Genomic DNA, 72,089 nt, shown 5'->3' on the forward strand with positions numbered 1-72,089 from the left:
CCATGATATAAATCCTAACCATTATCATAACCTTTGCCTTAAAACCTAGCCTTAATCATAGCCCTAACTCTAACCTTAACAATAATGTAAACCTTAGCCTTGACCATAATAGTAACCTTAACCTTAACCTTAACCTTAACCCTAACCATAAACTTAACCCTAACCCTAAACGGAACCCTAACTGTAATCCTAATAGTAATCCTAAATCCTAACCCTAACCATAATTCTAAACCCAAACTGAACCCTAAACTTGATGCAAACCCTAACTGTAGGCATAATAATGATGTAAACCTTAACTCTAACCATAATACTAACCCTAACCCTAACCCTATCCGTAACCATAATATTGACCATTGAATAAAGTTTTATGTTATCGTTAAATAAAGTCTAATATGTCTTACTTTTTTGTATATGCTTTAATCTTGCAACACATATATTTATTAAAAATACTCTAAATAGGTATATAATATTTCATATATCTTGGCATACTAATATAATAATATCATATAATACTATAATATAATTCAATTCAAGAAAAAGATTCTATATAATTATATATTGCATTTATTTTATGTTTTTCATCTCACGCCGACTCCCACTAGCATATATATCTTAAATTTTAATTTAATCCATATAAAATATGCCAAAGATATCCTTCTAGAGGCGCCTATTTTTAATCAATTTTATATCCTAATCTGAAATAGGCGCCAAGAGAAGGATATATTCGGCGTATTTTATATGGATTAAATTAAAATTTAAGATATATATGCTAGTTATTTTTCTTATAAAAAAGACTTATCATATTATTGTCTCAAAAATCTTTAATCAAATTGTAAATAATTTCTTATAAAAAATCAATTAGCTTAAGCATGAAAAATGATTTGACTGCGTATTATACTCATATATATGAATGCTAAAACATCTGTCAATAAAAACTAGAAGCATTTAGTTTGAGGTGTTTGTGACATTTAAATGCATGAAAAAAAAAAAATATTTAAATGTTATTTTAAATTTTTTATATCCATAACTACCACTCACTTTGAAATTTAATGATCAATCAATTAACTTCATAAATTATCTCAATTTAATGTTATTAATTACATGGATTAAAAGTGTTCTATATAAAATTCATAATGAATATAAAATAAAAATATAACGATATGATACTATAATAATAATATAATGTAATCTTAATAGATTTTTTCGGTTTTGGTGAAGAATAAGCTTTTCTACAATTGTAAAGAGTTTAATGAAAATATAACAATATAAAAAAAAGAATATATCAAAACATAATAATATAATCATATCAAAATAATGAAAATTTAATATTCATTACAATAAATAATATAATAATTTATTTATTTATTTTTCCTGTTAATGGGTCTATTTGACCTAATCTAGAACCACGGGAAATATCAAAGGTTGAGTGGAGGAAGTCAGACAATGATTCTTTGATAATTATAAACGCAATTATTAGGGGGAAATGCTGGATTGGAATTTGAATAAATTCATTAAAATCATTGAAAATATTTTGATGAATTTAAAATCACCCGGAGAATGTGTTGGCCGACGCACTTTCCAAGGTGGCAGTGTCATTAAATCCGGATCATGATGAATTGTGGGAAGATTTTTGTAATCTTTAGTTTGAAGGGATCTGGGAGGTTCGGTGGGAACCGTAGAATGATTTAAATGCGGAGGTTCGTTTCATTTTCACCTGCACAGACATCATAAACGGGAAGTTGCTGAGCGAATGCTGGCAGTGCGAGGGTTTTCTAGGTGACACAGGGTGAAGGATGGAGGCGGGGTTTACACTATTAACCCATAAGAAACATTTGTCTCAGAAAAGAGGTTGAAAAGTGTGTTTAAAATTGAAGAATCTGCGTTTTTACAGATCATTTATCTTCTGTTGGGTGAAGAATTTATGCGGATGAAGTATCGATATCGTTTCAACATCTACATTGTGTCATTGTTCCTTGCTTAGGGATTGGAATTGGGCAGTAAGGAGGAGGTGGAATGGGTGATGCATGAGTGTGTGCACAAGATTGGACCCATGGTATGAAATCTCTCATAAAAATTCAAAATAAGATTTCATACCATGCGGCATTTCATTTAAAATGAGGGATTTCATATTGTGGAGCGCCTCAAGCGACAGAGAGGAGAGCACAAAATGGATGCACAAATGGGTTGGGAGGCCTTCAAAGAGTTTCTCGGTAAACGGGAGAAGCTGTGGAGGGCGGCAGTGTTGGCAAAGATGAATAATAGTGGAAAGGGACTGCATTGCGACCGAGAAGATTACTGGCACAATGGCCCTCTCAAGTCTGCAAAGGAGGAGCCCAAGTAATTGGTGACGTTGGTGTCTATGTGAGTTTTTTGTGCTAATTCTTGAAATTTTTGTATAATTTCCTTTCTCTATGGTTGTTCTTGGTTGTTTGGTGGTTTAGGTTGTTCAGGTAGATAATGTTGTCAATGAAAAATAAATTGAATGAATAATTCAATAATCGGATGATTACATTAAATGATATACACACACGTATATATAGAGGTTACAAGACAATGTTTTATAATTAAAACATAACGTTAAAGTAAAAGATTAAGGAGCTAAAAACTAAATTAAGCTTAAAAGCTAATTAGCTAAAAAGAAAAGGCTAAACGCTAAATAAAGTTTAAAAGCTAATTAACTAAAAAGTTAAATGACCATTAAACAAGGAACTAAATATAGGTGACTAAAATATAATTAAATATTCTAATACCCTCCCTTAATGGTCATGTTATCTACCACACCAAGCTACCCTCTAAATTTGAGAAACTTTGTCGGGCTCAAGGACTTCGTGAGGATATTTGCAGTCTGATCTTTTGTAGGAATGTACTGCAGTATCATTGATCCATCTTCAACATGCTGGTGGATGAAATGACAATGAAGCTCCACATGCTTTGTCTGCTCATGGAAGATTGGATTTTTGGCTAATTTTAGAACCCCTTGATTATCACAAAACAAGGGAGTAGGTCTTGGTTGAGACATTTGCATGTCTGCGAGCATCCTACGTAGCCAAATTGCCTCACATGTTGCCTTAACAGTTCCCCGATACTTTGCTTCGGTCGAGGAAAGAGCTATTGCCTGTTGCTTCTTGCTGGTCCATGTGATTGCACCTGTACCCAAGCTGAAAAGATACCCAGAAGTTGACTTTCTGTCATCAACACAACCGGCCCAATCTGAGTTTGTAAAACCAACCAGCTTAGGATCTTTGCTTCTGCTGAACAGAATGCCAAAATCAGGAGTGCCCTTCACATATCTAAGCACACGCTTCGCTGCAACCCAATGTTCAACTTTTGGGGCTGACATGAAGCGAGAAATATAGCTCACAGCATAACTGATGTCAGGTCTAGTGGTGGTGAGATAGATGAGGTAGCCCACTAGTTGTTTGAATGAAGACTCATCCACTGCAGGTGAATCTGATTTGACTGATAATTTGAGCCCTATCTTCATAGGTGTAGATGCAAGTTTACAATCTTGCATTCGAAACTTATCTAGTAGGCTCTTGGCATACTTTGACTGAGAAATGAATATGTGGCTATCAGTCTGTCAAACCTCTACACTGAGACAATAATGGAGAAGTCTCAAATCTGTCATATCAAAATGCTGACACACATTCTGTTTGACCTGCATGATCAGATGTGCTGCATTGCCAGTAATGATGAGATCATCAACGTAGACTACTAGAAATATAATATAATCATTAGTATGTTTGACATACAAATTGGGATCTGAAGGACTCCTCTGAAAGCCTTGATCAATCAAGTACTTATCAATTTTGATGTACCATGCACGAGGAGCTTGTTTGAGGCCATAGAGTGCTTTGACTAGTCTACATACCTGGTGTTCCTTACCGGCAACCTTGAAACCTGGAGGCTACGTCATGTAGACTTCTTCTTGCAAATCACCATTGAGAAAGGCACTCTTGACGTCCATTTGATGGACTTTCCATCCAAATTGAGCTGAGAGAGCAAGGACAAGCCTAATGGTACTCATCTTGGCTGTGGGAGCAAATGTATCTTCATAGTCGATGCCCTCCTTCTGTGAAAACCCTTTTGCCACCAACCGAGCCTTGTACTTATCAAGACTTCCATCAGCTTTATACTTGACTTTAAACACCCATTTGCAGCCAATGGGCTTCTTTCCTGGAGGAAGATTAGACAATACCCAAGTGTTGTTTTTCAGAAGACTATGTTGCTCCGCTGCCATAGCCTTTTCCCATTCAGGTACACCTTTAGCCTCTGTATATATTTGAGGCTCATAAATACTGTGAATATTGGTCATAAGAGCAAAATTAACTGTGTGTTGTTGGCTCTTACCTCTAACGGATCTACCCTCAATGAGCTCATCATCATGAAGATCACCAATGGTCTTGGCCCACCACTTAGGCCGGAGAGTAGAAGTACCAACATCTGTTGCAGGATGAAGAGTGCCTGGAATATCTGGAGCAAGCTCCTCTGGATGTGGATCGAGAAGATCTTGAGGAAAGTCAGGGGGTGCAATGTCATGCCTAGGAGACCCCACGACTTCAGAGTCAACTAAATCCCTCCCATCAAGTGGAGCTAAGGGAAGACGAACACCCATACTTACAACCTTTGGAGGGTGATCCTTAGTGCTCAAATCAGGAGAGGAAGGCTGAAAAGGCCCTCTTTCTTCATCAAATACTACATCTCGACTAAATATGAGGTGATTAGTGTCTATATCAACTAGTCGATATGCCTTGTGGTTGTCACTGTAGCTGATGAACATCAATTTTTTACTCTTTGGATCCAGTTTGGTGCACGTGGCATTTGGAATCCAAACATAAACTGTAGAGCCAAAAACTTTCAAATGACTGATTTTGGGCTTCCTGCCAGACCAAGCTTCCTCTGGAGTCATCTTCTTAACGGCCTTTGTGGGAGACCGGTTCAGAAGGTAGACTGCAGTGAAGACCGCTTCCACCCAAAAGTGTTTCGGAACATTTCTATGCTCCAACATAGACCGAGCCATCTCAGTGACTGTACGGTTCCTGTACTCAACAACACCGTTCTGCTGTGGGGTGTAAGGTGTGGTAAGTTGATGCTTAATGCCATGTGATACACAAAAGTTGGTGAACTCTAAAGAACAAAATTCCCCTCCATTGTCGGACCGAAGAGTGACTATCTGATAGCTAGACTCTTTTTCCACTAAGGCCTTAAACGTTTGAAACATGGTGAACACCTCTAATTTATGCTTAAGAAAATAAACCCATATGCGTCTACTGAAATCATCAACAAATAATAGAAAATACCTGCATCCAGTGACTAATGGAGTGTTCATGGGACCACAGATGTCTGCATGAACGAGTTGCAAGACCTTGGATGCTCTCCAAGCATCTCCATCTGAAAACGGAGTCCTATGCTGCTTTCCAGCTTGACACGCTCCGCAAACTCCATGATTCTGAGTTTGAATCTTAGGTAATCCTACGACTAGATCCTCTCAAACCAACTGAGAGAGATAGTGGACATTGAGATGCCCATATCACTGATGTCAAAGAGTGTTGATGGAAGTACTCCTAGCTACCATGGCGAGCTCCTGAGAACCAGTAGAATCAACAAGTCTATAAAGACCATGATCCTCAATACCAACTACAACTGTAGTGCGAGTCTCCCTGTCAACAATGTTGCACTTGTGCAACCCGAAGACGACATCCAGCTGTGTTGAATGCTGCATAATATGACTGACTAACAGTAGATTGAGCTTCATACCAGGTACAAAGTATACATTGAGGAATATTAAATCCCTCCCACTAGATGAAATTTGAACGTTGCCCTTGCCGACAACAGTATACTCTTCACCTCCACCAAAGATCACTGAATCAGTGAAAGGCATTTACTCTGTAAACCAATCTCGACGATGTGTGAAATGTCGAGAGGCTCCAGAGTCAATGTACTAGGTTGATGATTGAACATCATCAGAGGAGGTTTGGGCCATGAATGCATAGAAGGCAGATTCCTTCTGATCAGGATGCGTGGTAGAATTGGCTTTCTACTTGGACCCTCCCTGTTTGGATTGTTGGGATGCTATCAATTTCCGGCAATCTTTCACCAAATGGTCATATATATGACAGTAGGAACACTCTAAGCTCTTCTTTTTGGAAGACTGTTGAGGTTGACCTTGACCTTGTCCTTTCTGCTGGAAGGACGGAGCTTTACCCTTGTACTTATGCGACGTTGAGGCTGTGAAAGCCTGTTCAGTGGATGAACTAGCACTGCTTCCAAACTGTTGCTTCCATCGATCCTATTGGAGCAGCTTGTTGCAAAGATCAAGAAACTTCAAATCAACACTAGTAGAGGAGATATTGAGCGTATCAATGAAATGCTCGTAGGATTTGGGAAGGCTTTTCAGCGTGATCACTACCATATCCTCTTCCACCATGGTTCGGCCTATAGCTTCCAACTGAGCACGGATGTCCTTGATCTTCGTAAGATGTGCTTGGATAGATGACTTCTCATCCATCATGATAGAAAACAACATGTTCTTCAGAAAGAAAGCTCGGCTCTTGTCGGACGTTTCATGAAGATCCTTCAAAAGATCCCAGATCTCTTTTGTTGTTTTACCTGAAGGCACCTGTGGGAGTTGATCATCTGTGACGGAGAGTTTGATAAGCATGACAGCCTCTCGATTCTTCACATCATGTTTGTCTTGATCATCACTTGTTGTTGTAGGACGAGATTCCTTGCCCAAAACAAGCTGATCAAGGCAACGATATTGAAAGATGGTAAGCATACGTTGCTTCCAGGTGTTGTAGTTGTGACCGTTGAACTTCTGACTGTGTTCCAACATGATGTTGGTTAAAAATGTCATCACGAAAATCGAGGTTGATCGAGGTCAACTAAGTGAAAGCAAGAGACAGAAGAATCTGATTTTAAAAAAAACCAAAATAGAAACAACTGTTGAAAAAACTGAAACCCTATAAGAGAATTCTGGCACAAATTCCAAGGCACGAATTTTGAGGTTTGGAAGAAACTCAAAAATTAAAATTTTCTGCACTTAAAACAACATAAATGGTGCCAAAAAAACAGCAAAAATCCCAACGTCCACAGAAATAGCAGAAATTGTGAACTGTTTTTAAATTCCAAGGCAAATTTGCTAACACAAAATTGAGGCACGGAAAACGAGGCACCTAAAAAAATCTGAGACCAACCCAAAAAAGATCTTGAAAAACCCACCAAAAATCTAAAAACAGAATACAAATTTGCTGACACAAAAATCAAGGCACGATAAAATGATGCACCCATAAGAATTTGACGACGACCCAGTTGAGTTCTCGAAAAACCCATCATGAATCTACAACCAAAATAAAATTCTGACTTGAACAGAAGGGTCAAAACCCTAGTCGAAAATTGCAGAAATCTTAAGAAAATTTTCAACTTGCAAAAAAAAACTACCCAAGAAGAGAAAAAAATCTGCTTTTAAAAAAAAAACAGTTTTAAAAAAAATCTCTTTAATAAAAACTCCGAAATTTTTTAATAACAAAAATTTTCAACATTTTTAATTTTCATGATCTAATACCATGAAAAATAAATTGAATGAATGATTCAATAATCAGATGATTACATTGAACGATATACACACGTATATATAGAGGTTACAAGACTATGTTCTATAATTAGAACATAATATTAAAGTAAAAGATTAAAGAGCTAAAAGCTAAATTAAGCTTAAAAGCTAATTAACTAAAAAGAAAAAGCTAAATGCTAAATAAAGCTTAAAAGTTAATTAATTAAAAAGCTAAATGACCATTAAACAAGGAACTAAATATAGGTGACTAAAATATAATTAAATATTCTAATAGTCAAAACATATGACAATTTTGTAATATGATTATTTGGGGTCCCCTATGATCTCATGGCTGGTAGTTGGGATTATATGTACTTTTATATTATTAATAAAAAAAATTAATAAATTTTTAACTAGAATAATGAACAAATATGATATCTTTGAACATACTTAACCTATGTTCTTCTAAAAATAAATATACTAGTTTTATTTTAGATTTCAATATATTGCATTAATACATTAATCCAATTAATTCAATCAAACTTTAATGCTCACTATTGTATAATTAACATTGCAAATGTTACTTTACAATGCACAATAATTATGTACTTATCCATAGCAACTTACTTCAATAATACACTATACTACAATAATTGACATGCATAGTCACAAATAATCAATGTTAATAGAGTAGTTTTTGGAAAGCACAAAGTGACAAAAAACAATAAGCTTATGGAAAAGGGAACATTTGTAAGGTCGTCTTAAAGAATGATTACTAACAAGTAATATTCTCCGTGAGGACTTACTATATTAAAATAATTTGTGATGTCTATAGTTGTATTTATTTATTTGGGAGCTTTGATTGGAAGATGAAAAAAAGCCAGGTCCAAAAATGTTAATTATCAAGGAACAATCAGTAATGATTTATTTAGTAGCATGGATTAGAAGATGAAAAAGTGTATATAAATCAAAGAAAATTGAAATGAAAATTATCCAAATAAACATGATAACTACAAGTTTCGACTTCAAATTTTCAGCACTTGGAGTTGTATATATATATATATTATAAACATGCAGTAAATTTCTATTAAAAATCTCAGGAATATGGAACTTTTTTTCCTTCCTTGCAGTTTTAAACATACCCACTGGACATGAAATAGTATATTAGGAAAATTCTTCTGGTGTGGTTGCCAAATGTTAATGACATACTAACTTCTGGATTCTAAATTTTGAACATGTTTCACTATGGCTCATGAATTGAAAATCTTTCCCCAAGAAATGTGTTCCTTTATTGCTTCCGTGGAGAACAACTCCATGGCCTTAAAACCAGAAATCTTGTATATTAAGCCCGATGGGCTTTGCCACTAGACCAACCTCTTCAGGGCTGTAGTATAATGTAAGCATAGTTTAAATATCATCTTTCCTGTGCTGGCAAATATTATCTACATAAACAACATCCCCCCAGACCTCCTGCTGTTATTTCTTCACATCTCGCTGTCTAAGGAAAAATAGAATTGAAAGTCCTTATCAAATATAAGGGCACCAAAAAGTGGTTCATGGGCTCAATGATAAGCATGCAATTTTCTTAACCTTGAATTGTTGAGCCTTTTTTGCATCCATCGGTTGAAAGACCACTTCTGTACCTGCTCTTACACTTACCTCTGTTCTTTCTACTTCAGAAGTACCTTCATTCCGGTAATCACGAGGTATACAAAAAAGGTGAACAGTTGAACCCCCGCCTGCAAAGTAAAATACCACTTAAACTGAGCAACCTATTAGTATTACAAATTGAATTAGAAATAGATAACTGGAATTATTATCATAGTCAAACATGATGGCAAATGCAAACCAAGTTTGCTTTAAAAACAGGCACAGATTTACATGGTGGTGTCTATGCAGCCAACAAATTGGCTGTTTTATTCATTGCCAAAACACTTTTTACTCTTTGCAAAGAGTAATTCTGTCGACTAGTTATCCACCAGCGATTTACATTAGCTAATTCAAATGATTGATCTATGTTCTATCCACATTATGCAATCTTGTATTGCTATAGGCATTCAATTATGTTCATAAACATGTGGACATCACATATCATTTCATGATTTCAATGGATTTTTTAACCTTCATTACAACCTGGACAGCCAAAAATGCTAATACTCTGCTATTTACTATACTCTGCTATTTGCTATTTAGTAATTTACTATACTCAATTTTGGCTATTTAGTAATTTACTATTCTCAATAGTTTCCTACTCATAAAAGAATAATAAGTTTCACCATCAATGTTCTCTATATAAAGGTGCTAGGAAAATGTTATCACAATGTAAAATTGACATGTGGACCAACCTTTCCAGTTAACAACTTTTGTATGACAACAATGAGGAACCAGAACCAATATTTTCGTATGTAAATTCTCACAAATGACTATCCCTTGGGTGGATAATAAAAAGTAATTCCATGTTAAAACAAATAGGCAAGGTATGTTCCATTGTCATGCCGAGTGACCAAACACAGGAGTGTGGAATACTCTAAATTGAATAGAACTACACATTTAACTTGTTTCCATATGTAAGTTAAACTTAGACAAGTTTAAGTGGTAAAGCTCTGATGTTTGTATCCATAAACTTATGCGCAACATCCCATTTCAACATAGCTAGTGACCAAGTTGTGAAGAATGTCAGGAGGGATAACACAACTAGAAAAGTAAACTAAAAGCACATATTAGTTTCAAATCCCCAAACTTACATTAATTTTAGTTAGCCATTTACTATATTCTTTTAACGCAAGTTCCATGTTTCCTCAAGTCAACCAAGGAATAGGACATTCCTAAGTGATATTGTAACTTATATACCATGCTACTATATGCTTAATTGATAGAAAACGAGGACACTCAAATTATCACTTATTTAAAATATCAATATACCCCCATCGACCATTATAATAGTTGCAGTAATAGAACTTCAAATAATATTTGTAGTATAAACATTAAACAGTTCATTTTTAGCATTTACATTTCAGAAAAGGAAAATAGAGAAAGAATAACATAACCGTTACTCACTCAAAAGATCAAACATAATTGGCTTATATTTGACTATCTTGGCCACCTTTGACCTCTTTACAACTTTGAGGGCATCCACATCCTCCTTCTTCCCTTTGAACCCCAGAAATTCTCCATAAATTTGTTGACTACCTTTAAGCTCCAATCTGATAGACAAAGTGAATTTCAATTAACCATATAAAACTTTTAATTTCTACAATCCAAAAATACTATTATATAGAGTTAGACTAGTCAAAACAAATTATCATTTTATTGACCAATCAAAGAGATGGTTTATAGCACCAGAAAAATCAGTAACATGGACAGCGGTTGGGTTTTTTGTTTTGTTTTTTCAGTATTGTAAACGTGCATATTTTTTCATGGCAATATTGTCATTATAACATGTAACTTGTTCTTGTTGTATGGTATAACAAGGAAGGGAAACTAGCACCACTTCCTGTGTGTAGAAAGTAAGAGTCAAAGAAATAGAGCACTCCAAGAGAGGAAGCTTGAGATAGGATGAGGTTGGGAATACACTTCTAGCAAAGAAAAAATGCATTATGGTGATAAGTCACCTAGCCACCAGTTTTGTGTTTAGCAAAAAAATCCAATCTAGCATGTGCATAGTTGTAGTATGAAGATTCATATAGTTTTAGTAGTTGTAACATGCATAGTATCATTTCAATTAGACTGTAAATATTATCCTCGTGTAGGACCTTCACTTTAACATATGTTACACTAGAAAGGAAAATCATTCATTAATCAAAAAGTTGTAAGGAAGCCAGCATAACAATTGTTGTGATATGGGTTCCAACTCATTGCAACCAACGGAGTATCTGATGTATTGTAGAGGTTGTAGCATGGAGAGTTTCAGTTGACAGCATAGAGTTCTAGAAGCAGTGACCATAAATGAGATGATTAGGGAAAGGACACCAAGAAAAATTCAATTGTTTTTACAGTTACAGGTTTCAAAGCATATGATAGAGCACCACTACCTTCTATCTCGAACCACTTTAGTGTTGAGTATCACCTTGGAGAATGAATAGGGAGATGTGAGGGAGTTTTGTTCCAGACAGATGGACACAAAAGTTTCAGATATGGAGAAAGAAATTCTTCTATATTTCAAGAGTGTGATCCATAAGGATCCACAAGGGTGTGATCCATAATGATCCAAGAAGAGATGTAACACCCCAATTACATTTCCAATCCCCAAGATGGGATGGAACACCTCACTTTGTCTCTTTCACCCAAAGAAGACAAAATACTCTACACACGACTCTTTAAATTCCACACCTAAAACTTCATGATTTTATGGCTCTTGAAGCCCCACATATGACCTTTCATGTCGCTGATCCCTCTCCCCATCCCAACCATAGCATGAATTCATGAGTCCTCACACCCCACACAAGTCCCTTCATACTATTCTTCTAGGAAAATGTACGAAAGTTTTCTATTTGGTCAAAGATTCTTTTTCATTTTCTTTGACCTACTCTACCTAGAATTTGTAATATGTTATTTAAATACTCAAATTGGCACCATATTTATTTCATTCTTACGGGATAGTGCATCTACTTCAACATTTTCCATTTATACTACAAAATTTGAAAGTAAAAATTTTAGAAATTCTTTATCCACTTTCGTTGTTCTCTCAATAAGATCTTTTGTTGGACTAGATATTTCTGACTACTATGATGTCTTGACAAGAAATATTATTAACCAATAAATACCACCTCTATTTAAGCAAAACACACGTGATGATTTTGTATCATGTGTGCACCCTGATTTCTCTTTCAACTTAAGCCTATGACTTCCAAGATATATTGGGTGAACAACCAACTTAAATTAAAACTCTAATTTATAAGACTGGAGCATTGCATTTGATGAGAAATGATTTTGCAAAAGCAAGTGTGATTAGCATTGGAGTCAACATCATTGGTTCCTTGATTGTTTCAATCATTTGCTTTACTTCTTTAATCACAAATCTTATCAAAAGCACGCGTATGCAAAGCATTTCCTTATCATACATGGACTTCAATTTCTTTGTCAACAAATTTTGACAAGTTTGAAAAGCTTATACTTATAGAGAGAATCCTGCAAAATTAGAGTGCTAATCCCTGACCTGAAGCAACATATTTAATGCTGAAAAGTTCTGAAAACTCAGGTGTACATCGCACAGCAAACCAACAAAAATAGTTCCATTTTTTGTTTTCTATTTTCAAGTTATACTTTCAATTATTGTCCAATGTTTCTGAAGTTAACTTCGTTTGTAAATTTTTGTCCAGTATTTTGGATCCTTCTCCTAACTCCATATTTAGGGAACATACAAAAGAAGCCAATGCTTGATATTATTAAATCTACTAGTTTTGTAAATAGATTCTTCGCAACACTAGAAAAGGGGAAATACAGGGCAAGGGATAAGATGAATTGGGTTTCTGGCAAATAAAGAAAATCTAGAAGAGTGAGGAAAGAGATTAAATAGTTATTACTTATTTCCACTAAAAATTAATTAATTACTTGATTGACTAGTTAATTAATTAATTAATTTAATTCTATAAATTAATTAGCAGGCTGAGAAAAATAAGATGGGGAAGCTCTTTCTTACTAGAAACAACAAACAAATTTCTCGAACAAGAACATAGGTCACCAGAACATATTAGTTTATAAATTAATAATGCACATAATTAAATGCATAATCTGGCACAATTCCATGCCAATAGCTAGCAATTTCCATAGTGCTGATGAGGAAGAAGCAAATGCTTCTTCCTATTTTCGCTTTGTCTCCTGAAGAAAAGGGTAAGCTTTCTGATATTCCAAAAGAGCCCTGATGGGGTGCCTGGATGAAAACTAGGCCAGAGAATAGGAGTAGCTTAGAGCAAAGTAAATGAAGTTTGTGAGAGAAGAAAGTTGCTGAGCCTGGTCTACCATAAGTCTTAAACAGAAGCTCTCAATTTGGGCAATTCCATGTATACAAATGTTGTTCTGTGTCCTCCACAGTAAACTACTATTCAGCTAAAGCCTGGGCCTTTGAGACTTTTATGTGCCTACTTTATCTCACCTATTGATATTCACTCTACTTGTTTGAAAAAGGGGAAATGCTTTTAACTTTTAGATACTTTTGTGATCCCAGTTCTTTTGTTTTTCAACTTCATCTTATTGCGAATGTAAATATGGCCATAATTTTTGCATATACTATGATAGATGCATTGCTCTTGGGGCAAATCCTCGTCACATTCTGAATGCTTAAAAGTTGGGGTTTTAGTTAACTTTACAATAGCTATGATACTTTTTTATTGTTTTGTCATACCAAGTTAGCACTAGGTTTAATGGGCTTTTCCCTACATTATTAGGTTTATATAAAAGATGTCTGATAAAAAATAATTTGATTTTGATAACAATTACTTTCTTAAACTTGTTTATGATGATTCAAAAACATGGATATAATAGCAAATTTGAACTACTAAAAATTTTTATAAACAGTTGACAGTTAATTGGGAATTTCCTTTGGTCTAGGTGGGAAAATTAAAAAGGTTTGTCAACTACTAAGTGGCCTCATTGCATTCAATCAAGAGGTAGAGAAGGATTGGAAATTATAAACCCTTACACTTAAGGCACTTGCCTTACAACTAAATGGATTGTGAGAGCCCTAGATGGGGATGCTCCTTGGAAACATCTTATGCCTTCATATTTAAATGGATATTGCTAGCCACTCCTGGGACTTGGTTAGCTGGAAGAATAAACTGCTTCTTGCCCCTTAATTTAAGACTCGTGGTTATGCCTTGTGCGCCCTTCAATTTTTTCAAGACTTGTGGGACTACTTTTCTTTTGATTGGAAAACATGACAACAACTTAAGTCTCAATTTAGTCTTCCCCTGCATATAGGATCCCAATCCTAAAAATCCAGCATTCAGTCACTCCTGATCAATCATGTTTGTTGTCCAACCCTTGTCATTATAACTTCCTTAAATATTGGAAATGGCCCAACAACTGAAGCTTCTATTTTTTCTCTCTCAAAATTGTGTACAGACAACCCCTCCTGTCAATATCTCACCCTCTTATCTCAAATGGTATTGCAAGTTTAATAAATCAAGATAGAACAAGTTAAGCTATTTAATTTTGAAGGCCAAAGCCAATGTTCAAGCTCAATTGATAGCTTGGAACGTTCTTCATGTTAAAGTTCCTACTGGTGATCAACTTCCCTTCATTTCTTCCTCTCCATCCTAGCCTTTCTGTGCTAAAAAAGAGATTATTAAGCATGCATTTTGGCTATCCCCCTATGCCTTATGAGCTTTCTCTTCTCCACTCTCCCTATGCTCCTTCCTCAGGCTTAGTTTGGGAGAGCAACTCTTCTTGGTCTCTCCCCATACCACAATGTTATTACTTAGACCTTCAGATGCATCATCCTTAAGCGCATATGGAGATTCTGATGCATGGCTGCCTTCTCACACACTTTCTACTCTCTACATCTTTATGCGAAGTTCTCACCCCATATTCTTCTTTTATAGAGTCTTTTCGCCAAGCTATCTTGAGCTCAAAAAGACCTTAGGTGATCTATAGGTTCAATTCAGTTCATTTGAGGAAAAGCCTAAAGTTCATAACGATCTGATTGACACCAAGTCTGATCAGTCAAGACACCACTGTAGTGTTTTTTGATTGGTTCGCTATGGAAGGCTTTTGACATGGCTTGGAGTTTCAGCTGTTGCAACCTCCAATTCGGATGTTTTTTTGGCTTGGATATTTTGTTGACTTTCTTGTATTGGTGAAGAGAGGCTAATAATCAGTTTGATAGTTTTCATTGGAGAGGTTTTTGGCTTTATGAGGGGAAATATCTTTGCCTATCATTTTGAGGAAATGAACAACTGATGCATTTGGTGTTTTGCCCTTCCTTCTGCAAGGTTATTTTTTGTAATGTCACTTCTGCAAGGGTTTTTTTGGCTTGGATATTTTGTTGACTTTCTTGTATTGGTGAAGGGAGGCTAATAATCAGTTTGATAGTTTTCATTGGAGAGGTTTTTGGCTTTATGAAGGTAAATATGTTTGCCTATCTTTTGAGGAAATGGACAACTGATGTATTTGGTGTTTTGCCCTTCCTTCTGCAAGGTTATTTTTTGTAATGTCACTTTGTTCTACTGGCCCCAGGTTATTTCTTTGGGCAATTATTTGGGCTGCTCTTCTTGCAAGATCAGCTCCTGCCTCTTCTTCATCCAACACAGTAACACTCCCGTGGAATCAGTGGTGCTTGGGTGGTTACCCCATGCAAGATTCCACAAATTTTAAGTTAATATCTTTTTGAGCAGCCTGTAACCAATCATGAATCAGTCAAGCACTTTAAAAAGAGCACTTATTTTTGGAGGCAGCACAATATTGAAAAATTGTGCCCCACAGTGGATGTTAAAAACCTGTTGTAAATTCCAAAATTTGCCCTTACCCCAAATTTTCAACCAACAGCTATCAAGCAAAAAATAGAGTTGCGAAGTGTTAAATAATGCAAAATTGGTTATAACTTATAGCCAATCTATAGTGTTGCAATTCCTCCATAACAAGTTTGCAACAAATTTCTAAATTTGCAAGATAGCATTCCTCATCGAGAGCTTTCCCAGGGTAAATAGCACTTAGATTGTGAAAACTTGGGGGTATAAAGTGGAATTAGAAGGTGTTGCATGTATAGCTACTTTGCTTGGTCACAGGCTCACAGCCAACTTCTAGGCAATTTGTCAACCCTTATATATATATTTTCTAAATTTGCAGATAATGTTGAAAGGGTCTCATCTAGAGCTTTCCAACATTGTATATCACTTGAGAGTTTTCTGCACATTTAGAGCTGCAAATAGGGATCTGAAGAGCCATTAGTTATAACTTATTGCCAATCTATAGTGTTGCAATTCCTCCATAACAAGTTTGCAACTATTAGCTAAGTTACCAGGTTCGCCTGCCTAGAGCCCCTAACACGGACCGGGTTCGCGTGGGTCCTGGTTTGCATTGGGTTTGTGACTAGTTTGGACAGGGTTCACCCTAGGGGCCTGTTGACGTGTATTTTGTACACAATCATACACAGAATAAAATACCGACAGGCATCTTATCCTCTCTTGAGAAAATAGTCTCTAACTGCTGAAGATCTGCAAAAAGGATCAGTTAGATGGACTCCAAGGTTCTTTTAGTGGGGTCTCCACGTGTGGACAAGCTTTTTAGTGGTATGATGTGATTTGCTGTTTCCTCCAAGGCGTCTTACGGATTCCAAAAGCTCGAAGATTTTACTAAACTAAAAGGAACTTTCAAAAAAAAAAATGGAAAAAGGACAGGGTTTAAGGAAGTCTAATCTAGCCTAACCCTATGAACGACTTAGCATGAATGAGATTTGGCAAGACTCAACCAACTTCAATTTTGCCATAAGATAACAACTCAATTGAAATTAGTGCGATCTTCTAAGGTAATAATGGTATTCAATGCATCAAAGACCAAGGACACTACTACGAAGGTACATATCCTAGATGCGAAAATGCTTGAAGGTTAAGGACTCAAAATGTTTTCCAGTCGACCACGCAAGGCGTTCCTACAATCAGCAAGAAGCTAGTGGTTTGGATAGCGAATCCTACCAAATATCAAATCTCACACTTAGCCTTTCAAACTAACAAACTACTTTGATTGAGCGTGATTCAAGTACATCCAACAACCATGAAGATAACTCAAGAAATTTGCAACAAAACACCATAACTTCAATATTTTATTGATTTCCAAGTCATCATATACAACAATTGCTTGAATTTCTCTCTTCAAGACTCAATCTTGCTACAAAATAAAATTTGCTTCTAACTCTAACTATTATCTCTCACACTTCTTCACTATTAACTATTATCATACTATTACCAAATGAAATGAAAAATGGGGGTATAAATAGCATCCCCAGTTACAATGAAAGGTCCAGATTGAAAGTAAATCAATGGACAAGATCATGACACCTAAACCCTAATTAGGGTTTATTACAAATGACCTCCTTTTTACTGAACAATATTAAATACATAGCCAAATATTAAATTTGGCACAAAAATCTAGGAGGTATCAACCAATGAGAAATAAGATATCATGTCATCTGTAACAACCTTTCATCTAGAATCTTATTCCCTTTCCAATTCTCTTTCTTAGCATATGCAATGAATTTTGTCACGATTCCTTCGATTTCTGTGCTTGGAATCTCGGGAAGATTCTTGATACTCTCTTCTAAGTGGATAACCTTATCAAATGCATCTAGAAGAGCTGTGTCCCAAGTAGGTTCAAGTTCCTTTGTTCTATCAATCAGGAGCATGGTGGCATACATCTGATCATATTGCTCATCTGTAACATCTGCGTCCTTGCGAAAGATGATCTTGATCCTATCCTCAAATTCTTGTAAATCCACATCTGTCTCGACCTCGATCCTTCTGCCAAGAATGGTATGAAGTACCTCAAATACTCTGTCCTGGATCGGATTGATCACCTCCTCAACTTGACCACATCTAACACTGATGTCCTCAAAGAGAACACTCTTTATATGGAGTAAGGTTGACCACTGAAACAAACTGTGAGAATCACCTTCTAAGATCCTCTCTTGTGTTAAAATTCTTCTGGATGTATGTCTTATAACTTTCAAGACAGGGATGACAACGTCCTTGGTATGGGCAAATGCAGCTACTGTTGCCATCAATCTGTGGATTATCTCAAGAACTTGGATAGCCTGATGGGTGATCTTCGACATCCTTGTAACAAACTCAATGGCCACCGTGTGAGATCTATCCATCCAACTACATGTACGCTGGACCATATTCCTGAATCTTTCTGCTTCATTGATTGATTGAAGGGGCAATGCCTGCAATGGTGATCTAACTGGATCCTGACATCCCAAAGGTTCATTGATGTGACTGAAATATGTCCTCCATGCACCGACCTCTCTCTCAAGCTTTCTATTCTTTTCCACTTCTTCTCTAAGCTTGTCCTTCAATGCCTCAAATGTGTCGGTGGCATCATCTAAAGTCTGCTCTGCTGTGGAAGGTCCTAACTCAATAGTCTGTATATGATAGTCCTCTGCTAGGATCTCACCCTCATATTTGTCTGCTGCCGGTGTAGCTATCTGCAGTTTTCTAGATCCAGTCTCATCTCGAATCATCTTGGACATCTTTATAGCCTTCTTCTTCTCTGTTGTCATATGTGAACGTCCCACGAGGCTCTCTAAATCAATTGCACTGTCTTCGTCCTCAATTACGATCACCTTAGTCAATCTTTCCTTCAACCAATCTGGGATATTTGATCTTGTCTCTTGAACTTGAATCTCTTTATGTACTATTTCTTCTTGTCTGGGAGGAGATGTTACTTCGTTATCATTATCTAAATCATAGTCTTGGAGAGATCCATCGGATGAAACATGCTGTGCCTGTTCCTCTTCCTGTCTATCATTCTGTACCATCGATTCCATGGACTCTTCCACTCGAACTGTTCTATCCTCTGGCCTGGAAGAAGTACCTGGTGTTTGATCTTTGTTAGCACCTTGCTTTTTCTTGGAAGGCTCTTTCTTTTCTGATCTTTCCTTTCTCTTTGAACCTCTCGAATGGAGATTGCCCTCACTGGCACATCGAAGGTTACCTTCACCTGAATTCCTAGGATTAGGATTGCCTTCACTAACACTGGCTCCACCTTCGGCTGGCTTTTCTTCCAAAGTAAAAGACATGGCTATGCCTTGTTCTCTCAACTTCTGATGTTGAACGTCTACCCATCTGCGAGTACAAGACAAGATTGGTGCCATTAATTCATCTAAATCCACGGCCTCGGGCTCATTCCAATTCAAACTTATTGTTTTGCTTTCTCTATCATATGAAGATTGGATGTGCCTGCCGTTGTCCTGAGCTTGGTCGGCCACTCTGTAAATCTTACATTTCCTGATGAAATCCAAAGGCAATCTAGAATGTATCTTTCGTTTCACTTCGAGATCATCTAGGAGATTCATCATAAAATCTTCAATCTGGTACTCATGTCTAAATCTTCTACCGACCGTCTCCTCTAAATGCCCATGGGGATCAAAACTATTCCTCCAAGCAAAAGATGAAAAAGGATACAAGGCTAACTCCCTCTCTGCGTCATCCATGGCTGAGACATTGGGACATATCTCAACTGAATTACCCAAAATAATAGGTACCTGAACTCCATTTTGATGTCTGTGTCTGAATGCCTTCACATATGCTGCCAACTGCCTTGTTACTTCAAGTAACACAACCCTGTCTGTCGAGTATCTCGGCAACATGTATGGAGGTAAAGGACATCCATACACTCTAATGTAAGTGAACTTGGGAAACTGAATGAACCAAGCTCCGTACCTCTTGATTAACTCCTGGGCATCCTGAGATAATCTGTTGTGAATCCCTCCTTGCAACGTCCTTGTGATGTTCATCGTGAAAGTATCATTGATTAACTTGTAGTTCTTCCCTGGTGGATGATGCAAGTAGGTATAGGATTCACAAACTCTGACCTCGCCGGGTCCTCTTCCAATCACTCCTCTGTGAGGTAGTCCTGCGTACTCAACGCTCCTGATTAAGGCATAGATGACGTATGAACTCATGTGGAAGGACTTAGTAGCCCTGAGTCTTCTCAACTGTACGTCTAAGCAATGGCTAATTATCCTAGCCCAATGTATTGTACCCTTTCCTTGAACAATCACCTGGATGAAGTAAAACATCCATTTCTCAAAATAGAAGGCATGAGGTGCTCCTGTAACTCTGTTGAGCATGGTGATCAAATCTCTGTACTCCTCTTGGAAATCAATCCTGTGTGGTGTGTTCGGTACTTTGCTCAGACGGGGACGACTCTTGAGTAGCCAGTTCTTGTTGATTATGCTTAGGCAAGCATCTGGATCATCATCGTACACTGATCTGGCTCCTTCAATGCTCTTGTATATCATGTCCCTGTGCTCTGGAAGATGGAAGGCTTCACTTATGGCTTCCTCTGAAAGGTACGCCAAAGTGTTTCCTTCGTTGGACACAATTGTCCTGGACTGTGGATTGTAATGACGGGCACACTCGATCATCAACTCGTGGCACTGAATAGCTGGAGGAAAACCGGCCGCCTTAATGATGCCACTCTCTATTATTCTCCGGGCGACAGGTGATGGCTTGCCGATGTAAGGGACCTCTCGGAACTTCTTCGTGCTAAAGTTCCCCAAGTTTGTATCTCCAACGTTGCCCCACTTGGACACGATCTTGGTCTCCACTTCTTCAGTCTTCTGATCTTCTTTCATGAGAGCCGAGCGACTGGTGGATGCTCCCGCCTTTGGGGTCGCCATACCTACACAACATTTCATTATGAGAAATAGATTTTTGCAATAAATAACGTAAATAAGAGAGATAAATTTTAGGAAACCTCATGATAAGTCTCTAGAGTTATCATTTCCTAAAATACAACGATTGAGCTAAGAGAAATTCAACTCAAAATTTCAAAATTTGAAATATGACGATGAATGAATAAAACAATAATAATAAATCGCCATACCTCGATAGAGAGCTAACTCTAGAATGCAAAAACAAAATTTGCCTAGGCAAAATTGAGGTATAAAGTAATCTTCAATATGATCTCCTCAAAATTGACTTCGCCACCTCTGGATAGAATGTGATCTTCACTTATCGCCTTGGACGTGGTCTCAAATGGATCTTCAAGTTCGCACAAATAAATCTCCAAGTCTTTAGCAAATTCGCCTTAGGCGTGGTCTTGGATGGATCTTCAAATTCGCACCACCTTGGGAATGTCTACGCCACCTTTGGTTTGCAATCGCACCGCCTTTGAATGTCTAAGCGCGCCACCCTTGGATGAATGAAACTCGCACCACCCTTGAACACACTTCGCACTATATTCGCCTCCCTTAATTCGCATGTAGAGAAGGTAAAATAATAATGTAGAAATGATAACTTTTACCCCCCTTATATAGCGCTTGCATCCTTTACCCCTTAGGCCGACTTAATAAAAAATAAAACCATTTTTTAAATGATTTGTAATGAAATGACAAGGCCGACCTCCACATATGAGTGCTCAAATCGATTTTTTATTAATTAATTAATTAATTATTTAATGCCTTGCGTTTTTTAATTTGCAAATTTCGATTTTAATAAAGGCAAAATAATTAATAAATGTTTAACGCCATATTAAATGCCAATAAAAAATAAGATTTTCAATTTTTTTAAATCGATTTAGCATTTAATGAAATTCGAATTGTTTAAATTTGGCGCCAAAGATATGAAAATAAAAGGACGTACCTCATCGCTTCTGGTCCCTTGGAGAGGGACAGGAGCGACCCATGATTTTGGTCTAGATTCTTGCGTTTTTAACGTTCAACTCCTTCATTTTCACCTCCCAAATCGATCATCTGGTGGTCCTTCGAATTTGAATGCCTCTCTTGTGCGAGCAAATGTATCTTATGATCATTATCGCCCTGGTCCCTTGGAGAGGGACAGGAGCGATCCTAAGTTTTTTGCTTGATCTTGGCGACTTTTAAACTTCGATCTCCTTTGCAATGTCTCCCCGACGATGTCCTTCGCATTTCCTATCCTCATTTCGCCTTGATCTTTGAAGGAACGTGAGTGTTTTGATAGGATCGCCTTGGTCCTTGTCCAAAGGACAGGAGCGATCTTGATTTTTTTACGTTCAATATGCATTTTTGACCTTCGATCCTTCATTGTGATGTTTTCCAAACGCCGTCCCTTGTCTTGCTTAACCTCGCCTTGGTTCGATTTTGGAGGAATATGAGCGCTTTTGATAGGATCGCCCTGGTCCTTGTCCAAAGGACAGGAGCAATGTGAGGCCTTTACACCATTTGGCGATGTTTGGACGTTCAAAACTCTTGTCTATCACCTTGTTATCATACCATGGACCCTCCAGAACATTGCAATATATTGTCCTTATGTGAATTTTGCATGAAATGATCAATACATCTAATATCGCTCTGGTCCCTTCCTGAAGGACAGGAGCGAAGTTCATTATTATGTGCTTGTTCTTGTTTTTACCAACTTGCAATTATCTTCATTGCGTGGAATGATGTCCTTTCGACCCTCTTGGTAACTCGAAACTTTTTTGTCTTTTGAAATCTACGCCATTATGTAGGTATCGCTCTGGTCCCTTCCTGAAGGACAGGAGCGATCTGGGTTATAGAGTGCAAACCCTTCCATGTGATGACCTTTGCAACGTTGCGGTTGATGGAAATGCCTTGAGATGTCTTCGCCACCCTTCGTCTTGACTTGGATCGGCCTTGAACCTTGGAGGGACGACCTTGAACTTTGGAGGGACGTATCATCACCATTGTATCACCCTGGTCCCTTGGAGAGGGACAGGAGCGATCCTCCCTTTGTGGCCTTCATCTTACTTTGCCAGGTTCCAAGTTTATATTCAACGGAGTCGTCCTTCTTCACTCTATCCGCCCATGCCTTTACATTGTTTGTAACTTTGCAAGAAAAGCAATTATATCAAAAATCGCTCTGGTCCCTTCCTGAGGGACAGGAGCGAACTAGGCATTTAACACTGGTATGGACGTCCCAAAAATCTTCAATTTATATTCAATGCGTTCATCTCATGTTCTCCTTTGTTTTTGAACGTAAACTTGCCTTGACCCTTGTCTGGATTTTGCAAAATGGAGGAAATCGCTCTAGTCCCTGGGAGAGGGACGAGAGCTACAAGGTACCTCGCCCTGGTCCCTTGGAGAGGGACAGGAGCGATTTAGTCAATATAGGTCATTTTCCTTCGTTTTTGCATCTCAAATTATATTCATTTGGCAAAGCATCTTCCTTCGGGCGTCCTCAAATTGTTAAGTTATCAAAATCTTGCAAGGACAAAACGAAATTTAAATCGTAGCTCCAGTCCTTCACTGAGGGACAGGAGCGATTTTCTTCCTGGAGGCCTTTCTGTGCTCATGAAAATCTTCAATTTATATTCAATGGAAAGATCTCGCCGTTCTCCATCACTTCAAACGTAAAATTTGTCTGGACTCTGCAAGGATGATGAGATATTTGAAATTGAGCTCCCGTCCTTCACTGAGGGACAGGAGCGATTTTGCTCCTACAGGCCAAAATAACAAAAATTTTCACATTTTAACACTTCACGAGGCGAAAATAAATCAATTCCAATGCCCAGGATCAAAATTCAAAAAGGTCAAAATTTGGTCAAAATATTCAATCAGACAAAAATTCACATTGACGGTCAACACTTAGACAAGTTTAAGCTCTGCATGAACATTCCAATTGAAAATTAGACCATTTTGGCGAATTCATTGCATTCAAAATTTGCATTCTAGAAAAGAAGCTCAAAAGCTCTCAAAAAATGACTGGATTTTGGCTTGAAAAGGCAAAATTTAAAACCCTAAGGCTTGGCCCTAAATCCAGACAACCAACTAACTAACAAAACCCTAAAAACGCAAGCGAAAACGAGCTAAAAACAAGCAAAAAGAGGGGGTCCCCATTTGCGATGGGGCGATGTGTGAAATGGTCACAACAGGGCCCTGGATTCCCTGGGGTGAACCCTATCCGGACTCAGGCGAACCTAGGCGTGAACTGATCAATGATGAAGTATCATACTATTAAATGTATTTAGATTTGTAATTTGTATATTTATTTATATATATACATATATATATAAAACATGGATGAACCCAACCCACGAACCCAAAAGGCAAAATTTTTTTGCCCGAACCCACGAATCGGGTTCACGTTCTCGAACCCGATCATGAACCCCGAACTGATAACTTAGACAATTAGACTTGAAATTCTAAATTTGCAAGAAAGCATTACTCGTTGAGAGCTTGACGATGATAAATGGCACTTAGGTTGTTGTAAGAACTCAGGGTTATAAAGTGAGATTTGATGAAGGTGTTGCATGTATAGCTATTTTGGTCGGTCACAGCCAATTTCCAGGAAATTTGTCAACACTTAAATATATAATTTCTAAATTTGCAAGATAATGATGAAAGTGTCTCATCAAGAGCTTTCCAACATTGTAAATCAGTTGAGAGTTTTCTGCACATTTAGAACTGTAAATAGGGGACTAAATGTGCAGTCTACCACATCTAGTAATCTAGGTTGTAGTCACCTAACAGCAAATTCGCAAGATACCAACAGATTTGTCTCATTCAGAGATTTCTAATTTTACAGCAATATAGAAAGTATGGGGCATTGTGAGATTTAGAGTTTTCAATAGACTTTTCAGTGCATAGCTTAACTGTAGTGAACTGCAGTATTACCTCACAAGTAATTCACAAGACTGACAAGTTGAAATTTTATCACAAGATACCACTGGAACCATCTTCCTAAGATATTTCCACATTCTAACAATATGTTAGACTTGGTGTGAACATCAGATTTGATGCTCCAATTTACAATTTTGCTAGGAAATAGTTTGCCAATTTCTATTTTCAGTTTTGCCGAAATTTCCCAGAACATAATCATTGCATGCATTGTCCACTTTGGGAAAACGAATAGTTGATTATGGATCTTTCTGATTAATAGTAGGGTTTATGCAAGCCCTAAATAAGCAGAACCATAATTTGGTATTTGTCCCAATATGATTTGTTAGCAAAGCCTCAAAGTTTCCAATATAGGTGTATTCAAATATACTTCTTGAACATTATCAAAGTGTTAATGACATTTACTTGTGACATTTAAGGTAAAAACCAATTTAGGTTTTTTCCTAGTACGATTTAAGTTTGGCTCTAGTTAGTAGCACCACAAGGGTGCTATACCAATCACCACGTTTATCTCTGTTCGCATATATTTTTCATTGTTGAGTTCTCTGACAAAGAAAACTGTTGTTAGAGGTGACCACTCGTTTCGTAAGTATCAGCTCTTTTGTAAATTTCAATTGCACACCTTAACACTACCACTATCTTCACCACCATGGAGGTGTAACTTTCCGATTTATCCCAATATTTTTGGGTGGGAAAAAATGTGACCTCTAACTCAAGGTTTGTATTAACAAATTCATTTTTGCAATCTTCTTTTGTAAATTTGATTATTATGTATTTCCACGAAACAAAACCTTCATGAGAGCTCAAGTAACTAGTGTGCACTAGATGGCATTGTCTATTCATGAGAGAATAAAGAGATCATGACATATTTTCTGTTAGACATTTTGTCATTGATGTTCAAGCTAGAGGATTACTCAAAGTAATATTGGATTGAGTTTGAAGTGCTTTTCGAGTTGCTGATTATTCATTGTATCTTCTCTTTTTGGTTAAGCTGCTTGGATTTGAACTTAAACTAGTTGGTTATCAGGTTGAGCAGCTTGAGCTACTTGGCTTCTTGCTTGAGTTGCTTGGTTACCTGCTTTAGCTGCCTGTGTGCCTAGTTGAGCTGGTTGGTTGTGTGCTTCAGCTGCTTGTGTAGTTTCTTCAGCTACTTGGTTGCCTATGTCAGCTGGCTTGTTGTCTACTTGTTTGTGCCAAGTGTCAAATCATTTGACATGTCATCTTTGTGTTGTCAAAGGAGCTATTGATACGTTTTTTTATTAAGCTGAACTTTAATTTTTGTGGATAGACCGATATATATATTGTTTACTCCTCAAGTGGGAGGACTAAATAAAGGCTACTGTTACAAAGCTTATATTATTGCTGCCTTTTTTCTTCGTGGGTTTTCACATGAATATTCATTGTCGTGTCTATTGAAGGTGTGTGTTGAAATACAGTGGTCTGAATTTGATATATCTTCTATATCCTTGAACGGCTTCAGTTTTTGGTGCTTAGCGACTTATTCTATAATCCTTCTATTCTATTTTGGGACAATGAGTTTTTTTTTAAAAGCGTTATTGTTGTGTGAAGTTGTGGGTTATAAAGATGTACAGGATACACGTTGGAGTCCAGCCACCATGTGCATTTGAGTTGGGCATTATTTATGAGTAATTAGCATTCATTAGATACTATTATCGAAATCAATACTTGAGTGAAGAGTTTTTAAAAACAATATATCATCTGCAGTGTGCGAAATATATAACGTAGGAATCAAGCGATATCAAAAGGTTACACAGCAGCACATCGAAGATTATTCTTGTAATCTTTTTGCTAGGCGTTTTGGGCTATATTATTAACCGTGTAAAGATAGATTGTTGTGGCACATGATTATTTTTTTTAAGTGGTGTAAGCTGCTAGAATCATACGAAGCCATCTTAAGGTTTTGATGAGGCTTTCAGCGTGAGAATATATACTCTGGAAGCTGCCATTATGCCTTTTGAGGAGTTTCGTGTAAAATTTGGAAGAAATTCCTTGTAGCAGTGTGTGTGGAGTCGTTTTTTTTTTTGAGAAACAGGAAAGTATGCCATTTTCTGTAGAAGACGAGTTGGAGATGTTTGAAAAAGGTTTTTGAAATGTTTTCTGAAGTATTACCTTCTGATGTGCACGGTTGTTTGTATAAAGGATATGTATTGATGCGTGAACACAATGAGGAGGGTTGGTTCATTTTTTTTGTTTTGGTGATGACTGGAGATAATGTTGCTGTTACAGTGACAAGTTATTGAGGAAGGAGATTAATTGAAGTGAATAGTTTTTAGTGTGTTGCTTTCAGGCTTTGCAAAATAATCAAATACTGTGATGTGAAGTTAGTCCAAAGTTTTAGGGGAGTTTTGAGTTAAAACTTTTGTTTTGAGTTTGTTTGTTCAATTAGAGGTTGGTGCCTCTGCATTTCTTTTAAGTTGGTGCTCTACTTGAGGTTGGTGCCTCAGTTGATCTAAGTTGGTGCTCTTTGTGTGAGTTGTAGTTCACTTAAGTAAATGGGTTGATGCCCTCTGCTTGAATGAAATTTTTGTGCCGTGGTTTTTTACCCAAAAGGGTTTTCCACGATCAATCTGGTGTGTGCATCTTTATGATTACTCTTTTCATGTTTTATATGATTTAAAGTTTTTAAAAGTTGAACAAATCCGCAATACTGATTCACTCCCCCCCCTCTCAGTAATACCTGTGTGCTCTTCATTTTCTTCTCCTATGCTGTTCTTTCTATTTGGGAAACATTTTTAACATTCATTTATCTCTTGAAACTAGAAATTGAAGCAATTCTTTGTTAGACTAACTCAAGTACTATTACAGATATTTCAAATGATAATGTTACTCAAAAAGAACTATAATTGAGCATTCAAAACCTGTCCCATGCTGGAGAAGTACTGAGAATAAAACGGAGCTTTTTATCAATCTTGTCTGAAACATCACGCTCTACTCTGGAAAACATATGTCTTAACCATTCACGAAAACCACCTCTTGACTCTTCCTTTAGTTGCATCCATTTATCATAGGATAACACTTCTTGATGCAAAGTAACCGATGGCAATGCCCTGTACACATTTAAAAAGCAGTGTGGGATTTAAAAATAGAATGAAATTGCATGTATAGTGCACCCAAAATTACTGTGATTTCAAACAACTCCATTCATATGGTCTATGCAAAAGTATGAATAATAATACAATGACTTGTGAACTTAGAAATTAGTCCAAAGGGTTGAGCTCAATTGATTAATCATTGTGATCTAAGTATATATACCCATATTCTAATCCCAAAAGTGAAACCTAATAATTGTGTTGCTCACAAGGAGCCAACATATTGGTCTCATTTGGAATCAGCTGCTCATAAAATCCATATTGGTACACTATCTTCAAATATATATAAAAAAGCTTAAAAAATATCCCCTCTTTTGTTGCATAAAGAATACAGACAATCAAGAAAAAGCACACGGATTCTATATAACATTGAAAGCTACTATAAAATGGATTAAATTTTAAACCATGATACTGAGCCAAAGGAAGGTGGATCATACCACAATCTCTTTACTGACTACGCAGCTCACTGTTTTCTTCTAAGCCCATAAGAATGAGTGGGAGATCAATCTTGGGCAAAAACATATTCAGAAATGATTTTCTTCCCAGATTGTGTTCCTCTTACAACCCAAGACAAACAATTTCTGAAATGGTATATGTTGTATATTCAAAACATGAGTGTATTACAGAAGAATGACAAAAATGAGCATTCAACCACCAAAGAAAACATCAACCTAATGTGGAATTCTAAGTGGTGACTCTTGGTCTTCCAATGTGGCTTCTACTGTTAATATCTAAGTTGCTATCTAATATTAATGCTTGTGAGGAGATAAATAATTTTACTGCTAACAAGGAGCTAACAAATTGGTCTCATTTGGAATCAGCTGCTCATAAGATCCATATTGGTAAACTATCTTCAAGTATATATAAAAAAGCTCTAAATATTGTTCTCACTTTTGTTGCAGAAAGAATACAGACAATCAAGAAAAAGCATATGGATTCTATATATTGTCAAAGGTGAGAATGTCATTAGCTATTAAGGAATTGCATAGCTGTGATTTATATCAAAGAGGTTAATACACAATCCAAAACAAATGTTGTTATAATGTCAACTGTGATTGTTATGATGCCAAAGCCATTGCAAGAAAGGTCTTTGATATATGGACAAGTTTGGAGACAGTTGTGGTCATGTATTCAATGGTTCTTTTGGCATCCTTTGTGGAATGAGTTCAAGTATGGCCGACTAAAAGACAATAAGACAAAATTCTTCAAAAAAAGAGCAGTGAAAGTGCAACAGATTGAAAGCGCAACAGATATAAGAAGGAGCAGATCTATTATAAAGACTGAACTTCCTTATGCAAGACAATCTTTATATTATCGATGGCAAAGAATAGTGATGCAAAAAAGAGATCAAAGGTACAGCAAACAAAGGAGATTTGACAAGGTCAATTCCAATATGCATAGCCGACTTAATCACGTAACTCACAGCCGACTTCATAAGAAGCATTGAACAGATCTTAACAGCCAATTCTGATATCTTAACATAGGGTAGATCAATGGCAGAGCCTCATATTGTGTTGTAATTAAGTTAAGAGACAAAGCAGTGACTGACCGAAGCGATCATGATAAGAAATCATTGATATATGTAAAGCTGCAAATTTTTATAAACATACATTAATTTATACCAGTGATTGAGTGGAAGATGAAGCTCTTCTATCAAAGGCAACGATTGTCTTTAGATTAGTTTTTGAGGATAATTTAATAGTGCTCAGAAAAGTAGTGATACATAAATATGCAGCAATCTACAAGTAAAGAACAGTGATTAGCAGCGATTAATAATAAGAAGTGGCAACTTGTTTGAGAAACAAAATGCAGCAATAAGTTAATATGTTTATATTAATAAACATTAATATATCATAATGATGCAGCAACAAGTTAATATGTTTATATTAATAAACATTAATATATCATAATGGCCGACTCAGTCAAAAAACACTGACATACTGTTAAGACAGTAGTTGCTCTCCAAATGATACGGTTCATTAAAGGAAATAGGAGTATTTTTGTTAAAGAATGTTTTCCCCTTAAAGATGCGATTAATAAGACTTTCCAAATGGTAAGCTACAATTATTATACATGAAAAGATGCAAAGTTTATCACACGAAAGAAAGTGATTAATATCCTAGACCGGTTCACAAGGAATAATAATTGGCAGTGATAATGCAAGTAAAAGTTTATAATCAAGAGGTGCGATTTTATAAAGAAATCCAATCCGAATTAATAAACAAAATGGCAACTTGTAATGTCCCTTGACATTAATCATTAAATTTAAATATTTAAATTTAAATATTTCTGTGTGGTCCCCTTTTTTTGGCACCACTGAATTTGAACTATTAAATGTATTTTTTTTTTCTTTTGCTTGGCCGACTTACCCTTTGGTGGTAGGGTCAAACTCGGTATTTATAGGGATCCAATTTCATTTTTCGTAAGCAGGTTGAATTTGGGGGATAATAGTCTGTCTGATCTGGAGCGTAGCTGCCTGATCAGAACTCTTAGCTGGTGCGTAGCTTTAGCTAAGCAAATCGCCTACTTGTTACTGCCTAATGTCATTTCGGTTACATGTGATGCATTGATTTGGTGCGAATTGTTATTGTGTTTCATTTCTGAGTTGGGTCGAGATTCTTTACAGTGGTATCAGAGCGCTTAAGACCTGCCAGCCTGTGGGCTACGGCTTATGCCCTTCAGCCAGGGGGACATCCGTGCCTTAGAGCGGGAAAGGAGGAAGTTTGATGCGGCTCAAGGAATAGGAGACAGAGGTAAGAAGATGGGGGATCAAGATCCGCAGGATAAATTGAACGACTTCATGAAGAAACAGGACCAGACCAACCAAGAATTGCTGAAGGCCATACAAACCCTCACAGCTACGGTTAACCACATTAAAGGTGGTTCCAGCAGTGCTGAAGAAAGCCGGCCAGAACATTCGAATGGAGGAGGACATAGCAGAACTATGCATGGGCATACTCACACCCAACCTAAGTTCTTGCCCAGTTCAGATGGACGACCAGAAGGAGAACAGTGCAGCTATGCCAATATTGTGCAGGAGTATTTGAACCTGAGCGCTGAAGCCCAAGCAGCCATTACCTTCGATCAGTTCTACAATGCCAGGCGTAGTGACGAAAGACAGCATCATGGAAACAGAGACCTCCAATATAAAATCAACAAACTCTCATTGCCAACTTTCAATGGATCCGGGAAGATGACAGCTCAATCGTGGATACAGAAGTTGGACACGTACTTTTCCCTCAGCCCCATGACTGAAGAAGAAGCTGTCAAATTCGCCATCCTACATTTGGAGGAGCTAGCACACAAATGGTGGCATCATGGCATTGTGACCCAAGGTTTTGGACAAGTTAAGTCATATGCAGAATTCACTCAGAAGTTAATAGAGAGGTTCGACAGGAAGGACCCAGAGGCATACTTTCAGGAGCTGACCAGGCTCAAGCAATTTGGCACAATAGATGAATATGTTTCAGAATTTCAAAGGCTCGCTGTGATGGTATCTGATGTCTCAGATAGAAGACTTACCTTCTTCTTCATCGAAGGGCTGTCTGATTCTCTCCGGGGCTTGGTACGAGCTTTGGAGCCAACCACCTTAGAAGATGCCATTCGAAAGGCCTTAAGCCTTGGGGATTCCACCAAGAAAGGGAAGATCACCATCAAAAATGCACCAGCAGAGCCGGCCAAGACACCCTTCCTTAAGACAAATCCCCCACCAAAGGCACCGCCTATGGATCTACAAGGACTGTCAAGGAATGAACTTCGCAGGAAGGGGTTGTGTTATTATTGCAAGGAGAAATGGAGCAATCAACATAAGTGCCAAGGGAGGGGTCAAGTTTATTACATCGAGGTGGTTCTTGATGATGAAAGTGAAGGGGGGGCCACTGAACAAGACAACATGGAGGAACAGCAAGATGAAGGCTCGTCTGAAGGCACTTTGGCAACATTATCTGGAACACCTCGCTTTCATTCTCTCTGAATGAGAGGGGTTCTGCAAGGACAAAAGGTGACCGTGCTAATCGATGGGGGAGCCACACACAACTTCATAGATAAGAAGACGGTGGCAAGGTTGCGTTTAGAGACAGAAAACTTTGAAGGATTTGATGTCCTAGCAGCGGGAGGGAACATCCTTCCATGCACAAAACGAATACCGCAAACAGAGCTGATTATGGAAGGCCATAGGGTGAAGGAAGACTTTTATGTCGTAGACATCAGTGATACAGATATAGTCCTCGGGGTGCAATGGCTCCACTCCTTAGGAGATCATACTACCAACTACCAAACTCTGGAGCTAAAATTCCAGCACGAGGGCAAGGAGGTTGTTCTCAAAGGGCTCTCGAGAAATGGTCCTATGATGGTGACAGCAAAAAGGATGGAACGGTCTTTTCGGCGGAATCAAGTCGCTTGGGCTGCGAAATGTTTAGTCACAAACACTAATGCTCTGAAGGAAGAGAGAACATTCCATAGTGATATACAGATGATTTTGGATAAGAGATGGAGGGTCTTTCAGGAAGTTCCAGCAGGTCTACCTCCTAATAGGGGGTTTCAGCATGTGATAGAGCTCGAAGAAGGGGCAAAACCTGTAATCACCACCCCATATCGCCATCCTCGGATGTACAAAGAAGAGATAGAGAAGGCTATAAAGGAATTATTGGATGTGGGACACATTCGCCCAAGCTCTAGCCCCTTTGCGTCATCTGTTGTCCTAGTCAAGAAGAAGGATGGGACATTTAGAATGTGTGTTGACTACAGGGCTCTAAACAAAAAAACAATTAAAAACAGTTATCCCATTCCTAGGATAGATGAGTTGATAGATGAGCTACATGGAGCAGTGTATTTCTCCAAAATTGATCTGCGTTTAGGCTACCATCAGATTAGGGTCAGGGCTGAGGACGCGCACAAGACAGCTTTCAGATGTCACTTTGGGCATTTCGAGTTCTTAGTGATGCCATTTGGGCTAACCAATGCCCCCGCTACTTTCCAATCATGCATGAATCAGGTATTCACCCTTCAATTACGGAAATTTGTGCTGGTTTTCTTTGATGACATCCTGATCTATAGCAAAACATGGAAGGATCATCTGAAGCACATAGAGGTGGTACTCGATATTCTAGAAAGGAACTCTTTCTACGCCAAGATGTCTAAGTGTGAGTTTGGGATGGCTAAGATTCTATATTTGGGTCATAAGATCAGTGCTCAAAGGGTTAGTGTGGACGAAGAAAAGATCCAGGCAATCCAGGAATGGGCCACCCCCAAGAATTTGACACAGCTAAGAGGGTTCGTGGGCCTTTGCAACTACTATAGGAGGTTTGTAAGGGGTTTTTCCCAACTTGCAGCACCCTTAACAAACTTAACAAAAAAAGGGGCTTTCAATTGGAATGACACAGCACAACAAGCATTCGATAAGCTCAAGGAAATAATGAGTTCATGTCCCATTTTAGCCATTCCAGATTTCTCTTCTCCTTTCTTGCTTGAGTGTGATGCTTCGGGAGAGGGCATCGAAGCCGTATTAATGCAGAACAAACACCCTATAGCATATGAAAGTAGGAAGCTCACCTGGACTGAAAGAGCATTCTCGATTTATGACAAAGAAATGTTGGCTATCATGCATGCTCTTGCCAAATTCAGGCAATACTTGGTCTGCGGGAAGTTCATGGTGAGGACAAACCATAACAGCTTGAAGTATTTCCTTAACCAACGAGATTTGAGTGACCGCCAACAGAGGTGGGTAAGCAAGCTACAAGCCTATGATTTTGATATCAAGTATGTAAAGGGTAAAAACAATATAGTGGCAGATGCTCTATCCAGGAGGCCTTATCTATGCATGGGCATACTCACACTCATCCTCTATAAGGAACGGGTCTACCTTGTGCCCTACTCTAAGGTCAAGAACAAAGTCATTCAAGCCTGCCATGATACCCCCCTCACTGGGCACCCGGGGTTCTACAAGACATACAAGCAGGTAAGGGAGCATTTTACTTGGAAGGGGTTGAAAAATGACGTTTTGCGGCATGTGAGGGAATGCGCAGTGTGCCAACAGAACAAGGTCGAACATATACCACCAGCTGGGCTTTTACAACCCCTGCCCATACCCAACCAAAAGTGGGAAAGCATCTCAATGGACTTCATCACAAGCCTACCCAAGGTAGGAGGTAAGGACTGCATTTACGTTGTGGTGGATAGACTTACGAAGTATGCCCATTTCTTTGCTATTTCTTCAGAATCCAAGGCACCCCAAGTTGCAGATCTATTTTTCAAAGAAGTTTTTAGGCTCCACGGGTTACCAAAAAACATAGTGAGCGACAGGGACAGCAGATTCATCAACCTATTTTGGCAAGAACTTTTCCGCTTGGTTTACATGGAGTTGACCCCTAGTACAAGCTACCACCCTCAAACTGATGGGCAATTTGAGATAGTCAACAAATGGATCAAAGGGTATTTAAGGAATTATGTGACAGGGCAGCAATCTGCATGGGTGAAATGGCTATACCTCGGAGAGTTTTGTTACAACACCACGCATCATATGTCTATCAGAATGACCCCTTTTAGAGCACTCTATGGATACGAGGCTACATCATTTATGGATCTCCTTCTCTCAGACAGCAGGGTACCCAGTGCAGGGGATATGATGCAGCAGAATGCAGATATTATGAGGTCATTAAAAGAAAATCTGCAACGTGCCCAGAATCAATAGAAATTGTATGCTGACCAAAGGAGGACTGATATTAATTAAATAAAAAAGTTATGAAAAGAGTGTTGAAGTTTATGTAGCTGCGAGAGAGTTCTTCTATTTGTGTTCTGTTCAAGCTCCGATTTCTTATGTGCGAAACTTCTCAAGGCATCTTCTTCATCTTTGTATTAGTGGTTGTCGTTTGTGTTTGTGTCCTGTGCTGGCACGAAAAAATGAGGCACCCCAAAAAATCTGAAATCAACCCAGAAAAGCTCTCGAAAAACCCACCAAGAATCTGGAATCAGAATGCAAATTCGACGACTCAAAAATCGAGGCACAAAAACGATGCACCCAGAAAAATCTGACGATGACCTAGTTGAGGTCTCGAAAAACCCACCAAGAATTTGCAACCAGAATAAAATTTCAACTTGAACTGAAGGGTCAAAACCCTAGTCGAAAATTGCAGAAACCTTAGGAAAATTTTCAATCTACAAAAAAAACCTCCAGGTTGTAGGCCCGAAAATTTCCAGAACCCTAAAAAAAAATGAACTGCTACCTGTTGTGACGTTTTTACACATCGCCCCATTGCAAATGGGGACCCATGTTTTTTGCTTTTTAGGGTTTGTTTTCTAGGTCTTTTAGGGTTTTGTCAGTTGGCCTTTGCATTTTTGAGTGCTGTCGGGGAGATCAATAGGATAGCAGGTCCTGTTGGAGTGAAGTCCTGATCCTGAAATTTGGCTAAGTCTGAAAGTCCTGATCTTGAAATTTGACTAAGTTTGGAAACTAAAAAACCTCAAAAAACTAGATTTTGCAATATAACTCCTGGAGGTCTGAAACCACTCTCAAACATCTTGAAAGTATATATGGAATATAACTTAAAGTATATATTCCATAAAAATTATCCTGTCGGAGAGTTCGAAAAGTCAAATTTCGCTCCTGTCCTTCACTGAGGATCCAGAGTGCATAGCGCTCCTGTCCCTCTCAGGAGGACCAAGGCAAAAGCGCTCATGTCCCTCTCCAAGGGACCAGGGCGAAAAGACTTATTTGAGCCATTCCTGGCCTTGTTTGGTCAAATTGAAACATCAAAGGCATAGTGAAGGACGAAATGAACATGATAAAGCATCCAGACTTGATCAAAAACGATGAAATGATGAAGTTTTTGCCCAGAAGGTCAAAAGTGCTCCTATCCCTCACTGAAGGACTAGAGCACTTTTCTTTATATGCACAATTTTAGACCTTTTTTGGACATTAACTTTTATTCATAGCATGAAGTAAGGTGAAATCTTCCCTAGCAAAGGAATTTCGAGGTGAAAAGTGAGACAATTTGGCTAAGAGTTGAAAAAGTGCTCCTGTCCCTCACTGAAGGACCGGAGCACTGAATTTCAAATTCGCACTATCTTTGCAAGGTTAAGGTGATTTTACGATTTGAAGAGGTCAAGGGAAGCATGTTTTGTCCATTGAATATAATTTAAGCGGTTCACAAAGGAGTAAATCAACCCAAATGACAAAAAGTGCTCCCATCCCTCACTGAAGGACCATGCCACTTTTTCAAGTTTCTCTTCTTTGTTTGGTATTTTATGGCAAAACTTGACTTGGATGGGAAGGACGAAGGATGTTTTATGCCTTGGACGCGATTGAACTTTTAAAAGAACAAAGAAATACACCAAGATGCAAAAAGTGCTCCCGTCCCTCTCCAAGGGACCAAAGCGATTTTACAAAAAGTGCTCCTGTCCCTCTCCAAGGGACCAGAGCGATTTTCCAAAAGGTGTGAATTTCCTACAAGGCCAAGGCAAGTTTGTGATTGAAATGAATGGAAGAGGACATGATTAGCCCATTGAAGATAATTTGGGAAGCTAGCAAAGGACGGATAAGCTTGAAATTGAAAAAGTGCTCCCGTCCCTCACCAAGGGACCAGGCAAAAAGTGCTCCCGTCCCTCACTGAAGGACCAGAGCACTTAACATGTTATCTAGCCTTTCTCACCAATTTTGGACAAATTGAGGCCAAGGCGCAAGTTTGAAAAAGTGTTTAAAATGCTTCGAGGTGGAATTGAGATGCGAGAGTTGCAAATTTTGACGACAATTGGCAAAAGTGCTCCCGTCCCTCACCAAGGGACCAGGGCGCAATTTCCAAATATGACCATTTACCTTGCATTTTGAAAGGATATTTTTATTACCAAGGCTCAAGATGGAGTGAAATGTGATATTCTACGCCTTGAGGGTAAATTGAAGATTAATGTGATCAAGAATTTGCACATGGACTCAAAAGTGCTCCCGTCCCTCACTAAAGGACCAGAGCGCTTTTTATGAAAACAACAAATTCCCTCCGAGATTATGCTAAGGCAAAGTTGTGTGAGATGGTAAGGATCCTTTAAAGCATGGTGAACGAAGGTTTGACTTCAAAAAATTGAGAATCCTAGCCTAAAAATGAAAAAGTGCTCCTGTCCCTCTCCAAGGGACCAGAGCACTTAACATGTGCATTCTTTATTTTTGCCATATCCCAACGTTGACATCCTCCAAATCGCATGAAATGCCAAAATCATTAACTTCGAAATATTTGAAAATTTTAAATTAAATTGGCATTTTAATAAGGCGCATGGCATTTAATAAATTAATTTTGAGCCTTAGAAAATCGAAATTTTAATTATAAAGGCATTTAAAATTAATTTTTATTAAATTAAAATTGAAAAAAGGAGCGCTTGAAGTATTATTTTTATCCATTTTATTAGGTCGGCCTCTTGTTTTTTTTTTGCAAATTTATTTATTTTTTGGCCTATTTTGCCAAGTCGGCCTATGGAGAGATGAAGTGGTGAGCGCCCTATATAGTAGGGGTGTTTTGAGCAATTTTAATCATTCATTCATTATTTCAAGTGCGATTTGAGGAGCAAGGAAGGAGGTGCGAAAGCTAGCCTATTTGGAGCGAATTATCTTAAGTGTTGAAGACGAAAGGCGGTGGAATTGATGCTTGAGAAGATTAAAGGAGGCGCATTTTGCTAAAGGAAGGACTTTGATCTATATTTCGCCTAGCCAAAATTCACCCTATTTTTGCATCATTTTTTAGAATTAATTCTCAAGTGGAGGTATGGCGAGATCATCCTAGTCCCAATGTTGAGAGTTTGAATTTTGAACTTCAAGTTTTTGAAAATTACATGGTTAATTAGGAAATGATAACTCAAGATTTATCATGAAGTTTCCTAATTAAAATCTTAAATCTTCCTTTTGAATCCTAATTTCTACACTTCAAGATATATTATTAATTGTGAAATGTTGTGTAGGTATCAAGATGGCGACTCCCAAGCTCAAATGATCTACAAGTCGGAAGACTCTCCTCAAGGAAAATCAAGCCAGATCAAGGACGGTCTTCTCCAAGAAGATCAAGCAAGGACAAGGGCGACCTCCTCCAGTCTAGCATCGACAAGGACGACCTTCTTTGATCCAGCATCGACAAGGATGGCTTTCTTCGAACTAACATCATCAAGGGCGACCTCTTCCAATCCAGCATTCCAAGACGAGGTACATCAACATCCTGCAAATCAGAGACAAAAGAAGTTAGAGCAAAGGGTTCGTTGAAGAAGCAGATAATTTCAGATGAGTTAATTAAAGCTAGCTTCTCAACAACATCAAATTGAATATCTACCAAGCTACAAGTGTCAGACGAGTTGGCATCCTAGTCATCACTCCTCCAGTCGGATTGGTCCACCTCAACAATGTCCAGATTCAATGTACCTAACTCATGGAAGGTGGCACAAACTTCTATGTACCTACCCCGGCTATCCATTGTTTGAATTTTCCAGAGAGGACATGTGTCCAAGCAATACAATTTTATCATTGGTCAAGCATTAAATGTTATGTAATGGTTGTAACAAACCCTAATTAGGGTTTTCATTATTGAATCTTGGCCGATCTCAAATTGATCTTAGCCATCGAATTGTATTGTGGGCACTATATAAGCCCCGACTCTTCATTTTGTAAAGAATAGATAGAAAGCAATAGAATAGAGTTAGTGAATAGAGAGTAGTTAGAAGGTGATTAGCTAGTTGATAGAATAGGAATTAGAGTATAGAGAGAAGGCAAAGATTGTTGCCAAGATGTTGTTGTAAAAGACTTGTAACTTCATTGAAGAAATGGTGAAATTTATGGGTCGATTCGACAATTTGCATGGTCTTTATACTTCTCATATTTGATTTCGTGTTATTAGATGAGTGGAAGAAATGTGCTTGACTGATGGTGGAATTCGTATATCCATACTACTAGCAGTTTGTTGATTGCAGACTTGCCTTGTGTAGTCAACTGGAATCATTTAGCTTAAGCTTAACTTCAATCGTCGCTTCTTCATTGATATGCATCAACCTGATGGTGTCTATGCCTGCAGTGATGATTTGAACATCATAAAGCTTTCCTTTGAAGATCGCCCTAACCTTGTGGAGATGGTCCTGGGATGTCAAAACAAGACTTAGTTAGAATTCCATCAAAGATCATTCATTGCTCTTACATTCTTAGTGTTAGGATTAGATCCTTTCCTCGCCCTCATCTTTTTTCTTTTTTTAAATCAAAGCTAGTAAGAGCCTGTCTTCCAACAATATTCAAAGCATATCAGACATTCAATCATCAAATGTAAGTTCCCTTGTGATTCCAGCAAATCACATCATACCACAGAGAGCTTATCCACATGTAGAGATCCTACAACGAAGAACCTTGGAGTCATCCTGATTGATCCTTTTCCACGATATCTTTAGCAATCAAAGGCTTTACTCAAGAGAGGATAAGGTACCCTTGGGTATTTTATTCTGTGTTTGATAGTGTACAAAATACACGTCAACACTACCCAGCACAAAGAAATTCGCCCACGAAGCAGAAACCCTCGAAATCCTCAAAAAGACATCAAAAAAGCAAAATCGTTTTTTTATAAAAAAACAATTAAAAAAAATCTGGAAAATATTCCAGAAAGAAGGTCATGAATTTTTATTAAAAAATTTGCCAAACTTTAAAGAATCCCATCCACCCGCTTTGATACCATGAAAAATAAATTGAATGAATGATTCAATAATCAGATAATGTATTCAACAATATATGAGCGTATATATAGAGATTACAAGACGACGTTCTAAATTAAGAACAAGTCGTTTAAAGTGAACTACTAAAAAGCTAAACACTAAATAAAGCTTAAAAGCTAATTAACTAAAAAGAAAAAGTTAAAAGCTAAATAAAGCTTAAAAGCTAATTAACTAAAAAGTTAAATGACCATTAAACAAGGAACTAAATATAGGTGACTAAAATATAATTAAATATTCTAATATTTTTCACCCTCAAGTGGAGGGTTTTCCTAGGATAAATTCTGAGTATCTTGTTTCAGTTTTCTATATTTTGGTTCAAGTTTTAACAAAGAGATGTCTTTTAGATAAAAAGCATAGTCTGAAGGTATATAAGGAAGATTCAAATTACTTGTGAATGATTAGTATGTTCCTCAATGTAATGCAGATTTGATAAGAAGAATATGAGAAGATAAGATTGCAGCTTTGATGAGAAGCATAAAGGAGTATTTGAAGATCAAGTTAAGAGGAAGTATTATACCATTAGTTGTAAAGAATAGGATCATCAATCATCCTTTAAAAGGTGGAAATTCGAATGCGGGGTCGGTGCCTCTAAATGATTGTGTCGGAAACGTTGTCATTGATGTCAGAGTGTGTGCGTTTTGTTCAAGGGAGATATATTGGAAATATAGTCATTGATGTCAAAGTAAGATTGTTGAAAATATTGTTAGTGATGACAAAGGTTGTTGATGTCAAAGTTTAGGAGATTGTTTGTTATATTACCTTCAATTGGAGGCCAACTCATGGAATTTTATTATTTTGAAAGAGGTGTAATTGGAGGTCGACTCATGGAGTTTTATTATTATGATTTAATTTTATAGGATCAATCTATGTGTTTCAAGTAATTAATTTTGGTGCCAAAGGGGGATATAAAAAGGTGAAGCATGTTTGTAAGTGTGGTGTGGTAGAAAATGTTTTATCATTCAAATACATGGCAAAGCAGATTTAATGCAGCGAAGATTTAATAAGCAGATTTTGTGAAGTGTGAAAGTGCACAAAAATGTTCATCATCCATTGAAGCAGCAACATCCAAAAGGTGAATTTTTCAGAAGAGGTTGATGCCTCCTAAAATAAGAGATTGATGTCTCTTGCTGAGTTGGTGCTCAGTTGTGGGGATTGGTGCCTGCAAATTTTGTAACTAGGGATTGGTGCCTCTAGTGGGTTGATGCCTGCAAATATTGTAAGATCAATTTTTATTTGTTGTGGCTGGATTTGGACAATAGATCCAAGCAGTCCCTTTCCACAGTTTTTCCCCCAAAAAATGTTTTCCATGTAAATGTTGTGTTTCCTAGTTGTTAGATCTTATGTGAGCTTTACTATGGTTATTAAATTTTAGTAAGTCAAAGATTGTCTTATACTCATTCAACCTCGCGACCCCCCAACCCCCCGCCTCCCCCATTGTCTTCCTCCCCCACTTCTTAGTATAAGTGTGTTCTCATCATTATGCCTACAGGAACACTCTTCGCATAGATATACGAGCATACACATTTTTGTAGACAGTTCAGTACTATTTTTTTTGAACTAAAGACATACGTACTCCCATTATTAAAAAGTAAGCATTGCCACTATCAACTTCTCATCCCTACAATGACTTTGGCATTATAACTTATTTAAAAAATGGTGACCTCCTAAACATAAATTTTCAACTGGAATTTAGATTGAAGGCAGGGAGTTGCTTTCCATCCTTGTACAGTTTTTCCATTTGCTCACAGTTCAACTTGTTTTATCTATTAATCAGACATCAAGTGTCTGGGATCTTGTGAATTGAATTTCAAGTATTATCCTTATTATTATCAGTTTTCATGGGTTCTTCTTTCATTAAAATATTCACATTTGTTTCTTGTAGTCTTGCTAGCATTCCAGTACATTTGGAAAATTGCATTTCTAATAATTGGATGAAAAAGTTTGTTGCCTATGGTTTATGATGATTAAGCATTCTGACAAAGTTTGCAGTGTCAAAAATATTATCTAATTTTCTAGCCTGTGAATGTTCAATACAAACATAATAGTTTAAATTTTGTTTAGTCTTATACCAAATTTCAAAATGTCCAAGAAATTGCTTTCTGTTTTTAATACTGTCCTTAACCTACATTGTGACGCATGCACCTTTGAATCCCTAATTTTCGGTAAATACCAATTTCTGAAATGTGTTAGGAGGCCTTCCAACATGTTTAAACCAAAACAAACTTATCAATTATGTGTGGACCTTAAGCTTGGCAACTGGTCTCTTGCCAAACGATTTTCAGTTGCCTTTAGTGTTCTCTTTCTCCACAAAAATACCCATTTGCTAACTTCGTTTTTCAATACTCTCTAGCAAGTGTATTCAACATAGTTATTCAATGAGAATGTAGTAGTGCAAATCAGCTTATTCTAGCAGTACCCACTAAAAATCAAAGATGTCAACGAATCTAGTTCAAATCTCAATCTATTATAAGTGTTCCACAGGGACGTGTTTCCCCCCTTTTGGGCCATGTCTCGGAGATGGGGATGTTTCCGGGATGGGGGGACAGAGACGCGACGTCTCGTGCCATCTTGCCACCGCCACTGGAGCTTCGCCAGAGACGGGGAAACGTCTTGGCGTCTCCAAGTTTCCTTGGGAGACGTATTGGCGTCTCCAAGTCTCCTTGGGAGACTCCCAAGCGTCTCTTGAGGGGTGAGGAGACTTGTAGGAGTCTCCCGTTCAAACACATCAAACTCAAAAAGCAATTGAAATCCTTTTTTTTTTTTTTTTTTGAGCGATTTGAGCATTTTGCCATTTTGTCTTTTGTAATGCTATCGCTATTTGTTACTCATTGTAATGATGTATCATGTAATCATCATTATAGACTTTGTGATATCAAATATTAATATGATATTTTAATAATAGAAATCTCCAATTTGACAATTTCATTTGTCAAATTTTATTTGGCATTCAAGAAATCTTTGTATTTAGATTTAATATTTCAAATTTTGCTATTTTGTAATTTTACTAATTTCCTATAATTCATTTGAAATGTAATTCTTATACTGTTATACTTATTTTTGCAACTAGTTTTTCAAGTACTATAAATATATGTATAATTATATCAGCACCACCACCCTGACACCCCCCCGCCGCCGTCCCCCCACCGTCCCCAAACTTAGGCCCTTTCTCCCCCCGTCCCAGAAACCCGTCCTTGCGTCCCCCCATCCCCAACGGCCATGGAACACTAAGTACAAAAATGGTATGGTAATGGAAAGCAAGATAGATCAAGAAATGAGTATATTTGGGAAGAAGCAATATATGATAACCTCTGAAAATTTTAATTTGAACTCAAATCTTTTACACTTTGTGAGGCCTATGTAGGATCCTTCAATTTTTACAAAAGCTTACAAAAAGCATGAGGCATTTTTTAAAAATACATTAAAAATGATACCTATTTACAACACAAATCATATAAACAATGAACACAATAATTTACCTGCAATCAGAATTAGCAAGAATGACTTTACAACTCAAATACCCTGCGGGTAGGATAACTCCTCTTCTTTCAAGATAAGATTCGAGAATAGCAGCTTGGATCCTTGTTTCCTCCACCTAACAATTTCACAGTAACCAAAAAAAAATCAATATCAAATCATCGTCAAGAGAAGCATTGAAAAAATCATCAATCAAAAAGCTAGGATATAGGACAAGGCAATTCTTCAAAATGTTATGAACCAATTAGAACCCTTTTTTATCATATATTTTTATGGCATGTGCATGTGTATGTTACTATGTTGTGTATGTGTATTCTAAACTACAATATCAAATCATCGTCAAGAGAAGCATTGAAAAAATCATCAATCAAAAAGCTAGGATATAGGACAAGGCAATTCTTCAAAATGTTATGAACCAATTAGAACCCTTTTCTATCATATATTTTTATGGCATGTTCATGTGTATGTTACTATGTTGTGTATGTGTATTATAAACTACAATGTGTCTCCAAATTCATATATTGCTTTATGTTGGCAAGTAATTCTAATTGGAAAATAAAAACCAGAAACAGTAAACTCACAAAGTAATGAGAAGATATCAAATGTAAGTGCATTAGTTTCTTACAAGATTAGGAATTTTTTCAAATTGGCCCTTTGAATTTCTCAGACTCCAACTGCCATCAGATGCTGCATCTAAGATTCCTGCAAAGTTCCTAATGGCAATGACTGATAGTTCTCTGCGTAAAATCAAAAGAGATACATTACACTAGTTTGAACCTGAGAATACAAACAGTGAGTAGAACAGATGATACTAATTTAGTTATTAGGCTGATAAATTCAGTACCTGTAAAGGCCTCCAACTTGCAGTCTATAATTTGCAAAGATATCATATCAGAAAGAGGAAACTACTGTTGCTGATGCATTCAGCATAGAAGTTATTGGTACATATTTATTCCAATCATGAATCAGAAGAACTTAGGACTTGGGGAATATGCATATGCCAACATTCTAGACTCTAGCTTGGAGGATATGCATCCAAAGATTCCAAACAAGCCCAGATAAAAAATAACACTACAGGTCGTATATTAAGATTCCCAATAAACTTAGATACTTACCAAAATTGCTTGCAAATATTATTGGCCTAACAGTCTATGTTGCACCAAGTATAAAAAATGGTTAACTGAATTTTTTTCAAAATGAGGATGTCTAGATCACTAAACTACAGAAACTTTGGGGTAGATTTCTCAAACAAAGAAAGCAAATGGTGAATAAGCAGATGCCAATAGATGGCACCAACTATTGGCAACAGTTTACAGGCAAACTCCAGCAAACACCATTCAAAACTTAAGGAATATTCTGGAAAGATGAAATGCAGTGCAGAGAACTTTCCAGAATCTCCTCAAAATTGCTGGCTATTATGGGAAACCTTTGGGTACTTCTAGTCTCCATTTGCAAACATCTGAAATTCTGAAACTGACCACCTTGAGAGGACATAGTCTAAAATGTGGGCTCTTGTAATACCCTCATTTTTAGCAAAAGTGATATGTGAACAATTAGCCTAGTTTCCAAGTTCTTCTGAAGGCTAAATTGGTGAACAAGGGGGATCTCCAAAGTTTTTGGAGAGCACGGGTTCAATCTTACGAAGTTGTTGGTAGTGAGCTCATTTGGCTTGGTAAGCCTAGTGATACTTTCAAAATCAATTTCTGACCTTTTGGGAGCTCTCCAAACTTGAGGAGCAAGCTATTTTTAGCCAGTCACCCAATTGCCTCTAATCATCGTCCCAAGTCTTCAGTGTCATGTTGGTATAATCAAAATTTGATTTCTGTCATTTCAAAGCTTTTCAGAACTTAGATTAATTAGACTTATTAACTTTTTAATTATTCCGTTAAGATGTCTAATGTTGAAAAATAATAAAGGGGGGAAAATTAGTTGTAATGTCCCCACTTTGGAATAGAATTTAATGGTAAATAATAATAACAAAATAAAAATTCAAAAGAATAAAAATAAAATTCAAATTCAAATATAAAAGAATATAATTAAATATTTAATTAAGTTAATGAATGGTCAAAAGAGATGGAATGAAAAGCTGTGAGTCCCTCAAACATGAGATATAAAAGGGAGAGAGAACCTCACTTGAGGAGGGGATAATTTGGGAATCAGAAGTGCAGATCTGATGGTGAAAGGTTGTGTCCCTTTCAAAGGGCAGAAATACTGAAGAGTTGCACTCTTTCAAAGGGTGCTAATGGTGAAAGGGCGTGTCTCTTGCTAAAGGGCATATATGATGAAGTGGTGTGACCTCCCCCTCACATTAAGAGATATAAAAGAAAGGAATCCAAAGCATCTAGTGGAAGTACCATCGATTAGATCAGATCAGAACTATTATTTAGTTACAGGAATTGGCAGCCTCCTTCCTAGTAGGGGGCATTACATTATTGTAATATCTTGTTAGAAAAATGTTTAGATGTGCTTTAAGGTGGACATCTAGGCTTGGGGGACTTTGCACATGAAAAATAATATTAATTCTCCTAAAAGGTTTTTGTGAGGGAAAAAATATTATTATATTTAAGAATTTGTTATTTCCCTCCAGAAAAGTTATAAAAGGAGGTTGAGGGCTCATTTGGGAGTTTAGACTTGGAAATGTTATTTGCTTTTGTCGTTGGAGATAATCTAAATTCTTCCAAAATTTATTAAAGATGAAAACCCTCTTGGAGTTGCTGGTTTCAAAGATGAAAACTGCCCTAGCTAGGTAGTGTGGTTTTTCATATATAAATCATCATTGTGCTATAAATTGAAGCTTCAAGTTTGTGGTTGCAAATATGGAGGTTTTTAATGTTCTTTGAAGAGCAGATTTTCAATTTGTTTGTGAAGAGTTTGTAAGGGCGACTTCAAGGAATCTACTTGCTGGTTGTACCATTCAATTCTGATAGGTTGTACCACCCTTTGCAAGTTGTACACCTCATGCTTGGCCGTACAACTCCACTTACAGGTATAAGGGTTTATTTTTTAGTATAATATTTGTTGTTTAATGCCAAAATGAATGTCATAGCAGGTCATACTGGTTGGAGAGTGTTGAAGCAATCATGAAACAGCCATACATTTTCTCCTTGCTAGGTTGCACATCCTATGAGGGCATTGGAAGTGTAGTATCAAGTGTCTTGTTTTGAGGGCACAATTCTCCTTGCTTGGGATGACTTAGGCATTGTTTCAAGGTTCCATGTCATTCTGGAGATGTGAAGTGATCACATGATGAGTTTGGTTAGTGCCCATGCTCACTGCATCTACTGTACCAGCAGTACTAATGCCCTGTTTCAGACTTGTTTATGTCTGAGTTATCTTTTAGTCTGACATATCTTTCATGTTATAATGTTTGGGGTGTGTTTACAGTGATTTTGGAGTGCATCATAGTTGTAGTTCCAGTTTGGGCGTGAGTTAGACTTCTAATCAGTGTTCCAGAGTGATAGCAGCATGTATGCCAGTCTGATTTGACACTAGGACAGCAGCAAACAAGTGTATTCAGACCTTCTCTTGTTGAATTGATCATTTCTTGTCAGGTTCTTGGTTTTATTGAATAACCAAGTAATTCAGTTCATATTTGGCGGTTTTAAAGCAGTTGTATTATACCAGCACTTTATATCAGCAATGCGTTTATATGGCATATGGACTAATCTTGTAATCCTTCGGATGGTCATATTGCCGAAAGCTATTATTTCTATGCATTTTATGTTGTAAACACTGGATAATAGTACCACGAACGGGTTTAAACTTGTTGTTGCTGATGTACTTACCCCACTGAATAAGTGGAAGTGTCCCTTTGTTTCCCACTGAACAAATGGAGGATTTGTATTTGCTTACCACTGGATAAGTAGAAGATGCTCGTTTCATTTTCAGTATTACATATGCACTCCACTGAATAATTGGTATTGGCTGGCTTGGCGTTTAGTGCCTTACTTTCAAATGCTGTAATTTGATTTGATATGTAGATCTTTTCATGCAGGAGCATCCTGCCTGCCCATGCCAGAATGAGTGCTATTTTTTGGGGAATGACCAAATGCAGTTTATAATTAGCACGTGTTTATAAATGGGGAAATTGAAGCAACGCAAGAGGGAGTAGTGGTTAAGAGAATAAACAACCACAGAGCCTACGTGGAAGAGAAATGAATGGAGGAGCCAAGAAATATTTTAAAAAATCAGAATTGAATAAGCACGTAGCAAGGTGGCATCGATCGTGGCTGCACAGTGGAAAAAATGGCCAAGTGTGTGGGCTGCGTGTGTGTATGGGCAGTGACCCGAAAGAGTGGTGAGTTGATTCTGCAGAGGAAGGAAGAATGGGCTGCGCAGCATATATAAAGGAAGACCACAATGGTAAATGGGCGGAGCATGTGGGTCTCTGCCGAGAAGAGAGGTTGAGGGTAGAAGTGGCCAAGGAAAGGTGAGCAGAGGGCTGCATTGTGTGAGAAGTATCGGCCCCGTAGGAGAGACGTGGGTACGCTCTGAGTGTATGGAAAGCGTGGAAAGAGAAAACAGAGGCTGTATAAGAAATATAGGGAGCAGCAATTAAATAAAGACAAAACTCTGTAAAAGGGAGTGGTATGGGAAGAAGAGGATGATGAACGGAACAACACCCGAGCAATGGAAATTGCCTTTGGGTAAGGTATGGAGAATTGCAGAGATATGTGAGTGAGGCAAGTTGTTGAGAGGCCAGCAAATAGGCAATTTTGTATATGGTATTGTTGTTATGTTTTCGGAATTTGATTAAATGATGAGTAGATTTCTGTAAGTGTGAATCCAAAATAGAGAGCAGAGAGTCTCTGCATGTGTGTGTTTTATGTTATGAGTTTTGAACTGCAGCAGAAGGAGTTTTTGGCAATTTTTTCTTATTGCATCATCTTTTCATCATATGCTCTCACCTTGCCCATAACCGGAACTGGGTGATCAGAAAGTGAAAAGGGTATTGCATTGTAATTTCACTTTCAGTTGATGTGATTTCAAAAAAGAAAATAATTTAAGGTGGTTATTAAAGCTCTAGCTGGGAGGAGGTTGCAAAACAAAAGTAAAATCCCAGTTATTTGAACTGGAGTCAAAAATGAAAAAAATGAGGTCAGCTTGCATTGGAGAAACCTTCAACTCTGAGATCTACACAGACTATTGTGTTTGTGTTTTAGTTGAGTTGAATATGTATCAGTTGAAGTAGATAAGGATAAAGATACGAACGTCGGAAGTGGTCTCCAACAAACATGCAGCAAAGTTGTGGTGCAATAATTATGGGTAAAATGGAGAGTGACCAGCCTTTAATAAGAATTCCCTCCAAACTTACCACACAATGAATCTAAGGCCGCTTAAAACCTCTCTTGACAATTGCCAAACGGATTACCCACAAAATAAGAATTGATTAATATAAAAGCGATACGAAATACCTCTTTGTGAGCAGAACGATATCAATGCTCTGACGAGTCCCACTTCCTTCATCTGGAATTCTCAACGCATAAAACACTCTCCCGCCATACAGTTTCTCCAGCCTGAATTCAAACGCAATAGAACATAAACATCTACAACCAATTCAAAACCTAGTAACCTAACATGAAAATTTAATAATTAGAAGATGATGAAAGAAATTAATGACCTGCTGCCCACCATGAATTTCAACTCTTGTCCAGATTCTTCTTCCGATATGAGGAATCTCACAAATTTATAAATTAGTACCCCACAGATGATCAACTGCCACATTTTATCCTGTCTGCGCTTCTTGCAATTGAATTTAATTCCAGGCTACTTGACAAGGAAAACAGATAAATGAATCCACCCCTCCTAATCCCTTCGTAATGAAGTTAACCGTCTCCCCTCCCCAACCAATCGGTCTTCCCAGTACCAATGAAGTCAAATTGTCTGTGGCACGAAGAAATTTTATTGAATTATGAAGGAGAGAGCTAGTGCGGTTTCGATGGCAACCTCATTCAGAAGGGAAAAGTTTTTAAGTTTATATGAGTAATATAAAAAGATTACAGAATAGTTTAGTTTCGATGGCAGTAAAAAATGTTACACAACAAATAAAAATTGGACAGATGATACAACATATATTTCTATCCGATGATCGCAACAATAATCAATCAGTATATATCATATAATCGAATCACAATGAGCAAAAATAATAGGTTCACAAACTAATTACAAAGGAGAATTAAAACATTATTGAACGAACAATTAAAAAGTTTCAATTATATGAGCAAGAATGGAAGTGTTAGGCAAGTCACAAGTATTAAAATTTTCATTATTTGGAAATAACTAGGCAAATCTAACAGTTTCACATCAACAAAGTTATTCTTGATTGTTGAAACATTATGAGGTCACACCATCCCACGCAAAGTTATCCTTGATCGTTGAAACATTATGAGGTCACACCATCCCACGCATGCTTAAGAGGGGTCAATCTCACACTACTTTTTGTCCTATAAGATATGACAATAGTTGTAGGCATTCGAACAATGGTGTCACTCATCAATAATCTTATAACATCTTATAGCATGTAAAAGTAGCCTAATCATATACATAGAATAGTTGAGCACTTGTAAAAAAAACATAACATTTTTAAGAAAGACCCTATGAGGGATTTGCACACATGTCTCTTCAAGATAAACATATACGTTGTATGGAATCCCTCAATATTTTGGAGTTGCAAGAGGATGAGTAGTATTAATCAAGTTGACATTAGCTCACAATTATGTTTGAAGTGTAGATGAGATGATAGCCATATGAAGAGTCAGATTAAGCTTATCAACTAAATCTCAATTTAATTATGCTATAAAGTACTCGAGAACACTACCAATAATGGACTTCCATAAAAACTTGAGAATAACATGCTTGCAAGTGTGGATGATAAGATTGTGAAATGTGGAGGATCCCAAGCAATAAAATTTCCAAGTCCAAGTGTAAGGGAAAAGAATGGGGAAAGAAAATAAGAGGGAGAGCTAGAGGTTTATAGTATACAAGCAAAATCAAAAGGCATGTTTGATGGATTGTGATTTATTGCAAAATAAAATGTATTCTTGTTTCTCAACTTTATGATTTGTATTATAAATATCACATGCCACATATCTTCCTTCTATTTCATGTGTCACAATCACTCTCATCATAACTCTCAATCTGATCACTTCTTTAACATCGATTCTCCTTCGACATTAGTGACATTCTTGCCCATATACCTTTGACATCAATGACAATATTTCCAACATACATGAATGGAGAAGAGGTAGGAAGTAGTAGAAGTCGTTAATAAAGAGACATAGGCCAAGTTATAGTAACAAAGTACAAAAAATGCACGAGTCTTTGTATAGAACTAAGGGAAGAACCCTTACAACAAGCACAAAAGTGCCTTTTATTCATTTATTGGGTGCAAAAGGAAGATAAGGCATGTAAATGCATAAGAAAATCTAGTTGCTCATAAAACTAATCATATGCAAACATGTGTACTTCAAATTTTCAGCTTGGCATGTGAGAAATTTTTTTTGACACTATAGCCATACCCCAACCATTGATGAATCCATGAAAGATTTGCAAAAACCCCCACAAAATCTATTGCAAAAAATCACAAACAAGGATGGCTTGTTGGCAACAACAATGAGGGAAAACTGAGAGGGGGGTTGAATTAGTTTTCATTGGATTAAACAAATTAAGCACAATCTCAAATCTGATCAACTATAGCAAGAATAAAGATAAACACAATAACATCAATACACATAACACCAAGACTTTTTTACGTGGAAAACCTAGTTAAGGAAAAAACCATGGTGGGATCCTACCCACAATAAGATGATACTCTACAGTAGTATGTGTAAATATTACAATAGGGAATGCACATGCATTCAAGCACATTGCCTAGAGGTTGCTACTCAAAATATAATGACCCGAAATGTTACAACCCTCGGGGAAGGTTCACTACCTTACAATAACACTTAGACTACAATCCAGTTTAGATGAACTGAAAGAATAACATCTCCAACTTCTTCCCCAACTTCTTCCCCCAAAAGAAAGCTCCATCGGTAGTGCTCTTTCGGTCATCAACATCACTTGCCCAATCAACATCAGTATAAGCACATAACATGAAATCATCTTTCTTTGGATACCACAAACCATAACCAATAGTCCCCTTCAAATATTTGAAAATCCTCTTCACAACAATAACATTACTCTCTTTGGGATCAGCTTGAAATCTTGCACAAAGACAAATAGCATGCATAATATCCGGTCTAGTCTGAGTCAAGTACAATAGTCCACCAATCATAGATCTATATAAGGTCTGATTAACTTTTGGAGATTCATCTTGCTTAGTCAACTTGCACCCAGTCACCATAGGAGTTCCAATAGGTTTGGAGTCATCTAACCCAAACTTCTTCAACAGTTGCTTCACATACTTAGATTGAGAAATGAAAATACCTTTAACAATTTGTGCAATATGCAATCCTAAGAAGAATTTCATCTCCCTATCATAAACGTCTCAAACTGTTTTTGCATATCATCAACAGACTTCATAATTTCATCAACAAATAATTCAACAATCAAAATGTTATCATTATCAATCTCAAAGTATAAATTACTGTTAGCAGTACCTTTACAAAATCTCAACTACATCAAATACTTGTCCTATCTATCATACCAGGCTCTAGGGACTTGTTCAAGTCCATACAATGTTTTCTTCAATCTGCATACCATGTCTCCATCTGATAATGAAAATCCATCTGGTTATTCAATGTAAACTTCCTCTTCAAGATCATTCAAAAAGACTGATTTGACATCCATCTGATATACCTTGAAATTCTTATAAGCAGCATATGCAAGAAGTAATGTAACAACTTCAATTCTAGCTACCAGAGCAAAAGTCTCCTCATAATCAATACCTTCCATCTATGAGTATCCTTTACATACCAATCTTGTTTTGTTTCTAACTACTTCACCGACTTCATTCAACTTATTTCTGAACACCCATTTTGTACCAATCACATTCTTGTATTTAGGTCTCGGAACAAGTTCCCATGTGTTATTCTTCTCAATTTGATTCAACTCTTTGTCCATAGCTTTTATCCAATTCTCATCCTTACAAGCTTTAGCAACATCTTTAGGTTCAATCTTGGAAATCATGCATATCCCTTCAGCAACAATCCTTCTCCTAGTCATCACACCTTTATTTTTATCACCAATAATTTAATTTTCTGAATGATTTAATTTCACATACCTCAAAGTCTTTCGATTGTTCTAATTCTCAGGTTCTTGAACTTCTTCGCCGACAACAACAATATCTTGATTAACTGTCTCTACCGGAGCATTCTGCTTCAAGTTCTCAGTCTGTACTTGCTTTGAAATGATATCATGATCATCAAACTCATATCCGCATGCTCTGACCTGTTTTCCATGACATTCATCAACTTTCACATTTGCACTTTCCACTATCTTCTTCAACCTCTTATTGTAACACTGATAGGCCTTGCTCTTAGTAGAATAACCCAAGAAGATTCCTTCATCACATCTTGCTTCAAATATTTTTATATCCTCATATCTTCTGATATAACATTTACCTCTAAAAACTTTGAAATATCTAATTGTAGGAACATGAACAAACCATAACTCATAAGGAGTCTTACTATAATCACCTTTTATATGCACACGGTTGGATGTGTATACAACAATGCTAACAATTTCTCTCCAAAAGGTCTTTGCAACATCTCCTTCAATCAACATAGTCCTAGCAACATCCAAAATAATTCTATTATTCTTTTCAACAACTCCATTTTATTGAGGGGTTCTAGGAGCAGATAATTGTCTTCTTATTTCATTCCTTTTACAAAATGAACCAAACTCATCGGATGTGAATTCTCCTCATTTGTCAGATCTTAGACATTTCAGCTTCAATCCTATCTCTATCTCCACCCTAGCTTTGAATATCTTGAATTTTTCTAGTGCTTTCGATTTTTCCCTTAGAAAAGTAACCCACATCATTCTAGGGTAGTCACTAATCAACAACATGAAATATTTGTCACCCTGTACACTTCTCACTCTTATAGGACCACACAAATCAATATGCACACGATCTAATAATAGATTAGATGTATATTGCTTACTCTTAAATGAAATTCTTGTTTGCTTTCCCAAATGACATTCTCTACATACCGGATTAGAAGGTTGCACAATCTTAGGCAAATCTCTAACAACTTAAGTAGAACTTATCTTAATCATGTAGTCAAAATTAACATGACACATCCTTCTATGCCACAACCAGTTTTCATTTATCTGAGCAATCAAACAACTTTTCTCATCGACATTCAAATGAAAGATATTACCTTTAGTTTTAGTCCTTGATGCAATCTCTATACCAGAGGCATTCAAAATCTTGCATTTACCATTCTTGAATTGCAAATCATATCCCTTATCAATCATTTGTCCAACACTCAAAAGATTATGCTTCAAACCTTCAACATATAAGACATCATCAGTATTATGCTTACCATCAAAAGAGACAAAACCTCTACCACGAATCACACAAGCTTTATCATCACCGAATCTTACTATACCACCATCATACTTCTGCATATTTACAAATTTACTTTTATCACCTATCATATGATGTGAACAACCGCTGCCATTTACCCATTTGTCTTTCTCTTCAATCTTAGCAGCCAAAGTTTTCTCCTCAACAATGCAGCTTGTAGAATTCACTGGTACCAGATCATCTTCCTTGATAGCAATAAATACAATTTCATCTTTCGAATTCATTAGGAAACTTGTCCAACCTTCAACAACACAAACCCAACTCAAGAAGGGGTGTGGACACCCGATCCTTGGGGAGGCGGGGAGGACTTCCCCTTTCGCCAGTGACAAATAACAGTCCAGGCGATACTGTTATCGGGGCCATCAAGGGAATGACCAAGCGGTGAGGAACTCACTCGTAAACCATCAGTGAAGCCAGTAGCAGGTTGCTACAAGACATCAACCGACTGCTGCAGAATGGGAGTTAGTTGCTAAACAGAAGGCTGTTGCAGAGCATCCAAAGCAGGACCACTAGGTGTAGAGTGAAACTGCAAATTAGAGGCAACAGGGTGCGTCAGGGCATGAGGAGCCAAAACAGTGGAATAGATAGCAACATCAATAGTAGTAGAAGGCACCTCGTCCTCCTGAGAGAAACCATCCAAATCAGATTCAACAACATAGATGGTCAAGTGATCAACAGTAGCATTCTTCCACCAAGTAGCAAAACTGACTCTTCATCTGTTACACCTTCATCAACAACATAATAACATTTCATTTGATATTTGTACTTCCTGTTAGGCTTATAGGGTTTATCATACTTATCATGCTTCTCATATCTATCATTCTTATCAAATTTATCATAATTATCATATTTTGACATTCTTTCAAGACACCTAGAAGCAAAATGTCCTATCTTATTACAAGATAAACATTTCAAAGGTAACTTTCCATCATACTTATCAGTTCCCATAGGCAATCTCCAAGCAATAAGTACTTCAAGCTCACCCAACTCTTTTTTCTATTCTCCAATCTCTCTCATTTCTCTTTCATATCTGGAAACCCTAGATGAACTCTCTCCCAGATCATATTTTTGCTTTTCGAATATAGAGGCTTTAAACGCAGTCTCAAATTTACCTCGTGATTCTCAGAATTCACTCAACTCAAAAGCAACAAGTTTACCAACCAACATGTCTCTTGTCACAGTAGTCACAATTTGGATCTCATCAATAGCAACAACTTTAGACTTGTAAGCAGGAGGCAAGGATCTCGACACTTTAGCAACAATTTCATCTTCCTCAAGAGTTCCATCGGTGCATCTGATGTTCATAACAAGTTCATTCACCTTAGCCATAAAGGTTGATATGTTCTCATCATCTCCCATCTTCAGCATCTCATACTTTCCTTTCAAACTCTGCAGCTTAGCAACTTTGACATGTTTATCTCCTTCATACAAGGTCTCTAACTTCTCCCAGATCTCATGTGCAGTCTACAAACCCATCACATTAGTCATCTCTGAATCAGTCAATGCACTCAACAATGCTTCCTTAGCTCTTATGTTATGTTCGACGTCCTTGATCTTAACAATAGTAATCAGACCATTCTGAGGAACGGTATAGGCATTCTTTGTAATCTTCCAATATTCTTCTCCAAGACACTTCAAATGACATTCAATGTGATCCTTCCATACAGTGTAATTTTTTCCTTTAAATCTCACTCTCTTTCTTGAAAACATAGGTTGTCATCCCAAATCTCCTCAAGCGGTCAAGCTTCTTCCGGAGGATCTAGCTCTAATACCAATTGTTGGCGACAACAATGAAGGAAAATTGAGAGGGGGTTTGAATCGATTTTCATTGGATTAAACAAATTAAGAACAATCTCAAATCTAATCATCTGTAGCAAGAATAAAGATAAACACAATAACATCAATACACATAACACCAAGAATTTTTGACATGAAAACCCGATTAAGGGAAAAACCACGGTGGGATCCTACCCACAATAAGATGATACTCTGCAGTAATATGTGTAAATATTACAATAGGGAATACACATGCATTCAGGCACATTGCTTAGAGCTCATTGCCAAAATATAATGACCCAATTCGGTTTAGATGAACTGAAAGAATAGTATCTCCAAATGCCCGATGATAGTTTCTGTTAAATGCAATTGGCTGCCTTGAAACACATCTGTTAAATGCAATTGGCTGCCTTGAAACACACTCTGCTCTACACTTCACACCAAAAGATAAATTCGCTTATTCACACATACACCACTTTCTGATAATGTAGACACAACACCCATATACCAATTACATGAATATAATACCTATTTATACAAATCATCAACCTTGATTACAAAGTCGACTCAACCCTTAACACCCAATTACAAAAATTACATCACACGACACATCAATTAACCATCAAACCAATACAATGTCATGAGAACATAGCATGGACCCAAATCAGCTCCTCGAACGCGCAACACCACCAAAAATCTTGCCAAGATCAACCGCAACACGCTACACCACTAAAAAAAATATTGCATAACACAAAGAATATCACCAAACCAATAAGATCTTCAATAACGCGCACACTGGTCAATGCAGACCATTAAAACAAATAGGACATGATTATGAAACACCAACAAGAACATCAGAATCATCTGCAATAGCTTCCCCAACACCACTTAATCAAATCTTCACATTGACACTTAAGAACCTTCAATAGCAGCAACTGGGACAAGAAAGATAACTTGCAAAGCACCAAATCACAAACTATCTGAATTGAATATACACACAAACATCCCAAACATTCTCCCAAATCCACACTTCAATATATAATCATTCTATAGCACAATGAATCAAACACCAGTGCACTACAGCACTGAACACTAAAAATCCAATCCTCATACTGGAATCCACAACTCAATCAAATCACCACATATCATCATGAAACCAACACTGAATGAAGTATCCCTAGTTGATTCAACATATAAAATAGATAAACCAACCAGATCAACTCATTGCAATCACCAGAACACCAAATCAACTCTCTGCAACACAAGAATATGTTGACTTCAATGACAACAACATATCCTAGCGGCAATAATATCCAACATGGCTCTTTGACAAAAAGTAGTCTGTAATATATAATAAATGAGGATGGGCAACATATCTTACATTTGAAATCACAAAAATATCATTTGAAACATTTCTTGTAGCTCCATGGATCAAGATCTAGTTTTTGTGGGAGTTGCAACATGAATGACAATTTCTTGGTCTATTAGAACAATTTTTAAACTCATCAAATTTTAAACTTTTATGTCAAAATCCTTGTGTTGAGTAACTCATAGTCAATTTCTCCCAATTACCTTAAAGTGTTTAATATCTCGCCAGTTTGAATTAGAATCTTTGTTGTTTCAACAAGACCCTTCTAAACAATGTTACAACTTGTCAAAACTTATGCAAAAAATTAAATCTAAAAATCTGCACAAGATTGTACAAAATCATTATATGAGAATGTTTCTAATGTTATTTTGCCTGATGTAAATTTTGAGAGCGATACATTTTTTTTTTATTGGTGAGATTTTAAAACTTCAAATTTTAATCAATTGAGTCATGGAAATAATTATATCGAAAGTTTTATTCAATTTGAATGAAATTGACTTTATGAGTTTTGGTCGCATCGATTATATCAACAATGTGGAGAGATTGCAAGAAAATATTGTTCAAGAGAAAAGTTATGCATATATCCTTGCTCACGATGCTCACTGATTTATCAGGGAAATTTATGAGATTTTTTAAAGTAATATCAAGCACTCTTCAAATGTTCAAAACTCATATTGAAAGTCAAAAAATGCATGTAGTTGGCCTTGAAGAAAAAAAATAATTAACAGTAAGTTGCAACTAGGGTGTGATCAAATATCTATTCTTTGAAGAAAACATTTTAAATCTTCGACTTAAATCCTTTGGTGGTGATTAGAAAGTTGCAAATTGTGAAAGCTTAATCATATCGATTGCTAGGCTAAGGGAACAACACCAAAAGTTAGTATAGCTAACTTTGTGCACTTTAAGCTCCTAAATGGTACATTAGATTTTGGTGATTTTTTTTTGTTGTCTTCATATGCAACCTAACTACTCATAGCTATTGTTCTAGCTTTTGGGTAGTAAAGATGAATGTTATAGGATTTGTTATGTGCACGAGTCAAAAAGTGGTCATTTCAAAGTGTTGGTTGAAACATATTTTGTATTCCCCCATTACGTGTTCTCTTTGACAACCAAAAAATTTGCACAATTGATCCAATATTCATGCACAAATGCTCCAATAATTATGCACTACTGGTACCAATAAAGTTGCAAAATTGATCTAATTACAATCTAATCAAGTTCATGCCCGATCACAATAGAAGGTGATAGACCATGAACAAATGGAAACTGGTATTGAACTATCTCCAAATACAAAGATAATTTAATAATAGTCATGTTGTGAATGTCATCAAATAGAAGAGATAAACCCTCAAATTGATCCTCCAAATATATTTAAAATGTGAGACAAGTTACAAATAAAGATGCAATATCTGATAAGTCGAAATCCCAATTAAGAAGACAATTAGATCCATATTATAATGAATCTCTCGAAATTAAATCAATGAATCAACAACATAAGATGAATGCATGATCTCAATTGGAGAAGTAGGAGATACAAGAGAGTTCTGCATCATATTCAAACTCCTATAAGGTTCAACATCAAAAGGGAATATCATTAACAACATCAAGTGGAATGAGGCACTCTAATGCAAGATCATCTTAGCATGGAGGATTATGTTCATATCCATAAATCTTTCAAATCTTGGTCCAAACTGTGTCTGGGAACCTAATTCTTCAAATATAATTGTAGGTCTTTGAATATGCTTGTACTAAATGATAAACTTATAAGGCACTAAGAGGGGGGGGTGAATCAGTGCAAGCAAAAATAATATGAATCTGATCACCAACTTAAAACTTATCAAGCATAAGAGGAATATCACCACATAAGCTAACGCCCAATAAAATAAACTCCACATAACACAAAGATTTATACATGGACAACCCAAAAGGGAAAAACCACGGTGAGAGTTAATACCCACAAGATTCACTATCTACAAAATAGAAATCTTGACCGGTTAAGGTCTTACAAATATGCCCTATTAGGAGCAGACTTGGTTAGGAGTCACCTGGTTAAGGGATTTAGATGATAAGCCCTATTAAAATATTTGACCTATTAGGATCAACCTCGTAAGAGGATTTAAGATTTGATATAGAGCTACCCGGTTAAGGGATTTACAAATTAAGGCCTGCCAGGACCTATCTGGTTAGGGGATTTTACTACTGCAAACTGTTAGGAAAACAACAATCAAATGATCTTCATGTAACACCTCTATGTCTAATAAGATCCGCTTCGGATCCTCAAAACTTCAACAACACATCAATACAAAGTTTCACTAATCACCGCACTATCAAATTCACATCCTTGGCTAATCATCTCACACGCTTACATACACATACATATACCGACTTGATACCTCATCACATTTTTAATAAACATCTCTTAGTCGAATACAACCTTGGAACAATTTGCCTAGGTTCAATGAATCTAGACAATCTTACATTACACACTTTACTTATGTCGGCCACCGACATAAGAAAACAAAACAAATCCTGTGCCAATTAACCGATTTAAGTGAGTTTTATCACTACCAATTAAGTGTTCATTAGAATGCCTACATTGTACATCAAATCTTGCTTATCCAATTGATTCTACCAATGCAGTTATAAACATAGCTCCAATTACCTATCTCCATCACTTCTATAAAATTGCATCATCCAACTCTTCATCAATCCCCTGTACCAGTTGCATAAATGCAACATTGTCTCTGTTTACCGGTTGAGAACCTATTTGTCGGTTCACTAGAAAACTGTCATCAGTACCGGTTATACCTTACCGGTTGTCTTCCAAGACTTAGATGACTACAAAAAAATTATTGCCATCAATGATAACACAAGACTTAGTCATCAAACATGAATCTGAATCTCTTCATCACATTCACCAATCAATCATTTACCGGTTTATTCAAATGCCAACACTAAAACTATAACCAATCAATCCTATGATATGATCATTCTTATTACCCACAAAAAAATTCTTCCATGTTGTCTTTGGCTCACAATTGAGTCCATAAAGATAAGGCAAAATATTGAGCAAACTGCAATATTTTAGGATTTCTTTTTTTTCAAGACTCATAATTGACCTTAGTTAGAATGATTACAGAAGGATGAGTTGCATAAAGCATGATTAAAAATTTGATACACTTCTCAAATGATAAAATCAAAGATCAATACATGAAATTAGGTTGAAATGAAGTGACTAAAATAAAACAACACCTTGCTAATTGCTAAAATGTCAAAATAATCCTCTAGTATACCCACTAAACAAGAATTGAAATAAAAAAATAGTAAAAAATAGAAAAACATCCATAGATGGTTATATAGAGTTCTTCAATACCTTTCCAACACTTCAAGAATCACAAAAATGGGACTGTGCCAAAAATTTATGAACTTGCTAACCGGTGTAGTCTTGCTTCCTAGCAATATGACCTATTTTGTTGCATGCATAGCAAGTAACATTGTTCTTTTGAATTGCTTTAACATATCCGGTGTCATTCCTTGACCTACATTGATTAGCCAAATGTCCAAACTTTCCACATGCATGACACTTAACATTCATTTTGCAATCTTCTGACTTATGACCATATTTCTTGCAATTTGTACATTGGCCGAGAACTGAATTGTAGTTTTGATTTGCTCTATTTCTACATTGTCTATCCATGTGCCCAAATTTATTACAAATAAGGCATCTACCATTGAATTTGTAAGCATTAGATTGCCTTACCGATTTCCTCTGGTCTAATGAGTTCTGCATACCGGTTGTCGAATCTTCATTTGCAGTATCGGAGTTTTCGCCTTGTACAAATCCAAGTCCTCTATAATCTTCACTCTGCCTTTGTCTTTTCAATAAATCATCCAACTGTGCAACACTAATCCTGGATTTTTCTTTATCATTGCTAACTGGTGTAGTCTTGCTTCCTAGCAATATGACCTATTTTGTTGCATGCATAACATGTAACATTGTTTTTTGAATTGCTTTAACATATCTGGTGTCATTCCTTGACCTACATTGATTAGCCAAATGTCCAAACTTTCCACATGCATGACACTTAACATTCATTTTGCAATCTTCTGACTTATGACCATATTTCTTGCAATTTGTACATTGACCAGGAACTGAATTGTAGTTTTGATTTTCTCTATTTCTACATTGTCTATCCATGTGCCCAAATTTATTACAAATAAGGCATCTACCATTGCATTTGTAAGCATTAGATTGCCTTACCGGTTTCCTCTGGTCTGATGAGTTCTGCATACCGGTTGTCGGATCTTCATTTGCAGTGTTAGAGCTTTTGCCTTGTACAAATCCAAGTCCTCTATAGTCTTCACTCTGCCTTTGTCTTTTCAATAAATCATCCAACTGTGCAACACTAATCCTGATTTTTTCTTTATACTCACTTGCAGTAGTTTGATCATCTCTCAAAGTTATTATTTGTCTTTCAAGCTCATGTTCATTATTATGGGATTGTACCAAATTAGTTTTCAACATATCATTCTCATGAGCCAATCTGCCACATTCTTTAAATTTGTTCTTCAGAGATACAACAAGATTTTCTTCCTTCTTCTTTCTGTCCTCAATATCTTTTGACATCCTCATAGTCAGGCCTTGCATTTCATTCTTCATGAGCATGTTTGCTTGACTTAGTTTCTAACATTGTTCCTTAAGTGCATTTTTCTCTTCATCATCCTGGTTTTGCAAAAGTTCCTTTCTCCTAGCTTGATATGATGATAACCTTTCTTGCAAAACAAGAATGAATTCATTAGCAGAATTCAATTCATCTTGTAGTTTTAAGTTCTTCATCATTTCAGCGTCATAATCCTCAAGTGCCATCTCAAGTTGCTTCTCCATAGCCATATTCAATGATTCCAGTTTCAGGATCTTCCTCAAGTTGTTAAACTTCCTCCGATGTACTAGGCTTTGATACCAATTGTTGGAATACAATGAATCACTTGTACTTTCCTGAAACAATATCAATTCACTGGCCATATGAAAGATATTACATAGCATGGGGGCCTGCACATGCAGAAAGGCACACTGCCTAGAGCACACTACTCAACACAATAGAGTCTCACTGACTACAAGCTTCTATTGAGATAAAACAGTAATGGTGAACTCACAAAATGCATCTACAATGCCAAAAAGAGTTCCGGTTAAAGCTTTGTTCTGTACCGGTTCATAAAACCTTAACCCTTCTACCTGTATCTCCTTTCCTCCAAGAATGCTTTACAAACCATCTACTGATCATTGTATGATATAACATTCACATAAAAATGAAATACATATATATCCTTCGCATCACATAGTTCTACTACCTTGTCATATTTCAAAATGACCTAATGGACTGACTTATATACCCTCTACAAACAATATGCCTTATGTTGGCTTAAAATACAAAAGATATTCAATGTCGGCCCTATACAATAATTACAAAATGATTTTACAAATAAAACCTTTTGGATCCAAATTGATGTCGTCTTCACTGAAATGTTGGATGTCAATGCTGGTGTCGGTGCCGGTGATGACCTTGATTACTCCAATGCTGATATATGTCGGTGTATGCCTCCAAATGCCAATATCTATTGGTATATGCCTTCAATAGAATCTTGTTGCCATCAATGACAATATATGAATCCAATGAGTGTCAATTGCCAACAGCTCTACGCATCCTTGTCCTGGACAATGGTGTTCCACGCGTCCTTGTCCTGGACAATGGTGTCCCAGGCACCCTTGTCAACCTAAAGGGGGCCCAATTTTGGACCCTACATTGGTCAAAAATATGGTTGAGAATTCCCTTCCTATGTCATCCTACTTTAAAAATTCAAACATGTTTCATGAGGTGAGGTATAAAAGCAAGTCTTACCCCCTCATTTGAGACATCTCTACACATGATTCAAATTTAAATTCAACTCCTACAATTCAAATTCAAGTGAGCAAGTCATCATGAATCATTAAGGCAGTGAAGGAGAGGTCATATATTCAGATTTCAAGCATTCAAGATGGCATCCATGATCAAGACATTGCACATTCCTACATGACAACATAAAGCTTTGCATGAAGAATTCAAAGTAAGACCCATCAAGGTATAACATTCCAATTTTAGCATTTCATCTAGATTTAGCGAGCTAACCTTTTTAAAGGTACATTTTACAATTTAATTCAATTTCAATTCAATTATGGAGTTTATTCCAAACCCACGGTTTAACCTAGGCATACCCCTATCAACAACACAATTTCTCTTCTAAATGTAAGTGGTTGGTTCATAAGATACAACTATAGATTCAGGCAGAGTAGACATAGATAATCAAATCTAGCTTTTGCAGAGGTGAAAAGTGGAGGACAAGGTCACCCCACACCTATGTCTGATAATTTTCTGGAGAAACTTTATGAACAAATTCTAAGCAACATTTTAACCCACTAGTACATTCAGGGCTAATTTCTGACATCCTATCATCGGAATTTTGACTACTCTTCATTGGTTTGCTGACAAATGAAGTCGTCAAAAACTCATCATCGGACTTCCCGACGATGCCATTTAATGTCAAAATTTCGATGACATCGTGAACTCTTCTGATGGTGGCTATTATCGCTCCTCCGGTAAAAAATATCGTCAGATGGACGTCGGAATTCCGACGCTCCCACATGAATATGTATCGATGACTACTTGACAAGGAAGTGTTGTCGAACATACAACATCCTCGTCAGATGTTTCTTTAGTTGGCGTCAGAATTCCAACAGATACCAGAAACTTTGCACCGACGAGAATGTTGTTGGTCTGATGGTTGGGCCGTCGGTATAAAGTTTTGTTGGCGTCGGAATTCTGACGGCTATTTGTTTTTAAAAAAAATAATTTTTTTCGATTATTCCGTATTGTGGTACTGCAACAGGGGGTAAACGACTGGTCAATTTGATTATTTCATACTGTGACTGCAGCAGGGTAAGGCAGGTGGTACCAGTCAGGTGTTTACTTAATGTCGTCTGACTTACTAGAGTGGAAGTGTTTTCCACAGTCTAGATCCTCCCGAATACAAGTGTATCAAGCTGGAGGGCAGGTGTTGTCTACAGTCTATTTCAAGTGGTGTCCTCATCGATCTACGCATACCTTTGTTGGGGCAGGCATGAGTGCTATTCATATATATATATATATATATATATATATATATGGTTACCAACTATCTCTAAAGTATATCCAAGAGTGGTTGTCCTTATCTAGACATAAAGCACACCTCATTGATATGTACAACGAATGGTATTCTATCCCCATCAGCTACCAATAGGGGGCATAGGTTTCAAGCTAATATGAGGGGCACTGGTTTCAAGTTAATATGAGGCGCACCATGGTTGAGATGGTCCAACTCCTAAGAGGACTGTATGAACCACTGAGTACTGGTAAACCTATTAAAAATGGGATCAAAGGGAGCAACTCTGGTGCTGATAAGAAATTAGCTAACCCAAATACAAGAGCCTTTAAAGCCAATTTTCTAGAAAAGGAAGGGACAAAACCAATGGAAGAAGAGCAACCCAATCAGGGAGATGAAATGATAAGACTTCATGATAAATACAATACCCTAAGTGTTGGCATATGAAGAGACACTTCCTTTACAAAATAGTATGAGATGAAGACATGGAATGGGCATAGGAGAAGAAGATGTGATGAGCAGCCCCAAAAGGACATTCAACACTGCTTTGGAAAGATCACCATTCCCACCTTTACTGTATCCGATATCTCTTCTGTAAGAGCTTGGTTGCAAAAATTGGACACATGTTTCCTTTTGAATCCTAACTTTGAAGAAGAGGCCATCAAGTTTGCCAACTTGCATGTTGAGGGGATGACTCACAAATGGCGATATCATGGCATGATGGCCCAAGGGAAATGTTCAATCACTACCTTAGAAGATTTCAGTGAGACATTGATAAAGCGATTCGATATAAAGGATAGAGAAATTTATTTCAAAAAGCTAGCACAACTGAATCAAGAGGGCGTAGATAAATTGAGAATACATAAGATTTTGAAGGAGTGGTGAGACTAAACCAAACTTAGAATTTCAAAACCTAAGGGCCAGACTTAGTGTCTTTGGGGCTCATCATAGATGGCCTTGCCTATGTGAAGGTGCAGAGACTTCGTAGTTCTTGAAACTATTTAAAAACCATCTAACATGATGGTATATAAAGGAGTGGATATGTAACCCTTTCTAGGGTCCCTTTACCCAAAACAATTTTCTCGTCGACCGCCACCCACTTAGGTCAAACAGAGACAATGACCTAGCGAAAACAAAAGGTCCATCTATAACCCATAAACCAATGTTGATTGTAAAATAATGATAAAGTAAAACTAGTCTATATGCTTCATCAATGGATTATCTCTACCACACTTATGCGATCTCCCAAGAGTGATAAACACAATTTTTATTTTTACAACTCTCATGATAAGAATTACTCTTAAATCATACAATTTTCAAGTGATATAAAGTACATGATTATGCTCATATCTATAAAACATGATCATTAACCAATACTAGTTACCCCCTAATGAATACCCCACTCAATTTGCATCATAGCAACATATAATAATGTTGATAATCAAAAAAAGATCAATATAATATACCTAAATTTGATATCATTTCAATCATCTAGTAGGAAGCAATGGTCCTAAAACTGTCTTAATAAATCAACATATGACATTACGAATCTCCTACTTAGGAACCTCGAGAAGAATGAAAATTATTAAGGATCTCAAACTTGGAAACTTTGAATATGGACCTGATGGCTCCAAAGTCCTCTTTTGTTTGAAATCTTTGAATATGGACCTAAATGCTACACCAACACCAGATGACACTCTCAACGTACCCACCCCTAAAACTCATAGATGTTGTCACCTCATGAAACGTTACAATTGCAAGATAAGCATAGGATGGGTTTGTTAAAAAGGCTTTAGAATCTTTCAAGAAAATGTGTTTGGCATGGTGAAACCCTTGTGAGAAAAAAACAACACCAAAGAGAACAATGCTTGTGTTATTCCTTCAAATGGGTTACAAGAATAATTCTCTCTAAATTCCTCTAGCACTCTATTACTGCTACAACCTACAAAACAACTTGTCTAACCTCCTAGACCAAACTCCAATTCACAAAATAAATAAAGGTGAAAACATGGGATGGTTTTGCAAAACATTTTACAAGACCAATTTCACATCTCACTAATGCAAAAGGTATGCATTTTGATTTCACAATATAGAATGGTTTCTCAACTTGTCTGTTATGTTTGTCAGTTGAGGATAGGCCAATGGGAAGATTGTTAAATTTTTTTATTGAAGGGTTTAGGGGAACTCTATGAATCACCGAACACTTTCTTATCGATAATGAGATTTGTGGTATTTTTTTCTTTATTGAGAGGTAGAAATATTTATATCTTCTCTCATTAAAACTTCCAAAACACATTTGTTTTTGCTAATTCACATGGTTTGATGGTGCAGGAGCACCCTAGGGACCTAGGTTTGGACAAAATGGTCAAAATTTGAGATTTTGTTTTTGTTTGTGTTATTTCATGTAAATAAGGCCATTTGAGGCCATTATGATGTATTTGAACCTAATTGGGAAAGTTTGAGGTCCATTGGGCAAAAATTGTAAAAATTGTAAAAGGTTGTCATTATTGTCATGATAACTTTTTAAAATTTGGTTGGGAGGTTATTTTTTGGCGGTTTGAGATTGTAACCCACTTGGATGGGCATAAATAGGCCTTTGTCACACCACCCAAGTTTGTCTTGTTGAATTTTGAAAGTTTTACTAAATGAAGTTGGAGATTTTTGTTCATACAAAAACGTTTTAGTCTGATTCTCATAATTTTTAATTGTGAAATTCATCATATTTTCATTTGAAGTCGATTGGATATGGTAGAGAAGTGAATTACCTTCATTTAATATTTTTTAGCATTGAGATCCATTGAAATTTGAAGAAGATATCACTATTTTTCTAGAAACTATCAAAACCCTCACTAAGGTTTCCAATGTGTGGGAAAAAAATGTATTTTTGGCCTTTTCACCGTTAAAAACTCACACCATTGGTTGGAAAGGCTCTTGTAAATATGTATTTTCATTTCTCTTTCTTGTAGGTCTCCAAAACCTTTGTGACACATGCTAGATTTGATTGATTGGTCTGATATTCATCGTGTATCAGCCCTTTGGGATAACAACATAGAGAAAGTGGAATATAAGATAGGTGAGAGTGAAGTGCCTTGGATGGAACATTAGAAGAGATGTGTGGGACCCCTACACACCCCATAGAAGCATTTAGAAGCCATAAAAAAGTGCCATATACCAAATATTAATGACTGTCCTAAGGGTACCAATTGTGACAATCACAATTTTACCAGTGATACTGCCTACTCAAACAAGTTGTGTTTGGAAACCCAGGTGTGGATATGTAATGGTAATGAAATGTCCTAAGAGTATCCCTTACACCAGTATGCACAAAATTTGGTGTCACAACGATGTTGGTGTGGCCTTGGGCCAATGACGATTAACTGTTACAATTAGTACAATGATCTCAAACACAATTTACGGTGTTTATAACTCTAATGTCCCAATCTACTTGTGTATATTTTCACAAAACAATGAACAACCCAACCATAGCTATTAATAAGATTTCCCCATAAAATGCATGCAAAACACATCATCATTGATAGGATAACTGACTTGCATTTAGTAAGAGACCTCAATGAGTGGAGTTTCATGCTGAAAAGAGTACTTGCAATAAAGATATTGAAATCAACAAGACATTATGCATTCAAAAATCCACAAGGAAGATCTAATATTTATGAATGAAATTGCAAATCAATCTAAGTTACATGTTTGATATCTTACTTATATCATGGCAACATAAAATGTATATATGCACTCAACATACCTCTTTGCTTGTTTATTTGAGAATGTTGCTAGGAATTAATAGGTGAATGATACATTGATCTACACATGAATCACTTGTACTTTCCTGATACTTTCATCCCTTGGTCAAGGCCGCGTACCCCCTAACACTTGAAGATTGTTTCCACCCTCTTGATTACTTGAAGTCCATGCTCAAATCACACTAAATCACAATAGTTAGTAGAAAGTAGTGACCATAGCCAAGGAAGCCCAAATTTACTCATACTCAACATAATAAGAAATAACTAAATCATCTGGACCATTATTCATAACATAACCTCTTTTCACATCATGGAAGGCCAAAATTACAAGGATCACGCTTCTTCAAAGGAGCCATTGTTCAGAGCCACCAAACTATCAACAAGAGTAGAAGCTATTAGGCTCATACAATTTTAGGACATATAAAGAGTCACCTTAAAAAACCCACACTAATTGCAAAATATCAAAAGCTTTCCTAGAACAAAAGTACAATATAAGGTAAGGATGGTGATAGACTATCAAATAGAAGAATGATCTCCTTATCCTTAACTACTCCCAAAATATTAATTATCACATAGAAAATATATATTAAAAAACATTTAACATCTAAAATATAATGTTGTTATTCTTTTCCTCTATCAATTTTGTTCCATCAAATCTTTTATCTAATACTCTTTTAAAAATAGTGAACCTTACCAACATTAGAAATGAGGCGGATGTTGATTTTAAATTTTAAAATAAAAATGGTGAGTATGGTCAATGATGCTAAGGTTCTATTCATATTGTGTAATAAGGCACAATAGGCTATGGATAGGAAATATTGACTTGCTACTCTTCAATTTCATATGGTAGTTTAATATGTATTGTGGACTTTTTTAGACCATACATCTTAATATATATTGTATCAAATGTCTCTTTGTGGGACTACGTTCCCACCATCCATCCTCTCTTTTATACATGACAATACATTTCTTTTCATTGACCAAAGGTGGAAAAAAATATTTCACCGAAAGGATATCTTAACCGATTCTTGTTGAATCAGAAGCGAGAAAAAATAAATGAAAAATTGTTGAAATATAATCTTCACAATTCTGTCATCACGAGTGCAAACAATCCAGTGAGGAGGACAAAGATGAATAGTGTGATGAGGATTAGAGCCATCCAATATAGGAGGCATAATATGAGACTCTTTCTGAACCAATGCTAAGGGCTATTATGATTTGAAGCTTCTCTTAAATCCTCACATTTTGTTGTCACATAAGAGAAATGCGAAGCAGAACTGGGCAAAGTAGATTCAAAGTCTTAGAATGCAGTTGATATATATGGATGGTAATATTTGAAAGGATATATGAAGGATATATGAAGGCCATGGTAGAAGAGAATATTTACTTCACACTAAGTGAAGTTATGGAGGTAGTTGCCATGGATGTAAAGTGGGGAGTGTAAAGGAGTCTTTGGATTCATGAAGAACATGAAGGAGGAAAGGTTAGTTATATCAAGGAAAAATAAAGAAAAAGGGAAGTGATGAAGAAGGGAGGAAGAAAATAGGGAACAAAGTGAGGAAATAAGGAGGGAGATCTAATTTATTTTGGTATGTAGCCTCTACTACTCTTTTTCTTGTTGAATTATTTTGCAATATTTTGAGAAGACTACAAGGCATGAAGTAATGCTCATAAGGCATGGAGGATCTATGTAAAGCACAAACCATATATATGAATACATGCAAGGCATAAATCATACATGTAAACCATGAAGTAATACAAATATACACAGAAGGTACAAGCATATATGAGAAAGGTTCTCATGGAGTGGACATGATGAAGACACATCAATCATGAAGCATACAAGAGAGAGGTATTCATGGAATAGACATCTGAAAACATCTCATTCATGAAGTAACAAAATGCTAAAGAAAATGTCAAGTAATAAACAAACTTACAAGGATGAGGCATATTCATAACTTTTGCAGTCCCGCCATGGATATCAACACTATAAGCAACTGATAATGTTAGTGTACATACAAGACAATATGGGAATTCATTATACCCAACAACTTGTGGTGTTGTTATTCGTGTTGGCTCTGTTGGACCCTGAAATTAAGATTCAATATACATTATTCAATAAGATTAACCATGCAACATAATGAAATATTGAAGAGTGTGTTATCTTATTGAGCTTTGCTTGGTTTCAAGAATAGTTTAATATTCTATACTCAATAGAGTCAACCACGTGAAGGTGGAAGCTCATTTGGCCCCTCCCCCCCCCCTAACATCACTCTAAATTCCCTGTTAACATCTAACATTCATTCATTCATTCTTTCTACCATTAATAAAATATAACATTCATTCATTAATATCACATAATGTTCATTAACACATAACATTGATTAACATTAATTAACACTCAACATTCATCAATATTAATTAACACATGTCATTCATAACCATTCATTAGCACATAATTGCATTCATTAACACATAAAAATCAGTCATTATCAAATAAGGTAGATTACAATCATTTCTTTTTTTGTTTTTTCTTTGAATCTATGAAAAGACTAAGTGGAAGATCATTTTCTTCATCATTTCCCCCCTCTTAAGTTGTTCCACCCTCTGCTCGTGATCTCGATGTATGCCTAGTCCTATACCGAGGATGAGGACACTGAAGCGAAGGGGGGTCCTCTGCAATAACAAAGAAATGGGTTAAATTCAAAACATTTTTTATTATTGTTACAAGTATTTCATTAATTTAAAGAACATAACTGTTGCGCTCTTTACCTGATGGGGCCACATCATTTTGTCTAGCCTCAACCTCAACATGTTGAACACCCTCTAGATCATCTGGAGTTGAAATACTAAAGGTTACATTAATGTTGGACACCAATTACAATTATATTTATTTAAAGGAATAACAGTGGTCCTCTTTACCTGATTGGGGAACATCACGTTCCTGATGTTGTGTACCCGGATCATGCTCCACTTGGTCACCATCGACTACATGCTCTAAAATATTAAAAAAAAAGGTTACATTAATTACTACTCTAATTACAAATTAAGATGTTTAATTATATTAATAATTACATAAATAAATTTGAATAGCAAATGAATATCTCCACTACTGGGATGCACATCCGAACCTTCATGTGTAGGTGGTGTTTCACGATTAGTAGGCTGCATTCCAATGCCATGCACATTGTTATCATTGCTTGCTTATTTGAAACAAATATAGTCACTTTATGTGGGAACTCAACATCAATTAGATTATTGGTAAATTATTCAATTTGAAATAATTTTCATTTAGCTTATTTACCTATGTGACAGATGCACCAGAATCTTGTGTTTGCCCACTCAATTCTTGTAGCCAATCAGCCACAATTGTATAGCCTTGCTAGTAGGCAATTCTCTTGTCATCTTCCGTGGGTGCTCTACTGAATTCAAAGCCCTGCATTTTTTCTTGGTATCATAAATTTTTCCTGCATTGTTTGATTAAAAAAAAATTCTTTGCAATTTATAAATATTTTGATGCAATGTTTCATTTACAGATACTTACAATTCATGCAACAAGTTTCATATAACCACCAGAGCCGAGTTTGTGTTGCTCGTGCTTTTCTTGTCTTGCTTTGGTTGTCTTTGACGTGTCACTCAGTCTATGAAAAGTTTGAAATATGTTAGATTATATAAATATAAAGAGTAATTAATTAGTACATAATTACATTCTTAATAGTATCCCATACCTTCTTTTGGCATCTAGTAGCGTTTTTCCTTTTTTCCTTTCAATTCTCTCCTTGACATCCAAAATCAGGTCCTTCCACTCCCTCTTTGGAATCATGGGGGGACGCTTGTACTTTAGGTTCTTCTCTAAATGGGTCATGTATTGGTCCCTCACATACTTTAGATATGTGCCAACTTTTTCAAGGAGCTTGGTTTTGTCAAAGGTGTCATTTCCAAACCACTCAACCATATGGTTTGTCAATTCATCTTTTAACCTTTTTTCTTGGTCATTCCACCCTTTAAAGCAAAAAAAAACTTGTTAGATTCAGAAATGAACTGAAGCTAGATTTATTATAGTTCAAGAAATGGATCAAAGGAAAACTATTCTAGCAATGATATGAAATCAAAATAGTGGATTAGGGTTAGTTCACATATGATGCACCACCTTTTATGTATGGTGGGCCCAAATATCTGCAATGCAATGTCACTAAGATTTTTTATAAAAAATATCATTTCCTGGAAAAAATTCATGGGATCATTAGTCCAAAACGAGTGATCAGAAAGTAAATTACAATTAGACTATATATAATAATTGTGTCGACTTGAATTTCATCATCAGAATACTAGCTCTAACATGTTAGCTTCACAAAATAC

General features: G+C 36.7%; 1 protein-coding gene across 1 annotated transcript; it reads right to left on the bottom strand.

Annotated features, from left to right (window-relative positions):
- Positions 1-8,541: 8,541 nt before the first annotated feature.
- LOC131033275 (uncharacterized) lies at positions 8,542-49,157 on the bottom strand. The gene is made up of 7 exons (XM_057964449.2): positions 48,741-49,157; positions 48,535-48,636; positions 43,746-43,857; positions 43,123-43,238; positions 27,701-27,889; positions 10,610-10,755; positions 8,542-9,291 (listed from the first exon to the last, which is right to left on the bottom strand). Exons 1-7 carry the CDS (start codon positions 48,842-48,844, stop codon positions 9,107-9,109), a joined length of 954 nt encoding a protein of 317 aa, XP_057820432.2. The 5' UTR covers positions 48,845-49,157; the 3' UTR covers positions 8,542-9,106.
- Positions 49,158-72,089: the final 22,932 nt, after the last annotated feature.

The sequence above is a fragment of the Cryptomeria japonica genome, chromosome 10, assembly GCF_030272615.1.
Source record: "Cryptomeria japonica chromosome 10, Sugi_1.0, whole genome shotgun sequence".
NCBI classification, from domain to species: Eukaryota; Viridiplantae; Streptophyta; class Pinopsida; order Cupressales; family Cupressaceae; genus Cryptomeria; species Cryptomeria japonica.

Coding starts and splice junctions, on each gene's coding strand:
- LOC131033275 (XM_057964449.2), bottom strand. CDS start 48,844: ATGTGGCAGTTGATCATCTGTGGGGTACTAATTTATAAATTTGTGAGA. Junction 48,637..48,740: donor AAATTCATGGTGGGCAGCAG/GTCATTAATTTC, acceptor GTTTGAATTCAG/GCTGGAGAAACTGTATGGCG. Junction 43,239..43,745: donor TTGAAAAAATTCCTAATCTT/GTAAGAAACTAA, acceptor TGAAATTGTTAG/GTGGAGGAAACAAGGATCCA.